Source organism: Cheilinus undulatus, linkage group 21 (genome assembly GCF_018320785.1).
Source record: "Cheilinus undulatus linkage group 21, ASM1832078v1, whole genome shotgun sequence".
Taxonomy (NCBI): domain Eukaryota; kingdom Metazoa; phylum Chordata; class Actinopteri; order Labriformes; family Labridae; genus Cheilinus; species Cheilinus undulatus.
Genome location: NC_054885.1, coordinates 29,644,658 through 29,698,743, shown reverse-complemented (window position 1 = coordinate 29,698,743; position 54,086 = coordinate 29,644,658). Strand labels below are relative to the sequence as shown.

Sequence of the window (54,086 nt, the reverse complement as noted above, 5' to 3'; positions counted from 1 at the left end):
ATGGCTGGGCCCCTGAAAGGCACAGTGAATGGGCCCTCCTCAGACACCTTATGACAGTATGAATGCATACACATTTGATCTGTCGCCATATATACTGACATTACTATCTTGGTCCAGTGGGCCAGTCACCATGTAAGTACTGCAAAAATAAAAGCTCATACCATTTTAAGAAGAGGGAGTTTACATTTTTAAACAGGCAGAAACAAAAAAATAAACGTGTATTTTGTTGTATTCATGAGTGTTAATGGGTACTGTAAAATTAAAGTTAATCATTGCTTAAATTTAGAACAAAGTATATCTTTTTTTTTAACCTCCATGACCCAAGGACCCAGAAACCTTAACCCCCCCCCCCCCCCATGGGTGGCCTCGGGTCTATGTGTAAACCTAGTACAGTAACAAAGTGAAACCCAGATTCTCCCCTTGGGAACCACAACAGTACGTCCTCTTCTTCTTTTGATGAGATAAGATCATAAACCTTTGGGTCAAGAAATTGAAAAGACCTTTTGTGTTTCTAAAAAAAGGAAAAAAATGATAGCTAGGAGGAAATGCAGGATAGTTGGAATGGTGGATAAAAATCCTCAGTCAACTTCCTCACAAATTCAGGCTGTCCTGCAGACTCAGGGTGCAAAAGTGTCAGCTCGGAGCATACGTCGTAATCTGAATGAGATGAAGCGCTATGGCAGGAGACCTAGGAGAACCCCGCTGCTGACAAAGAGACATAAAAAAGCCAGACTGGAGTTTGCAAAAATGTACCTGAGTAAGCCACAATCCTTCTGGGAGAACTTTTTGTGGACAGATGAGACTAAGGTAGAGCTTTTGGGAAAAGCACATCATTCTACTGTTTACAGAAAACAGAATGAGGCCTACAAAAGAAAAGAACACAGTACCTACAGTCAAACATGGTGGAGGTTCAAGGATGTTTTGGGTTATTTTGCTTCCTCTGGCACTGGGTGCCTTGACTGTGTGCAAAGAATCATGAACTCTGAGACTATCAAAAATTTTTGGGCCTAGTGTCAGAAAGCTGGGTCTGCATCAGAGGTCATGGGTGTTCCAGCAGGACGACCCGAAACATACCTCAAAAAGCACCAAGAAATGGTTGGAGACAAAGCTCTGGAGAGTTCTAAAGTGGCCAGCAATGAGCAATGATCTAAATCCCATTAAACACCTATAAAGAAATCTCAAAACTGCTGTTGTAAGAAGGCACCAAATATTAAGGTGAGGGTGTCAATAATTTTGTCCAGCCCATTTTTTGAGTTTTGTGTAAAATTATTTCAATTTTTTCTTTTTTCTTCAGATTTTTTTGTGTTGTTCCAATGCACATAAAGGCAATAAACACATGAATACCAAAAACATTTGTTGATTGCAACAATTTCTGGGAGAAATGGTGTATTTTCTGGAAAAATTCCAGGGGTGCCAATATTTTTGTCCATGACTGTATACTATGGACTGTTTTGGAAAATCATTGTTACTCTTTTTTACATCATAACCTTGTGGTAATTATTCATCATGGTACCTTTCTTACAATGATGTATTTAGACCTTATTTTAAATAGAATTATGCATGAAATTGGTTTCATGTCAGCACTCAGTGTATTTCACAATTTAACCTCACAAAAGGCAATACAGAAACTTTTTATTGTTGTCAAAACACTGAAAACTCTTAAATTGACTTCCCTCTTGAATTATTATAACCCCACTCTGTCAAAACATTTTCTGAATCTTCCCTGGCAGATTATTCTTTGCTTTGTGTAATTAAGTTGTAAGTAAGTAGTTTTGAATTCCTGAGGTCAGTATTTTTCTTTAATTTTAGATTTTAAAGTAACCAATTAGTGTGAGCCCAAAACCCAAAGCTATGTTCTATTCTCATCACTCTTTTCTGCAATATGAAGTGGCTGAAGTGAGGTTTTATAAATGTTTTCCCATACCTCTGCACAATTTATCCACTGCAAAATATCCTAAATATGTTTTCTTACTATGCTGCATTAAAAATTATTTTTATATTTGATTATTTTTTAAATGTCACATTATTATTTTTGCAACTAACAGGCCCTTAGGACTATGACAGAGACTTTTCTACTTTGGAATAAGCATACATTTTATCATGGTGAACACTCCTGAGCATTTTTGGGAATCCAACTAAACTGAATAAACTCATTTGAGACCAAACCATTGAAATTTCAAATTACTTTGACGAAACTGAATTAAAAAGGCGATTTTTCAGAGTACAATTTCATTGAAGTCTACAAATTAAACCCCGTCTCGGTAAACTGACGTCACCATATATGACGACAACCTCCTGCGCCGCGGAGCAGAAGGCATCATGGCGGTGGCTCAACCGAAGCTAGAGAAAGAAGGCGAAGACTGCTCTTTGCTGCCTTTAGTCCACGACATTATAAAATGGTAAAGTAACAGAGAGTTTTATGTGCATCTTATATTTATTCATGGCTCAGTGGAAACTTATTTTCATACCTTAAACTTTCGTTTTAGTGGCGTTGCTAAACTTGTTGATAGCTAACGCTAACGTTAGCCAAATCCCCACGAATTTCAGGAAAGAAACAAACAATATTTGCCTGATTCACGAAACTCTCTCTACGACTGTTTGTGGATTGGAGAGAATTTCTAAACTCGCCGTATGCAGAAGATAATGTTAGTTATCACTGACAGGATTGAATATATCCTTCATCATGCACTTCTATCTGATTGTGTAATGTTTAATGCCATCCATTGTCTAATTTCATACCCGTTGTGTTACCATTTTACACTTAAAACTATTTATGTTTATTTTTTCTGTCTCAAATGCGTTACAGTTTGGATGAAATTTTTCATTGTAGAAGCTGAAAAATAGCTAGCTTATTATTTTAATTAAACAGCAACTTCTCTACTATTTAAAGAAGCTGGAGGCACATGGGACACTGACTTATAAAAGAGAGTAACAATATTATGTTAAAAATGTTTGGCCACCCAATCCTGTGTACAATGCCCTGATATATGTGGCCAGGACTTCACATGGTAATTTTAGGTCTTGATTGTATTAAAATATCAGCTTTTAAGAAATAAAATGAGTGAAGAGTAGCCTGTCTGAGTAGAATTTAAAAATCGTATGATGTTTATTTTTTCTGGCCCTTTTGGGTCTTGTTGCCAACAAATATCCCATATTACTGGAAAAACAACACAAAAACTTACAACACCCAAATGAGACATTTTCATGGTACAAAACCAAACCAAACAAATACTGCATGATTGCAATGATACTGGACAATATTGCAATTTGTCTTTCACTGACAGTATAATTAGGTCTGTCCAGGTTAATCAAGTTATTTGAGAGTAATTAAGATCCACAATTAGTGCAGAAATTATTTTAAAATCACGAGTAATCTCGTGATGTATTGTCCCTTTCAACACACTTAAGTCACATCAGACATCACACAGCTTGCACCGACAACTAAATGTGGCGAACCTATTAGTAAGACTATAGGGATTATGGCAATGGGCGAATTTGCCAAAGTGTTGAAGTATCCCTTTAAGACAGTAGAAACATACAAAACAACACAAAAACAGTTCTGAATGCAAAACAGTGGAATTTAAAAATGTGCTAATAAGGGTGCAATTAATCACAATTAACTACAGAAAGTATGAGATTAATTGCAATTAAAAATTGTTTTCTTTTGACCTAAATATCATTCATCAATCCAAGTATTTATATAGCAACTTTTGAACAAATCAGTTGCAGTTCAAAATGCTTTACAGGAAGTGACAAAAGTGACTAAAAATAGATAAAATTACAAAAGAATTTAGAAATGAATGCACACCATAACAAATTTTTAAAAATGATTTAAAAAGAGACAATTGGAATAAAAAAAGAGACGGCGGTAAAAGGCATCCAAAAAAGAAAGAATTAATAAAATGGGAAACATTAATATCAGTAAAGTATGATAAAACAATCATAAAAGAATTAAAATCTCAGATAATTATAAATCTTCAATACTGGACACAGAGAGAGTAGATGATCCTAATTAGAGATGAATACAATCCTTAATTAAGAATTTAAATGTGAATAAAATAAGAAATAGAAAACAGTAGAACAATAGGCCTAATTGTGATAATACTTACAGTAATAAAATTATAAAGTACTACGTAAAAGCCAGACTGAATAAATCATAATGGTAATATGAGTCTACTTTCTTGGTAGGCTGAATTTCACACCAGAGTGGCTTCATATTTTTCAAAAGATAAAAAAAATGTCTTTTCTGAAAACAATGGTACATGTACAAAGTGCAGTAGTGGCACTTTAGTAAAGTTAAAGGCCTTTCTACAGGCATTTGTGTGAACCTTTCATACACTACAGAATACAAAAGTAATTGCAGCCTTTATGTGATTTCACAGCCTGACATGGCTAAATTAGATTAATGGAGCTGCACTAATTAAAAACTAATTAAATGAAACTGAAATTGAAAACAAAAAGTCAAAATAAAACGAAAGTAAAAACAGATAAAAATCTAAAAGTAATTAACCTTTTTTCAGACATGTTTGTTATGATGAATAGTACAAGCTGAATGTTGAATGGCATGAATCCAATTTGCCGTAGTATGCCAGAAGCTGTTATTAGGGTCCAGTTTCACCTTGGGGATTAATTAAGTCCTTCATTCTATTCTGTAGTTCTAACTAAAAAAAAGTAGAGATCACAAAACTAACGTTTCTTTTTTCCCTGTCTCTGTAAGCATGGACAAGGACAGCCAGGATGTCCACCAAGAACTGGCCAAGCTGAAGTCGAGGATCCAGGAGGCTCGGGAGCAGATCTCCAACATGCCCGGGATAGACAGCAGTCCACAGGAGCAGCAGCAGCAGCTGGCCACTCTGAGGGAGCAGGTCCGCACTAAGAACCAGCTTCTGCAGAAATACAAAAGTCTGTGCATGTTTGAGGTCCCCAAAGCATCATGAAACTGGTGGATTTATTACTGCTGTGATGGAGGACGCTCAATCCTTCCTTAATCAGGAGGGATGATTTGTTTTAAAGCTGACTTATGGAGACGATTCAAGAGTATGGGGGACATGTAAATATGCACAAGGACTTATTTTCCCTCTGTTGCACTGCATTGCAAGACAGTGTTACCTTTGAGATGTGATATTTTGTTTGCAAGAATGGACATTTGTTCTTGTAGCATTTGTTTAACAGATGTTTTCAAAAATGTGTTCTTTTGATGCATTTTAAGATCTGATTTATAATAAAATGATGTCATTTAGAATTGATGAGCCTTTTTAATTGCAGTGATACTTCTGTTGGTCCGAGACTTGAAGGAGCAGCTTTTGGTCAGTCATAATTTTAATTTAACTGGCTTGAAATAATTTGATAGTCATGACTGTGTTAATCTGCAGGCTCCCAGTTTAGTCTGTCTGGATAATCATACAGTGACATCTGATAAAAGTGTAGTGGTGTATTTTTGACAGGTTGGCAGGAAGGAACAATATCAAGTGTACTTTTTTACTGTGCAGTGTCTACTGTGACTTTGTTTTGCTGAAAATGAATTGAAAAAGGAAGACAGTTTATGAAAGTAACAACTGGTTTTATTTTCTCTTATGCAAAAGATGACGCAGACAAAATAAATATACATTCAGAATAGAATTTGTTCATGACGCAACAAACATTCAAGTAACACGTGATAAAAAAATAGCTAAATGTAAACTTTTTTCCCAAGTGCCCTTTTAGGCAAGCAGATGTAGAGGCAGATTTTACAGCATTATCAGTACTGCATCACTACACAGGAGCTGAGCTACGTGCTCCACGTGCGTCAACAGAGTTTGGATCACATTGTCAGTGTCGCCTCGGAGGCTCAGGTCTACAGTATTTGCGCACTGTGCGCAGAAAGGCAGGCTCATGAAAGTCTCAAAGTCTTTTTGACGCACAAGCAGGGGGTCAGCAGATGATGCAGCCTCTCTCTTTGGCCTGCCCGCCTCCTATAGCTTTCTCCTTTATGTACATCAAGTCACTGTGCACGCTGGGTCTCCGCGCAAACGGTGCCACGACCCCGTATGCGTTCCCGTCTTTGCACTTCTTGTTTCTGAAGGACTTTCTGTGCAGAACCTCGCAGTACTGCAGGGTAACTTTGCAGTGCCGATCGGGGCTCATCTCGTTGGGCAGCTTAGCCATAGTAAACAGAGTCTGAAACATTTGGTCTACGTTAGTGTTCTTCTTTGCTGAGATTTCAAAGTAAGCGCAGTGCTCCTCTCCGCCCACCAGCTGCTCGATCTCATCCTCCCGCACCTCGCGGTAAAAGTCTCTGTCACACTTGTTGCCGCAGATGACGAGCGGGACGTCCACGTTCTCCTTGGTTTTGTTTCTCAGGCAGGACTTGGTCTCGTAAATCTGGCGCTTCAGGCGCTGCACCTCCTGGAAGGAGTCTCTGTTATCCAGGCTGAACACCAAGATGAACACATCACCTGAAAAACACAGGAGAAAAAAGGGTTAATACCAAATAATAACAACAATAAAATGAAAACCAACGAGCTCTTTGCGCATCTTTGTGCTTTAAGGTGTCTCAAAGCTCAACTCACCAGTAAGAATTGAAAGTCTCCTCATTGCAGGAAAGGGGTGATTTCCAGATGTGTCCAAAATGTCCAGCTGATAAACGTCTCCCTTGATGCTGTACAATTTCCTGTGAAAGTCCTCAATAGTTGGCGTGTACTGGTCGTCAAACCTCTCGTTCAGAAACCGAGAGATAATCGCAGTCTTCCCAACTTTGGTGGAGCCCAGAATCACCATCCTGTGGCAATTCTTAGCCGGGATGTCGAACTCGTTCTCGGATGGGGACATCTTCTTAATCATACTTGCAGCAGTTGCACCCGGAGGGTGGACGATGCTGAGGCAGGAGATGGTTTTAAATCCTTTGTGGGATCTGAGGGCTTTAACCTCGCTGTCTCGCTCTGTGAAGCCAGAAGAGCGCAGGCTGAGCAATTTATGGGAGAAGTTCGCCGCGCCTCCCCAGTGCGTCATGCGTCACGCTCCAGCTTAGGGAGCTGGAGCGAGACCCGAAATTATAATGTTACTATGGCTTTATTTGTGCGTCAGCTCTGTCCACTCCTCATTACCAGAGAACAGGAGAGATGTGAGCTTGTTTTTACAGAGAATTCGCTTATCGCCAAACATTTGCTCATGTTTTCATGTGTATTTACCACGAGCATAAAAAAGTAAGAGGCGCAATGTGGACATGATTACTTGTGAAGCATTAAACTAACAAGTTTTGTGCTTCTGAAGAACCGGACCTCATCATACTAACCTCCTGAGTGCATGTACAGAAATACTTTTTTTGTTGACGTTGTACAAGTAGAGCTATAAGAAGAAACAGCCAAACTGGTTTTCACCAGTTTCTTTCTTATTTAAAATGAGTGTGACACCTCTTCAGCAGGAGAAAGCAGCTGGATTCTGAGAGGTTAGAGAACAGAGGGGGCGCAGCAGTCTGCACAGGCACACAAGGCATGAGGAGGTTTGACTGCTCTAATGTTTTCACAGATGCCTGACCTCATGTATCATCCCTTTCACTCAGGTTTGCATTTTATACACAGAATACTCCACTTTTGTCGTTTTTATACTTTCATTTTATTATTTAGTCAAAAAAAAACAGGACATTTTAAGGAACAGCAGCAATGGTAAGCTTTGCCCAACTCTCTATTTTGATGATTGGATAGTGTAGCATGGGAAATTTCCCTTTGTAATTTCTTATTAGGTTTATCTTTTTCTTCTTTAGTTGTGTTTGACATGTAGTGGTGTCTCTTAATTTTTATTTTCCTGGAACTTTTGAAGACAGTAATTATAAAAGACAAGTAAACAGCAGTTGCACCAGTTTTTGAGATAAAAATCATGAATATTTAACATGTTTTATCATGTTTTTATTCTGCTAATGATAGTTTAAGTACAATTATACATAAGCAATTATATCTCATATTTAAAAGTGGAGCTATCATTTTTGTGCCCTGATGCTCGGCTTCCTTGGCATAAAAATGTCTAATTGTTTTCAAAATGGCTTTAAAATGGAGCCTCTGGATCTTGGATGTCTGTTATTTCTAGCTGTTGCAAATGTATTGAAATAATGAACTGGTGTTTTACTGTGTGGTAAAATATTCAAATAACAGATATTGCTCCTAGGGGCGTAGCGAGGGATTTTACACAGGGCCCCCCTTAACCGGCTAGCCAAGCAACAAATGTCGCATCATTTTCACATATTTCTATGCCAGGGGTGTTAAACTCAGTCACAGCAGGAGCCAAATTCTGAATTTAGGTCTAACCTGAGAGCCTAGGGTCAACATTTAACCATAAACTGTCAACCTCGTTTTCAACAGTAATTAATTATGGTGGAAAAACACTGAGCACAGATGACAAGTGATTTTGAGATTAGAAAAAGTCAAAATAGGTTTAAAGGCTTAAAATCTGAGATTAAAACATCAAACTTATTTGTTCAAATGGTACAAACACAAAATTAAATGACAAATTAATGTTTAAACAGGCAAATATATGAAATAGAAAAACACGATCATGTTTTAAAGGTTAAAATATGAGTTAAAATTTTAAATTGAAGTCTAAAAGGTCAAAAAATGGGATATAAATTTAAAGTTAGTAGTTGAAAAGGGCAAAACCTAAGATAAATTTTGAAATAATGAGTTAAAAAGGTTAAAATATGACCTAAAACATTAAAGTTGTGAACCTTAAAGATCAAAATATGAGATAAAAAGTCAAACACAAGTTTAAGCCATAATTGTGGAATGCAATATTGAAAATAGTAAATGAAAACACATTTATGATTTCCCCACATTCCTGACTTTTTTTCCTCTTTATTTTTTCAGTTTTTTTTTTTATGACTTAATGAGAATATTTTAAATCATCAAGGTTAAGTTTACATTTTTCTACTGGAGGAAATCTGCAGACCTCATAGTGTTGGTCCAGTTATAACAAAAATATGATGTGATCTTGCAGGCCGGGTAACTGTTCCAGGGCCCAGATTTGGCCCCCAGCCTTGAGTTTAACATCCCTGATCTATGCATATAAATTTATTTTTGAACCATAATTTTTGGATTTAAGAGCAAGACTATTACAATGGTGAAATTAAATTTACTAGCATCATTTTGCAGCGCTGTACTACACCATTTGGACATTTTTTAATGAGGAGCAGGGGCCCCCCATCACTCTGTTTGATACAAATTTCTGTCTGTTGACTAACACATTTAATTGCTTTTGATTCAATAATGACATTATCAATATAAGAAAAAATAAATAAAAACACCCATTTCATTGCAGGCTTCCCAAGGGCCCCTCCCTACTGTGGGTGCGGGTAATCAGCACCCTTTTCTTCCCCGTGCTATGCCCATGATTGCAAATGAGGGTCAAAATTTTTTCTCCATATTTCACCTGTCTCATGTTAAAGTATTTAGAGTGAGTTTGAGCTAAGACTGTTGGGTATTTATATCTTAGATTTGGCTATGTCTGGTAGTTTTCTTGCCTTTTTACCTGAAAGAGTGTCTTCAGAATATTTTTCTCTTGCACTTTGATTTCACGCAGCTAAATGAGGAAGGGTTTTTTTTTCCTGGGGCCTCCAACTTAACAGAACCACCTGTGCTTGGTCAGACCAACAAGTTTGATTTAATTCAAAATAAAATACTCAATTTTATCAGGGGTCGAGCTGAAAATCTGGTAGCAGGAAATGTAATTCATGTAAAAAGGTTTAATTGTGATTATTATACAAGAGGCACTGAGGCAGCATAATCACATTCTTACAGCATTAGATGCAATAAAAGCACTCAAATTAGATCTGACGGTCGCCACTTGAGAAATACAGTCCTCTTCAAATGGAAGGAAATTTCCTAAAATATCTCGAAGAGTTCAGGAAGAAATTTAGTTTCTTAAAATAAAAGGCCTATCTCTGCCTCAGACAAAATGTGAGATTATATTGTATGCAAGCAACAACGTAAAAACGTCACAATGATAGAAAAGAGAAAAAAACAAAACAGAACTAGTGAACAGCTGGATGCGACTGGTGCCTGGAGCCATCAAACCCAGTGTTATTGATTTCCTGGTATGTGTTAATTGAAGAGCCCCACAGATAGACTAAAGATAGAGCCCGGCGTTTGTGACTCAAACTCTGCTCATACACTTAAGCACCTTAAACACTTATCACCTTTTACTCATCTTCTCACCTGTGCTGAGAGTAAACGGCTTCGAAGGAGAAACTGCTGTTACTCATGCTTTTATCTTCAGCTTTAATACATCTGAATTATTATGTATGCAGGTTTCTTTTCCATGTAACAGCTCTTTGTTGCTCATACCATTCACAAAGCTTCAAATAAACCTATATGTATGCTGTTATGTTATGCATTTGTTCTGTTCTTTGTATGTTCTGTACAAAAAAAGAATAAAAAAATTACATGAAAGTAAATTTATAAGGAAAATAGGACAGGGATGTGGTATTGTTGGGTTACTGCGGTCATTAAACTGAACATCCACTGCCTCAAAATAGTCCTGAGAAGATTTGAACCCACCTAATTGAACATGTTTTCGTACTTTTAAAGTGACATTTTGACACTGGTCCTCACTGAGTCAACGCTCCCAGCCTTCCAAAGCTGCATCATGCCCGCATTTAGTTGAAATGAAGGTTGACATTTAAATGATTCATCACTCTCCCCACTTCTCCTCGTCTCTCTGTTGTATTATAATGCCTGAAATGAAATAAAAGATATTATTTTACACAATTTCCACAGCAGGTCAAGTGTATTCATAAGTCTTTACCTCCATGTGAAACCCAAAACTCAGCAACACTGATGACCTTTTTATAGCCCACTGTGGGGCATTGGGGATGAAACCAGATAGGTGTACTTAAGCCCGGTTGTTCAAGGCCTGAGCCGTAGGTTTGTGTAACCCGGCTGGAGCAGACCAGCTCGACACCCTTGACCATTGGTCGGTAATTAAGCCAGTGTGTTCCCAGGGATAGGTATAACAGGACACGTGCAGAATGGCTTGTTCATAGCAAGGGGCTGTCATAACACTACACCTGAAGAAGAAAAAAACAAGTTGCGGGGGGTGTATGTGTTTATGCATTTCCATGAAGATTTTTTTAACAGTGAAATATGAACTGGTAATGTTTTTATGAGTAAAAAGTCACTAAAAATATCTAAAATCACCCATGAATTAAATTAGATACTGTATTGTATCTAATAGCTATATGACATGTTGTGCACCCACATTGCAATGAAGGTAAACAAAATCTATCAAATCATATTTAATCTTAAAGTTTTATATTTTGTTTTATTTTTTGTACCTTTTTGTCTTCATGCCACTCATTGTGTCCTATTGTAATCTTCACTATCATGCAGTATCATATCTCTTTATTGGCACTCACTGGATCATATTATATTTGAGCATATATCTTAATGTGCTGTGTCATAAATCTTATTCTTTTTAGTCTGCTTTAATAAATAAAAGTTGTATATTATAAACATCCCAATGATAAAAATGTTAATTGTATAGCTATACAATTTTAATAGTTGTATGTTTATTGTTGTGCTATTTATTAAATGAACTGTACAGGCAGCCAAATGCAAACAGAATTCAGATCAAGTGCATCGTAACGTATCGTATTGAATTTTGTCGTATAATAATGAACCATTATGTAAGGCACCATATATCATATGGTATGTTATGGTAAGTTATGGTATGGTATCACATTATATCACAAGGTATCATATCATACTGTATTTCATTTTATGGTATTAAATTGCATCATGTCATTTCATATGCAAATTATATTGTATAATAGATCATATCCTATAGTACCATATCACATTGTATCTGAACATATCACGTTGTATAATATCATATTGATGGGATTGTGTCCTATCCTCTCTCATTAAAATATATCATATTATAATGTGCTTTAATCTATTCCATCATATCGTATTGTATTGTATCGTATCGTATCGTATCCCATCAAATGATATGGTATTGTATTGTAATGTACCCCAATGTGTCTTACATCGTGTCCAGTATCCCAGTATCGTATTGGATTGTATCATATTGTAACCTATCCTATTGCTTTTCAACATATCACAGTATATTTTATCCTATCAAATCATATTGTGTCAAGTTGTGCTGTGTTGTATTGTATTGTATCTTTTATTGTTTCTCATTGTATTATATCAGACTGTATAGTATTGTATAATTCACTTTATTATATTATAATGTATTTTATCTTATCATATTTGGTCTTTTTGTGTTGTGTTGTATCGTATTATATCATATTGTATGCATTGTGTAACATTGGATTGTATCCTTTTGTATCACATTGTATCCTATATCGTTCTGCAGTATATCATATTGGATTGTATGGTATTGTATCCTATCCTATAGCATTATATCATATCACAATGGATTTTATCCCATCATATTCTGTTGTGTTGTGTTGTGTCTCATTGTATCACATGGGGTTGTTTGGTGTAGTACAGTATCGTATCGCATTACAAAATACTATAATGTATTTTATTCTATCCCATCATAGTGTCATATTGTGCTGTATTGTGTCGTGTCGTACTGTACCATATTTTTTTGTGTTGTATCAGACAGGATTGCACGGTATTGTATCCTATCCCATCACATTACATCATATTCTAATGCATTTGATCCTACTCTGCTGTGTCATATTTTGTTGTGTTGTTTCATATATTGTATCACATAGTATCATATTGCTTAAACATATCATAATTTATTGTATGGTACGGTATTGTGTCATATTACTGTATTGTATCGTTTTATATTTGTATATCATGCCATATGATATCATATATTGTTTTATATGGTATCCTATAGTATCACATTAAATGATAATGTATCATATAGTATGGTAAGGTATTGTTTAATCATATCGTATCACATGGTATCATGTCATATTGTACCATATCACTACATACAGTCCACAGTACTGTACTGTTTTCTTTATATCATATCACATCACAGTGATCAAATCATTTCTTATCAAAGATATCATAAATGATACCAAACCATATGGTATGGCATGTTATCATCATATCATATCATATCATATCATATCATATCATATCATATCATTGTTTTGTATCATGTGTATTGAATTGAGTAGCATCTTGCAGTTACATTTTAATTCTGGTAGTTTTTAAGTGATCAAATACTATTTTTATAGTACGCTATTTTCTATGAAAGTAGTTTTCTAGAATGAACCCATTTCTTGGTAAAGGACAGACCTAAAAGAGATCATGGCTTGAGCTTCGAAGAGCTCTGCTTTTGTTTGTTGGTCATAGAAAGAGAAACATCAACATCCTCAGGGATTTTTCTCTTGAGCCTCAATGCCACACACACACTGAAGTTATTCACCAGAGAACCAGCTCATGGTCAGTCCTTGAAAAAAAAAAAGCATAAACTTCCAGTCTAGTGTAATTTTTCTTCTAGGCACATGCTATTCATCTGTGTGGGTCTATTCCCGTCTTTGATGTTGAGCCATGTTTGTGTCCCAGCCTGTCTGCAGCCTGTTCTGTTACATGGCCAGACTTCGACATGCACCGTCCTGGCAACATGGCCCTCAAGCAGAGTCAACACACCAGCTGCAGCCCACTCAGGCTTAGGCCAATCATACGTATTAGTCTAATTTCCTTCTCAGCCATGTTTGCCTTTATTGATTAGTAAAGAGGACAGAAATGACTGGATAGAAAGATTCTGTACCCGATGTCAGGACACGACGCTTCGAAGCTGATCAGCGTTGTGGCTTTTTTGATCTGATGAAGTGACAGAACCACTAATAATAAACTGACATCTTAGTTGTTTTCTGATTTTAGACTAGGAACTTTTATTGTGAAGGACCCTGTATTTTCAAAAATAAAAGACAATGAAGCCTGCTTGTGTTTTTCAGTGAAATAATGACAGAACTGAAGATGTAGCGGTGACATTCTTTGGAAAGCTATTTTGTGTTTTGCCTTTATTCAACTTGAATGTCTGAAGAATTTGTGGCTGCACAACAAAAGGGAAGAAAAACACAGTTTGCAATTAAAAATATCTCAACAGAGAGTGTAATTACAATTTCCACTTCTTTCCATCATCCCACCTGTGATGGCATGCCACACATGAAGTGCCACGTGTGCGTAACAGGTCTGACACATTTTCATTTAGTGAGAAGGAGGTAAATTCACACTCACAGGGAGCGTGAGTGTGTGTATGGGTGTGTTGGAGTATTAATGTCTCTGTCAGCTTCTGAGGGTTCTTTGTGCACACGTCATCGTCTCATTATAGATCACAATGTGAAAAAGGAAAATGTATGGTACGGCTAAACAAGACTGGGGCATGTAAAGTTAAGCTGTCATAACTATGTTTTTTTTTGTTTGTTTGTTTGTTTTTACATCAAATAACAACCACTCATCAGAGAAATAATTTATTTGTGCCATAGCATAAAGCCTTCCCTAAAATATAAACCCTTTTCCTAAAAATGTGTTAAAAGTGGCAAAAAGTAAAAAGTGGCAAAATTGGGTTAGAAGAGGCAAAAATGAGCAAAAAACAGTTGAAAAGGGGTTAATAAGGGCAAAAATTGGTTGAAAGAGTCATCAGAAGGTGGGAAGTGGCAAAGAAAGGGTTATCAGAGGCAAAAAAAGGCTGAAAAGGTTTTGAAAGGGTTCATAAAGTGGAAAAATGGCTTGAAAATGGGCAGGAAGGGTGAAGAAGTAAGGTTAAAATGGGAAAACATGGGTTTAAATTGATAAGCATTAGTTAAAAGTGAATGAAAAGGGTTCATCAAGGCAAAAAAAATGGTGGAAATTTACAAAAAAGCTAAACACACAAAAAAAGGTAAAAACAGACAGAAAAAGTGGTGAAAAGGGGTCAATAGCAAAACTGGCTGAAAAAGTTTGGGAAAGTTGGCAAATTGGGCAGAAAAGGTGATGAAGTAAGATTAAATGGGCAAAAATTAGTGAAAGGGAGCAAAAATTGGTTTAAATTGGCAAAGTTTGGTTAAAAATAGTGAATAGAAAAATGTCACAAAAATGGTTAATGGGTGGCAACAATGGCAGAAAAGGTGGTGTTAAGGGGTAAAAAGAGACAAATTGGGTAAAAAGTGCCCAAAATTATTAAAACTTGCAAATAAAAGTGACAAAAACTGGCCTGATTTTTTTTATAAGGATTCAAAAAGTGGTGAAATTACTTAAATAAAGAAAAATGGGCATGAAAGATGGTAAAATAAGATTAAAATGGCAAAAAAGGATACAAGAGGCAAAAATGGTTTTAAATTGGCAAGCATTGGTTAAAAGTGGCAAAAAAATGTTGGAAATGCACATTTCTTAAAAATGTAGAAACAGACAGAAAAAGTGGTGAAAAGGGGCTATAAGGGGCAACAATAAGTTAGCCAACAGAGGGAGGAAAGTGGCACACAAGAGTTAACAGAGGCACAGATGGGCTGGAAAGGTTTTGGAAAGGGTTCAGAAAATGGCAAAATGGGCATAAAGATGGTAAAATAAGATTAATATGGGCAAAAAAAAATGGGATTCAAGAGGCAAAAATGGGTTTCAAATGGGAAAAATTGGTTATAATCAGAAAAGGGGTTCGTAGAGGAAAAAATAAATAGAATGTGGCAAAAATGGGTTAACACAGAGGCAAAAATTGGTCAAAAGTGGCAAAAACAGCAGGATAAAGTGGTAAAGGGGCAAAAAGAGACAAAGTGGGTAATAAGTGCCCAAAATGCATTCCAATTTGCACATAAAAGCAACAAAAAATGGCCTAATTTTTTTGGTAAAGGATTCAGAAAGTGGGAAAATGGGCAGAAAAGGTGGTAAAATAAAATTTGAATGGGCAAAAAATTAGTTTAAATTGGCAAGCATTGGCTAAAAGTGGGAAAAATGGTTCATAGAGGCCAAAAAATAGGTAGAAAGTAGCAGAAATTTGTTAAGATAGGCAAAAATGGGTCAGAAGTGGCAGAAATGGGTGATAACAAGAGTTAAAACATGGGAAAAAAATATGTAAAAAGAAGCAATTGGGTAAAAAAAAAGTGGCCAAAATTGCTGAAAAGTGGCAAAACTGGGCTGAAAAAGTGATTAATAGAGGTTAAAAAGTGGCAAAAATAAGTAACTTCAACATCAGACCCAATAATAATTTAGCACTCTTCTGCTCCAGAATGAAGTAACTGTTGGCCAGAATATCACCGATAATACTGATCCATCATTATTACCTTCAGTAGATTACATCTGGGGAGGGCCCATTCTCTGTGTTTGTCAGGGGTACAGCTAAATCTCTGGCTTTATAAAGTCAGGCAGCTAAACAGGTGTCTTAAACCCTATTGAAGCCCATTCTCCGACATCTACCTCATGAAATATAATAAATTTGTGATCATGTCTCCCCCCTCAAAAGGAGCATTTAAACATGGTCAGACATCACACCGTGCTTTTGACAGTTCTGTCTGATCAGCATCATGACATCTGAGCCTCAGAGTGCACTGGTTTGTATGTTTTTTTAAAAAGGTTAACACTCCAGTTAGCTTGGTGCTGATTTTGACCATGCTTTAGCTCTGCTGTCTTGTCACCAAAGAAAAAAAAGGATATTAGAGAGTGGTTCTGCAAAAATTAGAAGAAGAACAAGAGACTAAGGAAAGTGCCAAAGCTCCAGCTGGAGTGGTGATACTGACAAATGTCAACATTATGCAAACAGAATTCACCAAAATGATTGGCTGCAACTTTTCTGAATGGTCAGACAGCATTCAGCTGATGTGTTTTCTAGAGGGTTAAATGTTATGACTGGTTATTTTGCTTTTTATTCTCATTCATAACTTTGTGCACACCTAAGGGAGTATCAGCCACACAATGGGTAGTGAGTACGTTTTGCAGGAGAATCAAACTGGTGTTTAAAGTTTATTTCCAGAGCAGTCATCGCAGCGCTGTTCAAGGTGCTGAAAGGACAGATACAATGGATCAGTTCAGTTCAGTCTTTCTTGTATGGGTGTCTTGCTTGCTTTTTGTGGCTGAAAATAGCAGTTTTTCCCCCCTGATCTTTTTTCCTCTATGAGTACAATACTTATGAGAAAGTTACATTTTAGTAAGAGGGAGCAGGAGGGTGTGTGTGTGTGTGTGGCAGTTATCTCTGTGTTACAACTATCTTCAAGTCAGGTGATAACCTGTAAAGCAATAGGCTATGAAGGGTTAACCCTCTCATTGTTTTTCCTTGTCCCCTCACTCTGTCATCGAGGGGATTCATCTTGCAAACTTGTGTAAATGCATGTCAGAGAATGACTGGGCCAATCAGCATCATTGGATGATAAATAAGTGGTTGCTATGGGCGTGGTTTCATTGAACTGCAAGCCTGTAAACAATGGCGACCAACATAAAGATAGGCATGATGTACCTCTAGCTCTTCTCTAGACCTGATTCGGCAAAAGTCTGATTTACCAGCTGGCTCCATTTATGGTGCACAACGTTAATGGTTGCCTCTCAAACCCACGTCATGTATTTTACTCTCTGGTGGCCTATGCCTAATATGCCATCTGTTTAGCTGACAGTCATAAATGTGACAGAATTTTGTTCAGTTGCCATACGCGTCACTAGAACTAAAGAAAACAACACCTCTGTTCCCAGACATGTAAGGTGTCTGTTAGGCAATGATAGATGAGGAATGATGCTGAGCGCCAAAACTGAACCTTTACAGACTGCAGCTCTGCAACAGGGCCTTAAAGGAGTCGTTTGGTGTCTTTGAAGTAGGGTTGTATGAGGCTTTTGTCAAGGGTGAGAATATTACTCACAGGAGATGTTGGTCAGTCCCTTTCATGAGGTCCTGGCTGAGGATCCAGCTTGGAAACAAGGCTACAGGCCAAGCTGTGACCTTTGGTGTTGAAAAACGAAGCCAATGCAGAAATGCCAAAACTGCAGTTTTCCAAACAAGAAATCACATTCATACCTCATGTTAAAAATGCCCTTATTTACTGTGATATAAACATGTTTATGGCCTGGTTGCTTGGAAGAGTGTTTCTCATGGGCTCACTGTGCAGGGTTGAATGACTATATCTCATTTTAAGAAGGATACAAGTTATGCATAATTCGGGAAATGACTTATATATCAGAGCTTCATATCAGGAGGCTGAAGACCTCAGCGTCACCTCTTGGCTTCAAAAGACAGATTCAGTAACCAAATGGGGGACGCCATTTAGCTAAGAGTGAGCAAACAAATCGTGCATTTCTCTTTATTCCATGCCAACTTTTATAATCCGTCAGTTCTCCTTTCAGTAAGTCTATAGCGATCCACCTGGCAATAATTTGCCTCACATAAAGACACGCTGGGGCTTTTTTGAGGGGCTTGGACCTTGCTGTTAGGGTCAGGGTCCACCCCCAGAGAAATTTATGTATAATAAAACCAAATTTGGTGCTATTGTATTCACTTTTGCCCCCTTATTTACATATAAAATACACATTTTAATCACTGAAAGTAATTTCAGCTATACAGTTGTGTTCAAAATGATAGCTGTCCAGCATCACTAACCAGATAAATCACTGTTTTTGGAAGAAATTAAGTTTCCACATGGCAAATAATTTACTAGTTGGTGCAGTAGAGTGGCAGAAAATCAACAGTCATGACGGTAGTAAATGTTGGCTACACTGTTTTTTTCTTTGAAATGGGCTGTTGAAGACATTGCTTAAAAGAAGAACATACTTTAATTAAAATGTTGATTGGAAAGGGGAAAACATATAAAGAAGTACAGAAAATGTTATGCTGCTCAGCTCAAATGATCTCAAATGCTTTAAAATGGCAACCAAAACCAGACAAATGTGGAAAAAAATAGAAAAATACCATTAGAATGAATAAAGAAAAGACAAAAGGTCAAAGACTCAACCAATGATCAGCTCCAGGATGATCAAAGAAGGTCTAAAGTTATCTGTAAGAACTGGAACAATTAGAAGACGCATGTGTGAAACCAAGCCATCAACAAGAAGCAGCCCTGCCCACAGAGTTGGCTGAAAAACCCAGAGAGTGGTCCCTCCCCAGTTCTGATTTACTGATATCAGTGCACGTGTGTTGGATCAATAACACTATTGCTAGCATCCTAGCCAATAGCTACCTCAATTTGGAGCTGAAAAGTGTGTCAATCTTGGGTCAGGATGTTCAAATTATTAATGACTGCCACTTTTTAACCCCTTTTCACCACCTTTTACTCCCATTTTGCCACATTTGCTCCCAAAATTTTTAATTTGTGGTATACTTTTTATCCTGTCACTGTTTTAGCCACGCATTTTGCCCCTTATTGCGACTTTCAACCAATTTTTCCACTTCTTGACCACTTTCAGGAATATTACCGCCCATTTTTGACACTTTTATTATATTTTTCCCATTTTTCTTAATCCATATTTGCTGATTTATCGATTTCTTTTAACCCATTTTTTGCCACTTTTAAAATATTTTTGCCACTTTAAACCAATTTTGGCTATTTTTTAACCCTTCACTGTTTAAGCCACCCATTTTTGCTCCCTATTGCCACTTTGAACCGATTTTTGCCACTTCTTGACCACTTTCAGGATCATTACCACCCATTTTTGCCATTTTTGATATATCTTTTACACTTTAATCCAATTTTTGCCACTTTTCTCAACCCATATTTGCTGCTTTATCAATTTCTTTCCACTTTTAACCTATTTTTGCCACTCTAAATCATGTTGAACCACCCATTTTTGCCATTTTTTCCCACTTTGAACCTTTCTTGTGTCTTTTGGATTCCTTGGTCACTTTAACCACCCATTTTACCACTTTTAGCCAGATTTCTGCCACTTTAAGCCATTTTTGCCACTTTTAACCAATTTTACCAATTTTTTGGTTTCTTTTGCAATTATAAAAAAATCCTTTAAAGCTGTCTCAATTTCTTTATTTTATTCCCTGGTATCCTGTTCACATTATGGCTTAGCTAGGAAGTCTGATATTACTTCCAAATGGTTTAGTTCAGTATGCCCATCCACATTAATATTAAAATAAGGAAGATAAATCTGTTTTAAGAAAATGGGTTTACATTTTGAAAAATATTGTACTGCAGCATAAAGAATGAAATATTTTTGTTGCTTTGATCAGAGTGGTTATTATTCAGGTTAAATATAAAACATGGTTTTCACAGACTTTTCTCACAATTGACCATAATTTTGCTAACCTCCATGGGCCCCCCATTTGGCTGGGCCCTTGAAAGCTCTCCCCTTTATCCCCCTGTATCCCAGCCTTGGCAAGAAGCCCCCGCAATGTCCTATTGTTGAAAAAAACACATGTGCTGAAGAGGTGACAGTTTTCCAAGAACACACTGACTGGCCTGAAGAGAAATGGGACAACATTTCGTGGACTGATGAAGTCAGGATTGTTCTTCTTGGGACGCAGATGACCCCCAAACACTGAATTCAAGACACAGTACACTAAAGATAGTGAAGCATGATACAGGGATGTTTCTTATTCCGTGGTTTCAGGCCTATTTATCACATGCCAGGAATCATGGATCAGTTTGAATACATCAGAATTCTTGCAGAGGTCATGCTGCCTTATGCTGAAGAAGAAATGCCCTTGAAATGGGTGTTTCCACAAGACTAAGACCCCAGACACACCAGTAAGAGAGCAGCGTCTTGGTTCTAGACCAGTGATACTCAACATGTGGCTCCTGAGCCACATGTGACTCTTTTGTGATGATTTATGGCTCTTTTACGTTTTGATTTGAAATATTATTCCCCCAGAAAACCTTAATAAAGGGAAACTCTGGCCTCAGAAATTATTCCTTACAAGTCACTTTAATCACTTTTACACTAGGCTTTAATTGTCAAACTTAATTGGCAACCTTTGTATTTTTCTCTGCTATATTTCCATTGCCCTTTTTTCCTTTTGCCACATTTAACCCATTTTTACTGCTTTAAGCCTATTTTTGCCACTTCTTCTTGTCACTTTTCGCCAATTTGTGATACTTTTATCCTATTTTTGCCACTTTTTATTCTGCTTTTTGCCAGTTTTGCCACTTTTTGCCCATTAAGACTGCCTTTTGCCATTGGATGCAACTTTTTCCCCCCATTTTAGTCACTTTTCACTCTTTTTTGCCAAGGTTTTGCTGCTTTTTGACCATTTTTGCCACCTGCAACTCTTTTGTCAGTCACTTCTCACCCATTTTTGTCACATTTTGCTACTTTTTCTCCCCATTTTTGCTAATCTTCATCCAGTTTTTCCATTTCATGCCTACACTGCCCCTTTTCACCCATTTTGCCACTTTTCGATGCTTTTTGGCCTTTTTTTTTGCCACCTTTAACTTATTTCAATTGCCACTTTAACCCATTGTTGCCACTTTTCACCACTTAGATTGTGGCTCTTTCAAATATATTTTTCAACAATTTCACTCTTTGGTTGAACAGGGTTGAGTAACACTGTTCTAGACCAACAAGTTGAATGTTGGTCAGCCCAATCCCTGGATCTTAATCCAGCAGTAAACCTGTGAGATGGCACTGAAAATGCTGTTTCTGAGGCAAAACCAAGAAAGGTAGAGGAATTTGAGAATGTAGTCAAGTGGTCCGGGGCAGGAATTCCTGTTCACAGGTGCCAGAAGCTGGTCGACTCCTTGCAACTCAGCATTTTTCAGTTTGTAGCATAAATGTTTGAGTTTGTAAAGAAAAACGCAGACACTGCTAATTTTTAAACAGCCCATTATTCCTTTTTCATCAGCATGCTACCTTTGCCTCACAGTAAGACTGCCTGTGCAGACTGGTACCTCATATAGCATACACATCTGTATAACACAGGCACTTTTTTCAGCTCCAGCTTTCTCAAGCTTGTTTTAGCCTAGATGTGGCTCCAGGTGCATGACTTACATCTCTGACATGACTGATGACAGAACATGACCTTGCTTTTTTTTGTTGTTGTTGTTTTTTTGAGTTTCAAAGGACTGTGCTCCCTGGGGATTTTCTGGTTACATGTGGTGTACAGTACATCCTCTGTTGAATGAGTGCCAGATGAGGAAAACTGTGGCAAAGAGTAGGTCATGTGTATGGATTTGTTTTGTTCCTTACCCTCTTTTCTGAATCTCTGACCTTGCTGAATGACGGGTTACAAAACTACAACAAATCAGCAGTTTTTGTGTCCATGTAATTTGTTTACATGCCCCAGTTTGCCTGCATACAACTAAATACAAAAAGCAGATAATGCCAACTTCACCACCCCAGTTCAGAGGGTGATAAATGCTTCAAGTGTAATAAATGTGACGTTTCTGACCTGGAATAAAGAAGAAGAGAAAATTTTAAGAAGCAAGAATTTTTTTTTTTTTTTTTTTTTTCCACTGACAGAAATTTGTTTAAATGACCCATTTTCTCCCTACAGAACTTTTCTGTTTAATTCCGTGAGAGAAAAATCTGCTGTTTGAGATTAAAAGCTCAATGATTCCAGACTTCCTGGTGCAGCAGAGGACACCTGAGCTCAGGAGGGGAGGAGGGGTCACTGTGTTCTCATGGCGTGAGACTGGGGGCCATAGCGTGTCAGGCAGGGCCATCTTGCAGAGAAACTGTTGAATGAAGCATGCGTCTGGGATTTCCAATACAAAGCTTTCAGCCCCCACAGCCAATCAGAGTCCTGGTCTCGGTTTACGTTTAGTCTGCCGACCACCTGCATGTTTGGATAAACCGGCAATCTGTCAGCTGTGTCATTATCGCTGACAGGCAACCTGATGTCAGAGCTCCTGCATGATGCACAAGACAAAAATGTAAATACAGGAAGCAAAATATGTTTTCAACATATTTTGACTCTGAAATGTTTAAAGACAGAGATTGGGGTCACAGATTTCCTTCTCTTTTACCAGAAAACTCCACGTTTGATGTGTGTGTAACTTTAGAAATGATGGTGCTGAAACTCTAATAGAGCTCTCACTGAATTATTTTCAGATTTCCTGCCTTCTCTGTTCAGTTATCAGAAATGATTTCAGTGTTGTCTGATGACCCGGCGTACTCCAAACAGACGCTGGTTCAGAGGGTTTCCTTGTCTGACCTGTCTGAACCATAATTCCTCTGAACTGGAGGTTATTTTCCTAATGGACTGAGGAACAGTGACCATACAGACAAACACTTCTGATTATGTAGACCTGAAGACCCGGGCTCACCCCACAGGCCTCTGCTGAAGTGATCAATATACATCCCCGCTTCTAGAAACAAACAGAAGGACGAGCTAATTAGTGATGAACCTGCTTTCAAACCTCGCCTTACCTTTAGAAGTTTGATTACATGATTTATTTCATATTTTAGACAGATTTTCACTCTATAAATGAGATATGCTAACAAACATAAGTCTGCACACACAAGCAGGATTTATGAGCATGCACTGATGAAAGGCCACCCATAAGGCAGGATAAAGGGGAGAGCTTTTAGGGGTCCAGTCAAATGGGGGGCCCTTGGAGGTTGGGAAAATCATGGTCCAATGGAAAGTTAATCTGTGATAAACTTATTATATTTTAACCTGGATATTAGCCACTCTTATAAAAGAACTCAAAGATGAATTTTATTTATTATGCTGTTGTACATTAAAGCCTTTTCTCCACTTTTTTTTTGTAATGTTTAAAGTGTGAATGGGAACAATGACTAATACACTTGGAAAGTAATGTCAGACTTCATAGCTAAGACATGATGTGACACAAACATCAGGAAAACAGAGAATAAAGTAGAAGAAACTGAGATAACATTGAGGGAAGAATGATAAAATAGTTGTAAAAAGAGTCAAAAAAGGTGAAAATTGGCAAAAATTGGTTAAAGTTGGCAAAAATTTGCAATAAAAAGTAGTGAAAGGGGTTCACAGAGTGGTAAAAAAAATAGGTAAAGAGAGGGAAAAATGGGTTCAAAGAAGCAAAAAAATTGTCAAAAGTAGCAAAAATTGGTTAAAAAAGTCAAAAAGTGTATTATATGGCAAAAAATGGCTTACAAGATATAGATGCCAAAAATGGTGAAATGTGGCAAAAATGGTTGAAAAATGGCAACTGTATATGACATGTAACATAGGTCAAAAAGTAGCAAAAAGGGGCAGCTACAGTTGTGAAAAAGGATTGAAAAGTAGCAAAAATATTTGAAAAGTGGGGGGAAATGGGAGACAAGTATCAATAATCGGTTTATAGCAGCAAAAATGGGATAACATTTTCAAAAATGGGTTCAGAAGCCAACAACGGTCAAAATGGGTGGCAAACTGCGAAAAAGCTGAAAAAGGGGGTTTAAGGAGTGGTAAAAATGGGTAAAGAGAGGACAGTGGGTTGAAAAAGACAAAAAATGGGATAAAGGTAGCAAATTGGGTTAAAAATGATATATGGTGAAAAGCAGTTAAAAAGTGGCTTATAAGTTATATGTGTCAGAAATGGCTGGAAAGTGGCAACAGTAGATGACAGGTAAAACAGATCCAAAAGTGGCAAAAAAAAAGGCCAGCTACGGTAGCAAATAGGATTGTAAAAGTAGCAAAAAAATTTCAAAAGAAAGGCAAAAATTAAAAATTGTATACAGTGAAACGCGATTAAAGTTAAAGGTGTCCATGATGGACAAAAGTGGCAAAATTGATGAAAGTGGCAACAGTGGGTGACAGAGGTAAAAGAGGGCAAAAAGTGGCAAAAGCGGGTGGCCAAAGAAGTTAAAAGGCATAGAAAAGTAGCAAAAATAAGTTAAAAGGCAGGGAAAAATGGGTTAAAAGTGGCAAAAATTAGCAGAAAAAAGTACTGAAAAGGGGTTTACGGATAGTTAAAAATGGGTAAAGAGAGGAAAAATGGGTTAATATATAAAAAAAGAGAAAAAAGTGGCAAAGAGGGTTAAGAAAGGGAAGAGGGGTTAAAATGGGTAGAATATGGTGAAAAGAGGTTAAAAAGTGGCTTTAAGTTAAAGGTGTCAAAAATGGCCAAATGTGTCAAAAATGGTTGAAAAGAGGCAGCTACATTAGTTAACAGGATTGGAAGAGTAGCAAAAATATTTCAAAAGTGGGGAAAAATGGGCAACAAATAGCATTAGTTGGTTTAATGACGCAAAAATGGGACAAAAGAGGCAAAAATGGGTTAAGAAAGCCAAAAAATGGTCAGAAATGGGTGGCAAAATGGTGAAATAATGGATAGTTGCAAAAAGGGTTAAAGGTGTCAATAATGGACAAGTGTCGAAAATGGGTCAAAGTGGCAACAGTGGATGACAGAGGTGAAATAAAAGGCAAAAAGTGATGGGTGGCCAGAGTAACTAATTGATTCATTTATCGGTTTAAACCACTCAGTCCAATGCTTGGCATTAGACTTGGTGATGCTAGGCTTGCATGCAGCTGCTCAGCCATGGAAACGTATTCACGAAGCTCCTACTGCACAGTTTATGTGCTTTCAATAATGCCAGTGGAAGTCCTGAACTCTACAGAATTAGCAGAGCATCTTTGACTTCTGTGGCATCCATCACGGTACTACACTTGAAGTCACTGAGCTTTTCTGTATCACAGACGTTTGCAAATGGAGACTACATGGCTTGGTGCTTGATTTTACACACCTGTGGCAACAGGTGTGTTTAAAACACCAGAATTCAGCAGATACTTTTGTTCATATAGTGTATCTCTGGCCTTAAATGATTACGATGGACTGGGGCCTGATATGTGAAGGCTATAAAATACCATACTAGTTTAGAGATCAAAGGTCATCATCATCCTCATCTCAGATGGACAAAGCTTTCTAATCCCATCATAGTGACTAACTTGATCCAAGTTTTAATTACAATATCCTGAGTCAATAACTAGCCTGAATGTGATAAATTAAATATATCTTTATGACATAATATGTAAACTGACCTTCTTTTATGTTCCTTCTTCTGTGTTTATAAGGTAACATGCAAAACCTGGGAAATCATGTTGTCATAAATGTTATGATCATTATTCCTGGAACAGTAAACAGAACATGTTCTTCAAAATAAGCAGATAAATTATGTGTATCTGTGAAAATAAGCTGAAACTAAAGGTAAACATAAGGGTCAAACAAGACTTGAGTACAAAACAGTGCATGCTGGTTTAATGTGGCTATCCAGACTGTTATTCTGAGTTTTATGTAATACCAGGTATTTGTCTCTTTGTAAGTCTGGAGACAAAGGAGCACAGTGAACAGCACTTTTGGAAAATTGGCTTTTGTTGCTTTTCTCTTTCAATGAGGCACTGAGTGGACCTGTCTCAGGAGTAATGGTCAATTCCACACCTGTGTTACTTCACCAAGCAGTGGAGTGGGTAAATGTGACTACCATTGAGTGATCTTACAAATGCTTAACCTTGGACGTCAGTGTGCTGCCCTTTTCAGCTCTGTTTACGTAACTCTAATAGCTTCACGCAGAGAAAATAAAAGGGAGGGGTGGGGGAGCAAGGAGCGAAAGATATCAAGTCTCCTGGCAAGGATTGATATTTTCATTTTCAGCTTACACTCTCACACACGATACACACCTTTTATACAGGGGACTCATTAGCAGTTAAGCAATCCTACAGGTGATTTACACCTATGTCTCACCTTTCACTCTTCTACTACCCAAAGATTATTACATAAACACCATCTTTAGGTGTTTCTGTGTATGCGTTTTGAAAATATCTCGCCTTGCATTTGGAATTTTGTCAAACCACAACTCTAAGATTGACAATTCAACAAAAATTCATAATGCATTTTATAAGAAAGTAGTTTTGAGCTCTGCAGCAGACTGCGATGACACCCAATTTGCAACCAAACTTCTCACTTTCTTATGCCGAATCAGCTGATTGCATGTCTCAAAATGTTGTGCGTCATAGCTGCATTGCACAGTACTTAGATACACACTTTTTTATGATTAATTCTAACATTAATTGAAAAGATAGAGGCATTTTAGAGTGTTTTTAAATCATTTTTACAGTGGTCAAATCCCTCTATTGAAAGACTGTCCCTGCAGGTGCTGCAGATAAAAGACATTATGGTTTCATAACACAAGATGGGCCTTGGTAAAGCAGATGCACATGGCCTATCCAGCCCAGTTTCTCTGTTTTTGTTTACATCCTGGCTGTGTAACCAGCGCCTGTTCTGACTCAGTGTGAAGCCAATCCCAGCGGCTGATGGAAGTGTTAGCGCTCAGTGGTCAGCACGGACATTCCTACTGTTCAGCTAATGAGGCATATATGCACGTTCTTTCCCTGTAATCACATAGGCAGCATGCACAGGCATGCTCCCTACGCTGGTACAGTGGCCTTAAAGATAAACACATGACAGCTCTTAATGGACTCTGATCCCAGTGAGTGTGCGTCTATGTGTGTGTAAATTTGTGCTGATCTGCTTTGATAGTTTTTGTTCTCATTTGGGGTCTGATCAGAAATGTAAACAGGAAGTGAGCACATGGATCTCAATGAGAATAATAAACACAAAAAAATTAATATTAAAATAGAAGTCTGAACATTTGTTGGACTGAAATCGGCACTTATTAGAGAATTTATTTACTGTCTGATATGATACCGTACAATTCAACACAGCATGGCCAATGCTATATAAACCACTATGAGACAATACCATACAATATGACAGTTCAACAGGATATGATTTGTTTAAAATAGTTCTGGAAAGCCTGCTCTCATATGTCTCCGCTCATCTCTCTTCAAATCTCAGCCCTCAGTCCTCGATATTTGGTCCTCAAACCAGCTTAGGACCTTTGGGACGATCTTTAAAGACCCTGTAATGTGAAAATGAATCTGTGTTTAGGTTTGTTGTATGACAGATCAGTGTGTTATGGACCCCCAGGTCAAATTTCAGTCAAATAAATTATTTCTGAGTTTAGAAAATTAAGCTTTAAAATCATGTAAAATGAGGCAGTAAAAGCTGCTCTCGGAGGGTGTGGGCGTGTCTGTTGGATGAGCTGAAGCCACGCCCACTCAAGAAAATAAGATCCTCTCAAATTAAAAGAATGTTACAATCTGAATAGAGGACAGAACTCACACCATTATCCTGACTCTTGACCTCTTCTTGACCTCAGAAGAAGAAGAAAGAAAAGAAAAAGTCTGTTTCCTGGCTCAAATCTCTGTTATGATACTCTGAATGATTCATAGACCAATGTGACTGATAGATTTGGCAAATTTACCCCACAATAAACAGAAAAACTGCATTTAACTGACTGTTAACTTTAATTAAAGGCAGTGACGTCAGCTAACAACAGACTGCACTGAGATCAACTGCTCAGTGATTTTATATTGTAGCGTTAGAGGGGCGGGGTTGGGAAAACACTGAACCATTAAATGAATGGAACCCTGCAATAAGCAGGATGTTAGAGAAAAAGCACACACTCAACAGTGCCCCAAAAACCAAAGTACATTTTGTCAGAGTTGGGTCATGACAAACAAAACCATTACTCTGACGTTTTAAAGACCTAGAAAGAAAAAGCTCTGTAGTCTTGCTCCATTATGACTTATTTTGGTCACATGACCAATCAATGAAAAGTCATACGTCATGAAAACTGCTTGAGAACCCGCTCTGTAGGAAGTAAACATCTGAGCTGATTGAAAAAGCTACTATAAGTGTATCAGCTTGATTATGAGCCCTCTTTGATCCAAATGGGCATTCTAAAAATAAATCAAAATTCAAGTACAGCATGGCTCAAATCATATTTGATTAGTCTACAAATTGTTTCTGTATGTTACTGACTACATGTCTATTTTTTGATGGAAGAGCCTAGACGTTGTCGACAGTATTAAATGAATTTGGGAGTTGTGTCCACCACCACTGCTTCTTAATGACTCATTTAACTTTATAAAATAATCCATGACAGGTTCCTCTTTCTGAGGCTAAATACATGTCATAATCTTTGATCTACCCAAAGTTCTTTATTTTCTCTACAAGTAATAGCAGGACTGTATCCAAACAGGAAGTCAATTACAACATGCCATACAGAAAAGGGGGATGAATCACAATTTACTACAGGAAATTTTAGATTAATCATCATTAATATAATTGTTTGATTGCCCTAGTGAATACCTGTGGTGTGTTCAGGGTGTAAGGTCAATCAAACCAATCAGAGTGTCAGCTCATCCCTTTAAAGGCCAGGTGCACCTGCAGACTGGTGGATTTGTATTTACACAGTGGATTACGACTTTATACTTAAATGGACTAAATTCCTGCTGGCTCCTTTTCTTTCCCACCTTTTATTGCAGGGCCATTTCTGTCTTTGCGGGGGCCCCATGCAAAATGCTGTTTGGGGGCCCCTAGTTTGAAACTACAATGGAGAGATTACTAATGTAAAAAATGGCCCGTATTTTTTGTTTGTTCTGTTTTTTTTGTTTGTTTCAAACAGGAAATGTATCTGCCAGAAAATACACTGACCCAGTCATTCCCATCCTACCTGTCGAGAACCTCACTCATTGCATGACAGTGGAGTTCGTCAATTTTTTATTTTTTTTTTAAGGTTTATTTTGGGAATTTTTGTGCCTTTATTTAATAGAGGAGTATAGTGGATAGAGTCGGAAACAGGGACAGGAGCAGGGGTGAGACATTCGGTAAAGGGCCTCAGGCCAGACTTGAACCTGGGCCGTCCTCATACATGGAGCGTGCCTTAAACCACTCGGCCACCTGCACTCCAGGAGTTCAACAATTTTGACTTAAATTTTGTCTCAAAAACACTGGCAACAGCTTACCATTGTGGCTTATTTTATTCTGATATCCTACTTTTATTTTTAAGCACGTACAGTAACTGATAAACACAGGTAATCTTAATTCTCCTCAGATGAGGCTGAAGATTCAGCTTTGGGGCACCCTATTGGCTTATGAGGCCCTATGCATTTGCATAGTCCGCATATAGCAAGAAACGGCCCTGTTTAATTGTTTCACCAAAAACACTGAATGCATAAAGGTCTCCCCTGTTGGTTGACAGGAGAGTGTGTTCATTTGCTATTTAAACACAGGCATAAAAATAAAGACAATCCAGATCAAACGAATGGACCTAGAAACTTTAGCAGGGGCAAAAATCTCGAAGTAAGGTCAGGAGTAAAAAAGCAAAATAATAGCATTAAACAGTTTTTTGTTTGTTTGTTTGTTTTTTTGGAGAGTAAATACAACTCACACTTTGCTCATTTAGCAGTGCCAAGTAGATTCCAGAACAAACATTCTAACGAATGATCAAGTCTCATTTGCTAAGGCCAATTAGTCCACATCTAGAAAAGCTTGTCCCCTGTGGTTCACAGTCAGACTCTTCACCCTTTACCTCTCTTTGCAGCACCTGTAGTGAGGCCTCCTGGTGAGGCAGTGTCACCACTCTACCCCATACGGCTTCTGGGTTCCTGCCAGACGCCACTCAGTAAATCACATTCTTGATTTTTTACAACTGTAATTTTCTGATTTCTTAAAATGGTCCTCTGTGTGAAACTAAAGTCTTACATGTTCCTAGATGTCCCATGTGCAGTCACACATAGGGATGAGGTGATTATACATTAACCTCAGTGTAAAAAAAAATCCAAGTTAATTAATCGTGAAGGCTCCTCTACTCCATGTGTTTCTGTTCTCACACTTGAAACACCAGAGCAGAACCTTGTTTTTGGAACAGCCGACACAGGGGAGAAACAAAATAAAGCATGGTACACCGTGTTTAGCTGGCTATGCTACCATGGGACAGGCTATAACAGAGAGACACACCAGTCTAGCTCTGTGTCCTTAATATTAAAGAAACAATAGTGATGAACAAATGACAAGGACACAGAAGCAGAGCACGAGATGAGGCAGTGAGGTAAAACAAGTTTATTTGATAACTGTAGTGCAAACAATGGTGAGTGTTCTGGCTGGTGGTTGACAGAAGGACTGGCAGAGAGACGGAGACACTGCAAAAAAAGGACAAAATATCGTTAAACAAGGTACAAACTCACTGAAAAGCCCACTTCAAAGGTTGAAGAGGAGCCAGGCTAACCGATTAGATGCTGTAGTTCACCAGTGTCTGAAAGTTCATCATCAGGTGTGTAGAGCATGTCTGCCAGTGATTAGCCGCAGCTGGGACAGCTAACGAGCTGCACCTGTAATTGTCCATAAGTCACGGCAGCTGAGTTAAAACTTGAGTGGGTGTGGCTGGAGTTTTACTCCAGCAGAATTTCATCTGTGTTTTTACTCCAACTCTGGTACTGGCTGGTAATAAATACACTCAAAATAGAGATTTTTTAAAATCATTGTATTTGATTAAAATATTTTTTACCCTGGAAAAAATCACTCCCCAAATATCTGTGTGTAGTCTTTTTGCCTAAATGTTTATCTCTCTCTGATGGTCTTGTTTACTTGCATGGATCATGGAGAGACATGAGCGTCACTTTCAATCTGTTTCTTTGGCAAAAAAAATGTTTCAGAGCCTGAATTTTCATGCAAATAACCTCTACAAGATAAGTTTACAGCTCACACTTTAACCTGTAAAGGGAAATTTAGTTACATTTTGACATCTTTTGAGTTCTTTTCTTTTTTATTTCAAAATGAAAAAGAAATGTAAATCAAGTTTGGAAAGAAAATCTAAGATTCAAATTTTTAACCATATCACCCAGCCCTTCTAGCTTGCTGTCTTCCTACATAAACTGTTTCCATAGGGGGACAACACAGAGGATTTGTATCAACCTCATTTTTCTAGATTGACCTTGCATAAAATATACATTTACCCTGCAAATGAAGAAATACATCTGAGCTTAGTTTGGGTCAGAAAAAGGAGGCTTTTGAGAAGCATTTTAATCTCAGGAATTACAACTTTAACCTGTGGCAGACTTCATATTTAAGGTGTAATATGTTAACATGTAAGTGGGCCTGTTAAGATGATGCTGCAAATTCAACAAATAACCATTTAAAATTTTGAAACTCTGTTGTGCATAATAATTTGGGACGGTGCATTTTGAGTTTTCTATTTTTGAAAAAAAAAAAAAAAGTTATAACAGTGAGGTTTCTTCAGTGAAATTAGAATTATGCTCTAATGGTTCATGAAGTGAAAATTACATTGTAATTTGCATTGACTATTTAGGAAAATCAGAGAAAAATATCACCCGCATAAACATTTGGAATGTGGTGTAGAATTGCCTAAAATTAAGATAATCACATAAATATGGTTATTTCGCCTACATCCAAAATCTATTATCATCTCATCCCTCGTCCCACATGGAAAGTTTTTGTCATCTTAGAGGATGTAAGGTGACTTGTTGTACTGTACTGTACAACAAAAGAGCAGACCTGTACTGCAATATTAGCAATGGAACAAAGGAGAAACAGTCTTCTATTTATAGCGCTGAGCCAATGACGAAAAGGAGAGCATCTGTTCCAAAAGTCGGCCTGCAGTCATGTGAGTAATGAATATCACCTGAGAGGGAGGAGATGACAAAAGTGTAACCTTTACAAATACTCTAGAAGTGGAAATAATGCTTACTGTTAAACTCCATCATTTATCATTCCAGATTAAACTTTAATCACAGAGGTACTGAAACACACCCTGAATCTTTCTACACGTTTTACTTGTCTTTTGTCTGATATTGTGCATAATATTGATATATTGTGACCCTTTATTGTTAGATTAGATTAGATCTGATATACTTATTCTTCCCTAAAGGAAAACTGCCTTGAGCAAAGTGCAGAGAAAACACACAGCTTTGTGTAACTCACAATCAATACAAGACAGGCAATCATACACACACAACTGCAGAATCACTGGAGCTCAGGTCATCAGTAGGCCAGCACCACTGGAAGTCACTGTAATGTCTGCACACATGTGGATTTGTTACATAAAGTACAGCTTCAGTGTTGCTGGTAACTTCATATTCCCTGTTTACACGAGAGGGTGGCTATGGCACTGAGGTGGAGAATGTCTTAGAATCAGAAGACTGACAGCTCAGTCCCCTCTCTGGTCCATACTGGGGCCAGGATTCTGGATGGACTGGAGAATTTGTGACTGGGGTAAAGATCATGCTCACAATAGTGTATTACAAAGCGCCTCAGCATGCCACAATATTTAAGGTGCTTAAAAAGTACAGACCATTTACAAGAGCCTGTGTCCACTAGCTTTGCTCTGGCAGCGTTCAAGATCTCAATTTAGAGCTCTTATCACCAGTGCTACTGTTCCCAGGTTACAAATTTTGGCTCATAGATTACCCCTTCTCTTAGTCTGTTTTAATTGCTCTGTATGTTTATATTTGCTTTTATACAAGAATATTTCACCAAGATGCGATCTTCATTCTGATTGGTTCAGACTCAGCATTAATGGACAAGGGCCTAAAATCAGGGGATACCAAGCTGTGCTGCATGATTTAGCAATGATGAGCGATTGTGATGATACTGGACAATGTTGTGATTTGCAATTGCAGTGATGATATTTTAAATAAATGGTATAATGATTCTGCTTGCTTGGTTATTAATAAGAGAATAGTGGTAGTTTTGAAGTGTGTATATCTCAACTAAAACATACAAATATAAAGTAGCATAAGAAAATTTAAAAACCTACATTTCTTCCAGTACTGCTTTCAAATCAACTTAATATTTTCAAAAACATCCAACCCTTGGGATTGGATGAACGTTCTGTCTGTCACATCTCTACGGGCCAATCAGAGCAACAAAACATGTGACGTATCAGCTATCGAGCTACGCGTGCGCAGCTACCGAGGAATAATGCGAAACATGGCAACGATGGATATGTTAGTACTTGACTTTTGTCATTTTTGAAAAGAAAACAACTCACTGCTGTTCTTGTTCTTCTTTTAATGAAGAAATGTCATCAGGTTCTTATAAAACTGGTGCTTTAACAGCTTCCATGCTAAGCTCTTCCCCCATAATTGCAGGGGCCTCTTGTTGCTGCTTGTTTATGTCACGACTCCACCACGCCAGAAAGTACTGCCCCACGTCGCTTATTGGTCCTGTCACTTTCTAACCGGGCCCAAACGGTTCAGATAGGAGCTTTGCAAGATGGATTCACCAGTGAAAAACAAGAAAACGGGCGTATCCATCTGCTTTGCAAGGTTAACAGAACAGGCCGTGTTCTTAAATGCCCTCTGTGTAATTTAGAAAATAGAATTGGGTGGGTGAACATGATGTGAATAGACATTTTTCCAGTAGTTGATGCAGGAGTTGCATCTGTGAGCACACTCTACGTACTCTGTTACCTAGAAAGGGTTCACCAAGTATAAGGGTATTTATCAGACTCACAGTGCACTGAAAATGATTCAAACACAGTCTGTGGTTTCCATGTAATGGTCAGGGTGAGTTCAGGGGAAAATCTTAATGGATATGAAGCACATATATACTCGGCAATTATGAATGAGAACTAATCCACTGGATACAAGTTTCTTTTTAAGTCAAGGTAACATCCCCAAGTGGCCCAGTGATCAATAGTTTATTTTTCAGTAACAGCAATCAAATATATCAGACTTATATTTTGTCCTTATATAAAGAGGTGGGACTTACAATGAGTACGTAAATGCTTAAGGCAGAGAAAGTGAAAGTCAGTGCGATAAGAAGCGAGGTCATCTCTGGCACTCTGCCCTCCTGCTGGTGTATGCATCACTCAGCAGCACAATAAAAGCAAGGACAACTCAATGTAAACACTACATAGTGGACGCACGATCACATCAAAGCATGTTTAGGAGGAAGGAGGGGGAAATGGGTGAGAATGGGGTGGTAAGACAGAGAGTGGTAATAATCTTATTTAATAGGTTGGAAAGGACCGAAATAGATTTTTCCTCCCATGTTCCTTTTGCTGCTGTGTCCTCCTGTAATGTGTGTAGGATCCTTGCACCGTGTGATGAGATGAGGGAACACAGGGTCATGTCATACAATCTGCCCAACTGGATCTGTAGGGCGCCACACAGTCATTACCAGCAGCAGGAGCACACATTGTGTGCACTAAATGACAGGCTGGGTCAATACAGGCTGCCCGTCAGCCTAGCCACTGCACCGAGCTAATTATGCATAATTGGTCCTCTCTGCTCTGAGTGCATTAGTGGCTCAGGGTTCACCATGACTCCAGGCATGAACCTTATGTCCGCTGATGTTCAGTAATACGAGACGGGACGGACAGACGAACAGATGCAAACATACACACATAGGCCCACATACATATCCATGCAGAACTCATTCACAATGTAAATACTGAACCTCCGTGCACTCTCTTACCCGAGCGCTCAGCTGAACCCATGAGCTGTCTCAGTTTCACTCTGCGTCATGGCAGCTTTACACTCTCCTTCACATCTTTTTTTGAACAACTTGTTTATGGAGCATGATAGTGATCATCCTCATTTAACAGCCAACTCAGTGTACCAGGTGGGTCTCTGACCCCGGAGAACCCAGCTATCTGAGGCTGGTGTCAGAGAAAAAGACTTTTAAAATCCTAATGATTAAGATTCTTAACTAGTATCACGCATAATGCAGGTAAAAATTATCAAGCTAATGGAGGCAGCTTCTCTCATTTGGGATGAGTGAGCAAAGTCCTGATTTTTTTTAATGGTCTGAAAAAAATTCCCAAATTTCCCTGTGATGTGAGATATGTTTGGAGGCTTTTCACTTTCCCTGCTCTGTCTGGAAAAAAGACTTGCTTCCCCACCAGTTTTAAATATAAAAAAATTAGCCATGTTAAGTACTGAGTATTGATTCAACTGACCACAGAACAGTTTTCTATTTTGCCTCGGTCCATTTCAAAGGGGACAAGTTATGTAAAAATCCTTTTTCAGGCTTTTCTAACAAAAATATGTGCACCTGGCCTGTCCACAATCTCCTCAGGTACCAGAACCCCCCCGCCCAAGCAATTCTCAGATTTTCCCCTCATGATGTCATGTTGGGAGTTAGCTCCACCCCCTGGTTTGGTTGGCCCTCCCCTCTTGGAAGAAAGTTCCTCCCTCCTCTCCTGATCAGGCGAGCCACATCCATTTCCTTAGAGGGGCGGAGTCAGACAGCTCAGTAACATTTAAAGCCATAGACAGAAACAGCTTGTTCTGAGCAGGGCTGAAACAGAGTTTTTAAAATGTCAAAAAATCCTCTACTGGAGTGTTTTTTCACCAACAGACTTCACAGGCATGTTTGGGAACGTCTGAGACCAATATAAACTTGTGTTAAAAGGGTAAAATATATCCCCTTTAAATGAGCTTTGGCTTAAAGACAACAGTAATGTCTCTGGATCATATTCACATGTGGGTTCTTCTTTCCATGATCCAGCTTTAACATGCATTTGTGGATGGGACAGCTGACAATGATTTCTGGAAGAGTTCATGAGCCTATCAGTGATTTCCAGTACAGAATCATGACTGTTTTCAATGCACTGTAGCCTGAGGGCCTGAAGATTACAAGCATCCAATACTGACCTTGGGCCTTGTCCCTAGGTTATTCAAAGTGTTTACAATTTGACATTGAGGAATATTTTTCTAAAATTGTTGCACAAGTTTTGGACGCAGTTTGTAACAGATTGGTAAACCTCTTCAAATCTTTACTTCTTGGAACGTCTGCCCATCTAAAATTTATATCCAGTCATGTTACTGACCTGGTGCCAGTTAACCCTAATTAGTTGCAAAATCCTCTTCATTAGAACCATTTATATTTTCAGCCTTTTGTTGCCCTGTCCCTACTTTTTTTGAGATGTGTTACTGCCATCAAATTCAAAATGAGCTAATATTTTTTCCTGAAATGTAAAAATGTCTCAGTTTCAACATTTAATATGTTGTTAATTTTCTGTTGTGATGTCAAATATGGGTTTATGAGATTTGCAAATGATTGCATTTTTATTAACATCTTACACAGCGTACCAGCTTTTTAGAAATAGGGTTTTATGTCCTGCCACACAGGATTTACACTCTGTAAATTCTCCAGTGGAAGGAACAAGAGATGGGGCAATCCAATCTGGGAATACAAACTAGACTAAAATAGCTAGATTGGCGTCAGTGATGATGAGTCGTTCTAGAAGGTTGAAACTTGAGGCTGATCTGTGCAGCTCACTTCTATGCTACCCTGTGTTTACAGCCAGCTTAAGCATAAATGATGTAACGGCACTCCTGTTAGCCTGTTGTGTAAGGGCACACTCACTGCAGGCAATCCGTTCCTTGGCCAAGCAATTCTGCCTTAGACTGGAGACATTAGGAGATAGCTTTATTTGTTTTAGAACACCAAATTTTTATGGTGAGCAAAAGTATTGGAACGGATAGACCTAAAACAGACTAAAGTGAATAAGACAAATCCTTTGCTTGGAATAACTGCATCAAGCTTAGCTTTTTTAGTAAGGAACACTCATCAATTTTGTGTCAATTTCCTCAACGTGGATTTATATGTGCTGGCTGTAGGCTGAAGAGGAATCTAGCTGCAGACCTCTATGGTGGGACGTTCCACAGCAGACCTCTACACTGGGGCGATGATGGTTGCTGCTCTCAAACATGACGGACAAACTAGAGGAGCACAGGAAGACATATAAAAACTTTTTTTTGTTTGTTTTGTTTGTTGGTTTTAACCAAAGTATTTAATCTGTAAGAAAATGATAAGGATTCAAAACAGAGTAACTTTTCCCCCATGAGGATTACAAGACATGAGACCATCATCTTTATGCAAAAATAATTGATAATAAACACAAAAATGTATACTATTTTACCACTAAAGACAAAAAAATTATTAGTATTTTTATTTTCTTGTGAAAATACGTTACGTTTGGTATCAGTTTTCAGTGAATTTCTACTGTTAATTTCGATCCTCAGCCATTGTCATGGAAATCTATGAGCCATTTTTTTTTTTTTAACTTTATTGCGGTTATTGAAAAATACAAAATCTCAAGGAGGAAATACAAACACCAGAAACAATTCGACTGGATAACAAAAAATAGACAAGGCAACAAAAAATAACTAGGGGGTTTGAATAAATATCAAATCTACGAGCCGTTGTTGCTAAACGTTATATTTGTGAGACGGCGATGACGTCATTTCCTGTGGCCGAAGTAGTGTTCGAAATCATTTTTGTGGTTTGCAGTTTAGTCCACTATATAGTCCACTGTATGCTGCTAACTATATAGCAGATAGGGAGTAGGGAATGAGTGTGTGGTTTCGGACACAGCCTTGGCTATTTTACACAACAGCACAGTTTTATGAATGAAAAAAAGATCGAAAATCTACCAAGTCTTGCAATTTTGGCTCGAGTAATATATGTCATCGCCCCAGTGTAGAGGTCTGCTGCTGAATGCCCCACCACAGAGGTCTGCTGCTGAATGCCCCAGTGTAGAGGTCTGCTGCTGAAGGCCCCACCACAGAGGTCTGCTGCTGAACACCCCACCACAGAGGTCTACTGCTGAATGCCCCACCACAGAGGTCTGCTGCTGAAGGCCCCACCACAGAGGTCTACTGCTGAAGGCCCCACCACAGAGGTCTGCTCAAGGTCTGCAGCCAGATCCTCTTGGTAGGCTCTGCTGAATATATACTAACCGGTCACTTGCTAACATAAATAGCTAATCAACCAGTCACACTGCAGCAATTCAATACATTTAGGAATGTTGATGTGCTCAAGACGATGCTTTGAACATGGCATGGTTGTTGGTCTGAGTATTTCAGCAACTGCTGATCTACAGGGATTTTCACACACAACCATCTGTAGCGTTTACAGAGAACGTCTAAAAAGGGGAAACTTTCCAGTGAGAGGCAGTTGTGCAGACAAAAATGCCTTGTCGATGTCAGAGGAGAATGGGCAGATTGGTTCGAGGTGATAGAAAAGCAACAGTTTTTCACATAACCACTCGTTACAACCAAGGTTAGAATACCATCTCTGAAGGCACAGCACAGACGGGCTACAGCAGCAGAAGACCACACCACTTGCTACTCCTGTCAGCTAAGATCAGGAAACAGAGGCTACAGGCAATGGCTCACCAAAACTGGACAATACAAGTTTGGAAAAATGTTGCCTGGTCTGATGAGTCTTGATTTCAGCTGTGACATTCAGATGTTAGGGTCAGAATTTGGCGTAAACAACATGGAGGCATGCATCAATCTTGCCTTGTATCAATGGTTCTGGCTTGTGGTGTGGACGACCTTTTCTCTGCACACTTTGGGCGCCTTGGTACCAACTACGCATCATCTGAAGACCCTGTAAAGTAAAAATAAATCAGATTTAGGATTTTTGTATGACAGGTCACTGTGTTATGAACCCCCAGGTCAAATTTCAGTCAAATAAAACATCTCCAAGTTTATAAAATTAAGCTTCAAAATCATGAAAAATGAGGCTGTAAAATACAAAAAATACATCAATTAAAAAAAAAAAAATCATGATTACAATCATAATGGTTTAGAGCCAACCTAAAAGATTTTAAAATTGAAGAAAATCTATTTTTTTGTGCAAAAAAGTAAATGTTTTTAAGGTAAAAAATATACATTTTTGAGATTATAAAGTTGTTCATTTACAAGAAAACAAACTTCTGGCACTCTGGATACGGATTGTGGTGTGTGCTTTAGAATTTCAAAAAATGACTAGAAATAGAGCGGTTACCTCCAGAGTGTTCAGTGTGAAGTATGTGGAATTTGAGAGGTTGTGAACGCCATCATCCAAGCAAAAGATTGGTGACTCAGTCCCGATCACCTCCTGTCTGCATGCCTTGCATGTCTTAAGTCTTTTGTCCCTTTGAGTTTGCAATCAGATTGAACTACAAGGTGGAAATACACACATAACCCTTTCAACCCTTAATGTATTGTTACTTCCCTTCCTTTCATCTCGAATATGAGGAAGACATTACATAACTGTCATAAAGAGAACAACTTATGCATCTTTGCTACAAAAAAGGGCTTAAGTGTCCTTCCCAATAGCAAGTCTGCCACTTATGATACACGTACGTCACTTCATTGTACGTGTTCCAAGATATTACATTTCACACTTTGATGTGTCAAACTGTGAAATTTGATATGTTGGCAAGAAAAGTAATTTTTCCTTAAAGAATCCTGCAGCTTCAGATCAACACCCAGACTTTAAATCTGCACCTTTAGATTCAAACCATATGTGCTGCAAAATGATGCAATATCATCCCCATTGCAGACTGGATGCAGATGAATGTTGAATAATCCAGTATTCCACTTATAGTTGGCACCTATAAATGCACATATTTTAAAGTGAAAACTACTGAGCACATGCAGCACAAATGGATTGGAATTAGCCTCCCCCGTTCACTCTACACTCTGCTCACAAATTATATGGTTTAATGACATCTGCTACTCCCTTATAATGTGTCTGCTGTTGTGTAATCAAACCTGGGAAGAGATGGCAGGGGCTACACTCAGCATTTTTGTGTCACAGTGGCAACAGGTGGATTGTGTTGCTCGGTTACGGCGGGAAAAAAAGGCATATTTGAAGATTACACACAGAGAGAGTGACAGCCAGGGTGTTTGATGTTACACTTAGATGTGATTAGCAGGGCGTCAGTTTTCTTCTAAGCCTTTGAAGACAAATAAAATGGGGTCCATGATGCTTTTTTCGTCTATATATTAGTGGCAGTGTGAAAAGACGATTACATAACGACCACAACACCAGCCCCCACTGCTTTATTGTACTACTAAATCAAAAAGCTCTCCCAGCAAGGCAGAGGAAACAATTTCACTTTGAATAGCAGACACACAAGTCAGGACTGGTCTGTGTGTGTTACTAATATCTCTCTTGGGAGGGTTGCTTGTGTACATACTGTACCCATCTACCAAGAGTCTTGAAGTGAAATGTATCGACACATGCTGTACAGTATATTACTGTATGTGTCCTTGGTAGCTTAGCTCTCAGTTATTACTGCATGTCTCTGACCCTGAGCGGAAACTATTCCCAGGACTGTTTGTACGCTACTGAGCTGGGACATGCTTCTATTGAAGACAGCCCTTGACCAGGCTATAGCATGTAGCACAAGAAAGTACAACGTTTTAGTGCCATTGCAGTGATGCTTTTATCCAAAGCGATGTACACCTGAGAGTGAGTACAACACAGGCCAAGATCTAGACAGGAGGAAACAACATCAGTAATGGCCACAAAGTGCTTCAAATCTATCAGATGAAGGTGCTGCCATGCATTTTAAAATGCTAAAGATCAGCAGTGAGTACTAAAGTACCAAGAGCTGGTGTTGAGAACCAGCCATCTGATGGATTTCATGAGCAAAGGCTTGGTCGACAATGCAGTTTAGAGGCCTGAGTTTCAACAGTTTTGGAGGGAAAGCTCAAACAATAAACAAGGAAGCCTGTAAAACTCATCCTCCCAGTAGCCCTTGCAGCAGGACACATTCTCCTCTCTGACAGCAGGAGACCTGAGGAGTCTCTGCAGGGGGCCCACAGGTAATTAAAGCCATCAGCTGTGTCCTAAATCACTCCCTATTCACTATGTAGTGCACTTAAGAGTAAATACGCCATTTTGTAGTGGGGGTGAATTCTGAGCGAGCATTGTTATTCACTCTATAGTGCACTCATTCTATCCCAGAATACATTGTTAAAAGAAGTGTACAACCGATGGTCACTAGCCCAGCAATATTTACCATCATGCATTGCAGCTTCTGCTGTCAAACATGGCAAACGAACAAGAGGAGCACAGGCATACAGTTCAGTACACTGTTTACATTGTTTTTTCCTCTTATGATTACAAGACATGAGACCATCATCTTTATGCAAAAATAAGTGGCAATCCCCCCCAAAAAAATATGTGTATAATATATGCCACAAAAGTCACTCATTTTTATCTGTTGGTACTTTTAATTTTTTGAAAATACATTACATTTAGCATCAGTGAAATTCTACTATTAATTTCGATCCTCAGCCGTTGTTATGGATATCTATGAGCTGCTGTTGCTGAATGTTATAAGTCTGAGATGACGATTACGTCACTGTCTGTAGCCGGAGTAGTGTCCATAACTGTTTTGTGTTTTCTAAATGAGTCCACTTTATAGTCCACTGCATGCTGCGCACTATAAAGTGGATAGGGAGCAGGGAATGAGAGTGGTTTTTGACACAGTCAGCGTGACACCCTCCATCAGGGCCTTCCGGCCTCTATTTAAACAGCAGATCGGCTGCCTTCCACTGTGCTTCTTTGCTTTTCCACGTCAGCTTAAAGTTTGGCAACTGTAGCCGGCCCATTGAGTACAAGATTTTCTTTTCTTCCTTTGATGCGATGCAGACAGGAGTGCTGCAGAGAGCCCACAGATATCCAAAGAAGTACACACAATTCTTCTCCCAACTCAGAAGGATGATACGAGCTCTGCTCTTATCCTAAAGCTTAATCTTGACACCACAATACTTTTAACTTGCTGGAAGTGGAAGGAACATAATGGAATAATCTCTGCTCACTTCTGGATCTGTTGAATATCAGACTCTAATCACACACCATGATTACAAGTAAGAGGCTTTGATCTGGGCAGAGCCAGCTGTAGGGAGTGTTCCAGGAAGTGTTGTATTTGCAGTTGTATTACATTTGTTGTCTCTGCTTATGTTGCTGAATTACTTTGCTGTGTCCACGTTCATGTCCAGCAGTGTCTTCTCCTTAATCATAGTGCAGCAATTGGTTTCAGTGTAAAGTGTGAAGTTATCATTCCGAGTTTATAGCTGAGAGCTAAAGTTTCTCTCCCCATCTTCTGTTTAAAGTCTACCATTTTTAAAGCGACAATTGTAAAACCACATGTGACTCAACCATTTTAAGAACATCAGTAGTCTTGTTTGTCTCTCTCTAACACATTTTCCACAATTTGCCTTGCTTGTAAATTCTGTTGTAGTTTAGTAGTCATAATAGTTATTTGCTGAAATTAGTGTTTTAGTGCTTTGTTTTTTCTAATTCTATTACAGATTTAAAGAAAGTTTTCTGTTATTGTGGTGCACAAATACTGCAATAGTTTGTTGGTTGAGAGGGTCAGTCACAATTTCACACCTTCTATTTATTGAAATACCAATATTTATAAAATAATAATAATTCATTATTTCTAAGTCTCATTTTTGCTCCTTTTTCCCGGTTTCATTAATCTTGATTAATAAGCTCTCTACGATATCTCTAATTATAATAGTAAATATTAATATTTTATTTATTAACATAATAATTTTTAAAGAAGTAGAGTGGGACAGTGTGTGTCAACTGTTAGGAGACTCTTTCTACCACCAGGGAGGACAGAGGAGAATTGTGTAAGTGCATAGTGTTCTCAAGAGAGCTGGGTCTTTAACTTTCTCTTTAAAGCAGAAAGGGACTCTGCAGACTGAATGAAGTCAGGGACAACAGTGGAGAAGGGTCATGAAAGTGACTACGGGCCATAATGTGATGGAAGTACCAGACGCTTTTCACTGACTGAGCATAGGTGACAAGAGAGTGTAGACCTGGACGAGTGAGTCCAGGTAAACAGGAGCTGTTTTAGGTACTGCTTTGTAAGCAATTATTAATGTTTTGAATTTGATGCCAGCTGAAGCCAGAGTAAAGACATGCACAGATGAGTGATGTGCTGTCGTGGGTTGAAGACCAGATGTGCTGCTGCCTTCAGGATCATCTGCAGAGGTTTAAATGTACATGCGGGGAGGTCTGCCAGTAATGAGTTGTAGTAGTCAATGCGCGATATAACCAGAGCCTGTCCCAGGCGCTGTGTTCCATGCTTCTCTATAATGTGGAGTTCTTCTGTTATTGAGTGCATTTACATGGACTTAAGTATCCTGCAGCATTTTCATGCAGAATTGGGCTACTTTTGAAGTATTGCACCGGATTGAGTGGACCTATTTGATGTCAAGAAAATGAATAATCAAGTTCAAAATCATAAATACATCACTTTACTATGCTCAAATCTAGCTAAATTGATAAGCTGATGAGGAGGTGAACATTAAAATATGCCAGACACACAGCTGCTAACATGCTGCATGTGCAGACACATCCCTGCAATGCCAACCCACACACAGACACACTGTATCCCATTCATGTTTTCCCGCTCTGAATTCCTTACAACTTTTTCAGAGAAGGAAGGAGTTGAGGTGACCAAAAGCACAAGCTGGCTTGCAGCTAAAACAAAAACATACGGCCCAGTAAGTTCACAAAGCACAGAACGAAACACACGAGAGGACAGAAAAATAAATCGATATTTTAAGGTCTTACAGTGGAATCTGATGAATTAAATGCATATTAAGTAAAACAACAAAGGACAAAGATTTAAAGGTGCCAAGCAGCAGATTAGTTGTTAATCGCTCTGTAGCTACTTTGACAAAGCCACACAGCTCAAAATCAGGGAACACTAAAGTTAACATGTGATCTTGATGAATGCATTATTCCAGTGTAAAATTTTTACCAGTGTAGATCATATATATATATATATTTAGTACAAAACAAATTAAAACCAAAGTTAATAAAAATTTTCATCCCACTGAGGGCTGGGTTCAAGCGATGTTAAAGGCCTACTGTTATTCTGTTAGCTTTCCCATTATTGTTTTTAAATACTGTGCTAATTAGCCCATTTTCTATCTCAAGCAATTTTTTGAAAAATTGAATAAAACAATCATGCTGGGAAGACTTCAGTGCTGGTTTGTACTGGTCATTTATGGTGTTCTTTGGTAAATGTTGATGACAATGATAGCAATGCTGTTGTCATTTTAAGTCAATATAGGCTGTTTGGACCATCAGCACCATTAGAGGAGAACTAGGCAGTAGTTACGGGCGGGGTTTAGTTGTACTGTGACCTGACAACAACTTCCGTGTTACTTGCAGTTAGCTCAGTGGAATATAGCAGCAGTTCTATCACAACTGGACCACATTTCTTCATACAATAAAGACCAAGAAACAGCAATGAAAGCTTTCCATGGTGGTAGATGTTTCCACCCTTCTGTTGACCTGATTTGACATGAGTTTGCACTGGGAAGGGTGGTGGAAGATGTAATGTGGATCTGTATATACAATGAGAGCTGGTGGAGCAGTGAGGTCAGCTGTAGCATTGGTATAGTGGCAGTTTAATCAAAACTGGACCACATTTCTTTCTAAAAACAAGAGCAAAGTGCCACACTGTAAGCTCCTCTTGGTGTAGAAGACGTTTTCGCTCTTCTCCTGACTGGCCCTGGCATTTAATCCTAATCATAATCCACAGGTCCTAAAATGTGTAGGCGTTTAACAGTAGGTTAGTTGCAGAGCTGCACATGTGTGTCACTGCATCACGTTTTGTCACTCTGATTGGCTGTGATGAATATGACAGACAGAATGTCCAGATTTTTATTAAAAAGTCCTGCCAATCCCAAACGCCTTGATAGCAAGCTTTCCCAGATGAATGTGAAATATCCATGCAATAGATATATCATTAGCCTCATAGCACAATAGCCAATGCCATATTTCAAGGTTTTCAGAAAAATAAGGTACAATGAATCAGCAGTGTTAGGCGAGTAGAGTAGGGTAGAGAGGTAAGGCAATTATGCTACGAGGATAAAGTTATGAAACAGTCTACCTTGACTTTCAGATTAGTTTTGATCAGAAATTGGGCTGGTTTTGTCACACATACCTGGCAACCCTGGTATCCTGGCTTGGACTTTAATGCTGGTTTTGTTCATATTTGGGATTTGGCGTTTACATGCACACAGAGAAACATGACTCATCCAAACCCCCACTAAACATGACTTGTAACCTGCTGCTTACATCGTCTAAAGTGATTGGCACATATGCCTGTGAGCTTTATTTTTCTACGGGGCAAACCACATCCATTTTGATTTCTGGGAAGGGTGAGACCATTGTGACGTACTGTGGGTTTACCTTTGTTTCTGCTTGAATTTCACGGAAATGAGTCAGTCGGAAGTTCATTCATTCCTGTGGCAGTCACCGGGATATCTGACATTCCTGCAGAACTCCCTTCCTGATGTAAAAACTGAACTTCAGGTGAAATGTGTATCAGTGTGCTTGCTCAGCCAAAAAGCTGCTTTCAGGCAATGAGGTTTTGATGATTCCTATACACCACATGGACATAAGTATTCAGGCACCTGAGCATTACACCAACAGGCACAGTCATGTTGGAATAGAAAAGGGCCTTTCCCAAACTGTTGCCACAAAGTTGGAAGCATAGCATTGTCCAAAATGTCTTGGTATGCTGAAGCATTAAGATGGGCCTTCATCAGTATTAGGCGACTAGTCCAAACCCTCAAAAACAGCTCCATACCATTATCCCTGCTCCACAACTTCACAGTTGGCACAGTGCAGTCAGACAGGTAATGTTCTCCTGGCATTCGCCAAACCCAGACTTGCCCACTTGCCCTCCACAGAACACATTTCCACTGCTGTACAGTCCAGTGTCAGTGTGCTTTACGCTACTCAATCTGACCACTGGCATTTGACTTAGTGACATAAGGCTTGCATACAACTGCTCAGCCATGGAAACCCATTCCATGCCAAGGGAAGTTCAGAGCTCTTCAACTATGGAATCAACAAAGCGTGAGCGACTTTTATGCACCATGCCCCTTCACTGTCGTTGACCCCACTCTGTGATTTTACATGGTCTTCTGCCTCATGGCTGAGTTGCTTTTGTTGTTCCTAAATGCATCCACTTTCTAATAATATCACTTACAGTGGACTGTGGAATATCCAGCAGGGATGAAATTTCACAAACCATTTTATTCCAAAGGTGGCATCCACCACAATACCACCCTTGAAGTCACTGAGCTCATCAGAACGACCCATTTAGTATAACAGATGTCTGCAAATGGAGACTTCATGACTAGGAAAATGGATCTCTGGTGTAGAAAATGGATGGAATATTAGTTCTGTTTTGATTTTTTTTTTCACATGTCAGTGGCCTCAAAATACTACTACAAAAAACAGAGTTAAAAACACTTTTAAACATGAATCACGAGGCTTGCATCATTGAAACTGAAAATACTTGTTCTCCTGAATTTATTGTCACAAACATTTTCCATACAGAAGTAGGTCACAACAGCCTCCATCCACCTTTTTTGTTTGCTCATTTTGATATTGCTTTGTATGTCAGCATTTCTAGCGTGGGTAGCTGAAAATGGACACTTGCAGTGTGTGCAAAACACAGAATAGTCATTACGGGGCACTTGACAAAGGAATGTAACTCTCCTGGAGCTCTTTTGAAAACAGACTCCCTTTATGGCATAACAGTTAACCTACTTGTTATGCAGCATGTCCTGTCATGTTATGATAAGCTAAGCTAGCTTCCCAACAGCTGCACTAACACAATAGTGATGCTTTTTATGGGTTAAAACTGCAACAGCCTTGGCAACAACATTGATTAAGATACAAACAAATCACTGTTGCAAGCAATCATGGTGCAATGTTTTGATATTCTAATCAGAATCAAACTTTATTCCTGTGTACATTTTGACATCCAAGGAATTTGATTTGAGCAGAATATCTGTGCAGGTTCTCAATCATCCAGGTCATTGTTATTCAAACCTTCATCAAAGGAGCCACTGGACTTGACTGAGGTTCTTGAAGACATTTCACCTTTCTCCAGATTTCAACAAAGTAATGTTGATGAAATAAAAATATATAATGTTAAATAAGTGCATAAATATTCTCCCCCTTTAGGGTGACTGACCTAATTCAACAGTGGTTCAGCCAATTGATGCTAGCAGTCTCTCAGTTAGTGAAATAATGATCACCTGAGTGCAGTGAATGTGTCACAAGTAATTGCAGTATAAAGACACCTGTGTCTGGAAGGTCCAGTCACTTGTCAATTGGTATTTCTGGCTACTATTACACCATTAAGACAAAAGAACACTCCAAGCAACTCAGAGAAAAAGTTATTGAGAAGAATATGGCACGTGTGCAAATCTGCCTGATCAGGCCTTCCTAACAACTGAGTGACTGTACGAGACAGAGGCTAGTGAGAGAGCCCCCCCTATGACTACCGAAGAAGTTTCAAGCTTAGAGCTCACGCAGCTCAGGTCTGCAGCCATATCCCTTTATAGATCACTTGGTAACGTTTGAACTGTAGGTCGAAGACAATTGTTTTTCTATCTGAAAGCTCTCAGTTGTGCCACTTTTTAATTATGTTCTCCATGCATTCTTAGCTCTTACAGAACATTTTCTAGTGAGCCCAGATCTTGGCTGACTTTCCGAGGTCGTAAATAACAAAAAGTGACAAGTTTATAAAAATGTTAATAACTTTTGAACATAAGTCATAGACACTCTTTTTTCTTTTCTCCTCTTAAAGCTGGCTTTACTGTCGTTTGTTTGCTACCTTCGATGTCTCCGTAGCCCTAAAGTACGCTGTTCTAGCGAGCCTGGAACTTCGGTGACTTTTCAGGGTCTTTAAAGATTGAACCCACATTGCTAGAGCCGATAAAAAGTGTCTTTATATCCATTTTTAATCCATTTTCGATCACTTACTTCGGCTTTTTGCTTAGGGCATTGCCATGATGTTTACCACAATGCATTGTGGGATTTGTAGTCAACCAGTTGTGTCTGTGGGAATGGCACAGATGAATGTAACTGCAAAATAAGCGCATGGACTTTTGTTCGTATATGTAGATATTTTGAAAACTGTTTGTCACAAAATGTTTATTTTTTCACTGTTGTGTCCCCAAGAGATGGGAGAACAAGTCTGTGCAAAGAAAACGCTTAGTCACTAATGTTTTCTGTGTGTTATAAATAAAAATCCTTACGTTTCAAATTCCGATTTGTTTTTTCTTTTGTCTTTAGAGTCCTATCACTTATTCAAAATTCAAGTGACATTACCGTAGTAGATATATTCTTAAAGCCTAGGTTGTCCTGAAAAAAAAAAGATGTATATAGCTTGACTGTGCATCACTGGGTTGATGTTTTAGAAGATTTAAGACATAAAGTCCAGATGAGATATGATGGTGAAAAAAATAGCTGTGAGCTTTAAGGGTTAACTGGGGCTAGAGTTCACCAAAAGGCATGTGGGAGAAATAGAAAGTTCTTTGGTCTGATGCTTTTTGGTCAGTAAACAAGATGTTATGTTCGGCGAAAACCAAAAAGTGCACATCACCGTAAACACACTATCCCCAGCATGAAGCAGGGTGGTGGCAGCATCATGCAGGGATGCCTCTCAGCAGCTGGCCCTTGAAGGCAATATTGGAAAATTCTCTGGGGCAATCTTATTCAGTCTGTAAAATGGGGAGGGGAGATGGCTGGAGTACTGTTCACGAGACTGACAGCAGAGGGGAAGAGGCATTTGGTCTTGATGGGCCTCAGCCTCCTTCCAGAGGGGAGGGCCTCAAAAAGTCCAAAGCATTTTACCCAATTGGTAATTGGTTAAAACTGTTACAGTGGCTGTTTGAAACCAAGACTTTTTGGTGTTCTATAAAAAATAGCAAGGACTTAGGGCACAGAGCTTGAAAAGAGGGCGGCCCTGGTCAAATAGGGATTAATGGCCATCCTAGTATTATCACTGTCCAAAAGTTTTGAATAAAGTGGCTATTCAGTCTGTCAGCTGGGGACTACGAAGTGGGCAGGGTACAGGTCAGAGAGGTAAGAACTTATTAGCAGGTGGGCACTTTAATAGCATTCACTGCCATCAGTGAAGAACTTCCGGTACATTTTAGTTTGCCACCCATAGACAATAACGATTTTGAATCTCCCAGCCTCCTCTTCTATAGCACCCTTATTATGCACAGTTCAGCATTACACTATTTTAAACCCAGGGAGCTTTATAGAAGAGCCATCATAGCCAGTTTTAACTATTTTTCCATTTTGCAATAAATGGTTACGTCTATTGAGAGAGTGTTCCTGACTAAAATCCATTTAAGTGTAAATAATTCCACAGATGTCCTCAAGTGATTGAGCCTGGTGGGAGCATCTGTACATCCATTATCTTGTCCCATTAGCCAAGGGGGGGTGTAGTGGATACAAGCTGTCGTTGGGCGACAGGGTACACCCTGGATTGGTCACCAGTCAGTCAGAGGGCTGACACATAGAGACAAGAAAACATTTATGCTACAAACAGGAAATTTAGAGGTGCTAATTAGCCTGAAAGATGGCATAAGAGGCCCGCCCCTAAGTGTGATTGCTTGAACATGGATAAAGTCTAAACTATCTTCTATGTTCTCAGTAATGCAAAGAATACCAACCTCTGTAATTGTTCTGGTTTTATTTTTTACTTTTGTTTGTAGAATGTCAAGTATAACAGGAAGATTTTATGGATTTGGAGCAGCTTCACTCTAACATAACCTTGGGGTTAAGATGTAATCATGATCACGATTAGCAGGAAATGAACAGCAGGACTCTTAATGGCATGACTAATGCTTGTGTTCTTCTTGTTTTATGCATGTTTATGCGGGTTTTGTTGTGGTCTTACATTGCCCACACATGTACCAATTTTGTTCCAGTACTTAAGAAATATAATACACAACTGGGTCACATTAAAAAGGCTTGATAATGTGATTAAGTGCTCACTAGGAAAACCAATTGATTTCACTACCACTGAGCCAGTAATTATGACCTCGAGACTAATCTTTAAGCCAGTGGTTGCCAACCTTTTTTCTTCTGAGACCCACTGCTTGTATTCAGCAAAGGCTGAGTCCTAACCTTGCAAAGCAGACGGATACGCCTGTTTCCGTGATTCTCACTGGCGAATTCATCTTGCAAAGCTGCGTCTGAACCGTTTGGGCCGGGTTAGAAAGTGACAGGGCCAATCAGCATCGAGGGGCAGTGCTTTCGGGCGTGACGGAGTCATGACATAAGCAAGCAGCAACAAGAGGCCGGTGCAATTATGGTGGAAGACATTAGAGTGGATGCTGCTGAAGCCCCAGTTTTGTCAGAACTTGACGACATTTCATGCAATAGGAAAACAATAGGGTCCTTCACTCTAGTGGTGGGAGTATCGATACTACAGTACCAATATATTGATATTGACAAAGTACTATTTTGGTATTAATCTCTCTAGCAGAGTATAGATACTAAATGAGTGCTATAAAACACACTTAACCACGGCTTCTCCCCGAGTGCCTCCCTGCCTCTCTCCTCAACACTATTTTGGCTTTACTGCTCGTCAGCGTTACGTGAATTTGGAGACCAATCGGACGTGTCGATTCTGCCGTACCATGTGACTTTGGGGATCAATATTAAATGAGTAACAGATTTCAGCAACTCCAACGCTCGCATATGAATTCATTTTACAGTTCGTGATGTGAGCCTGGCTGTCTTTCTCACTCAGTGTGGTCCCAAAGTAAATTTAAAAATTGTAAGAAAATGTTAAAAAAAACAAAAATACAGACACCACATGCCAGTACTATAAAATGTATGAAGACCAAGTTGTAGAAAAATAACAAGATAAATATTTCTATGAAAATCTTTGATGACTTGTATTTCTTACATTTTGCTTGAAATTAGTGGCTACAGGTGGCTAATATAGCCTTTTTATCTGAATTTAAAACAAATAAATAAAAGAAATTGGGCATTTTTATGTTGTAGATATTTTAATTCTATATACAAGTTTGTGATATGATTGTATTTTTATTTATTATTTGCCTGCTTATGCAAACATTTTGATTCAATTGAAGTTTCTCCCTAAATTCTGAGTGACCTGCCTGAGCCTTTTTATTTGCCAGATATGTGTACCTTTTGAAAGTTTGTGAGTCCAGTATTTTATTCTTTCTCCAAAAGTATTCGTATGAGTATCGATAAAATTACATCAAAAAGTATCAGTATCGGTATCGTATCGAAATAAAAAACATAGGTAGCACCCGTCTCTGCTTCGCACCCTCAATGCTTTGGCCCTAAAAAAAAAAAGGAGGAAAATCATAATCCTAAAGTGGTGCAGGAAATGCATAAATCGAATCATAGAATAGATCAGGCTGCAGGAAGAAATGTTTGTGGCTTGGAATATTCTGTGAGGATATTCTTAAACAAATTTGAGATTTAGAGAAGCCAACATCCAGACTTCATGACTTTGTATTTACTACTTATATCATTGCCCCACATATCTCCAGGTTCAGTGCTGTTGTTGATCATGTGGACAAATAAACGCTTGTAAGTAGCAAAGCTAATTCTCTTTGAGTCTTTTTCTATTTGAATTATCCTTTTAAAATCTTCATTATAAAGTGGTTATAGCATGAAGAAACACATTAATTCATATTCAGAAGGAATATCTCTCCTAGGAGTCATTTATCGACCTGTGGAGAAGATAGAGGTGCTGTTTTGTGTATGAACAATATGTACCATGACACTAATGAAGTGGCTTTGCTTCATAATGAACTGTAATTATGCTCTACTATACATTTAATGAGATTTAGTGTTTATCATAGTAATGACATGCATAGTCACAGCCTAAGCACAATCTGTGTTTATAGTACATCTGCAGATCATGTGAGCACTTAAACATCATTGGTGATGTATTTTCTTTCTAATTTGAGAATAAATTAATGTTCCAGGGATATTTATGGACATAGATAGGGAAAATATTATTAAAGCACTGTGAGAAAGAAAATGAACATTTAAGAGGATATTTTTGAGCCTTTTTGGGGGGTGACTGTGTGTTTCTTGCATGGACTCTAAACAGACATTCTTTAGTATTGTTCAACAATCAAACAGGCCATCCTTAGAAAAATATCAGAAATTCTGGCGTCTACCTCTTGTTTCTGTCATCCCACTCACATCACATAACAGCGCTCACCATCCAAAGCGTTTTGTATGAGGAAGGACACAGCATTTTAGCATTGTTAATAACTTTAACAAGGACTAAGTGGGACAATGCGGTTGCTGGAAAACAGTCAGGAAACGGATAGCCCTGAACATGGAGTTTCAGCCACAGCGGCAGCAGCAGCTGGGAGGGAGGGTGGTTATCCAAGATTTGTTCTAGCTCAGTACAGCTGGAGACGAGAACACACCTGCCTGCATACAGACCTGCTGTTTATGTATTTTTGGACCCAGTGACCCAACAACTGTACTTAAAAAAAACATTTAAAGTTGGTTACAAAACAGAGGACTCTGTTAACCCCCAAGTCCAATTTTAGTACAGAATATTTGTAAAATTAGGTTTCAAAATCAGAGAAATTAAGCCGCAACCTCTGGCCTTGGATGCTCTGTGAATATATAAAAACCATGCCAACTTGTGGAAAAGATAAAGCTTCAAATACTGTTTGACTTCTTTAAATTTTGGCATCTTGTCAGATAAACAAATAACTAGACCGCAAAACTGCAGACTGTAATATAGAAGTAATTTTCAATCAAGCAGGAGAAACAATAATATCTTTATACTGCTGTAGTCAATGTGTCTCACATTTGAAAGTAATACAAATTTCATTTGAAATCTGCTTGCTGCAGATTTAAAGTCACATTGTGAATGGTATTGCTATGTAAGACAGAGTCATCTAACCTGACACGCCAGATGTATTTAGTTTAGTTTTGTTTAGTTTATTTATTTAGCACACATTAACAAAAAAAAATGGTGCAAGGAGGGAACGAAGCCCAATGGGCTTGTACAAGAGTTCCAAATTCATCTGGTAAACCTCTGGTCTGCTTGAAAACATGGGGTCTTGGTTCGCTTCCAAACGAACCCTAGTGCATTTCATTTGAGGTGTGAGAGCCAAGCCAACCAACTTGTGAACCAAAGGCATAAGGTGGCACAAAACGCACTGATTTATGGATTTATAAATGTGATTTAATACACTCAAATACATGTCAGTACCTCGCTTGGCTTCTGTGTAGACATAACAACACACCATAGTCTCTAGCTCACATGTTGACTCACCTTTTTCTTCGGTAGCGATTCATTCGTCTCATTTTAAGAACGACATGCTGGACAGCTTGCTGCTTTACCGACTGCTCATAATGTCCCAAAACAAAACCAGGAATCTCAAGACAGCATAAATTTGGGTTTTTTTCATTGTTAATGTGACAAACAGACCAGCGTCCCCTTTTCTTCTTTGCCGCTCTTTGTTTGAAATGACAGCACCACAAAAGTATGGTTTGGTTCGTTTGACAAAGGGTAATGTGAATGCAAACCAAACCATAGAAAATTGCAACAATGTTGCAATTTGAGTTCCAAAACATGAACCAAGCCCCCCAGGACTATCAGTGAAAAACGACCTTAGTGGATTAGCAAACCAGCGATGCACAATCCATATCTACAGTACCAGACAGAATACATGCAAGAGTGCTTGGGCACATATCGATGATCTGAATGTGGAAGCAGACCACTGGGGGAGTAGTGAGAGAGGAGGTACAAAATGCTTTAGATCTGTAATTCATGTAAACATGGTCCTCAGTTTTGTGTCTTTTTTTT

The 54,086-nt window shown here is 38.6% G+C and overlaps 2 protein-coding genes and 1 long non-coding RNA gene across 3 annotated transcripts; 1 reads left to right on the top strand and 2 right to left on the bottom strand.

Moving 5' to 3' along the window:
* The first annotated feature begins 2,291 nt into the window (after positions 1–2,291).
* On the top strand, positions 2,292–5,242 carry med9 (mediator complex subunit 9). Its single transcript, XM_041778122.1, has 2 exons — positions 2,292–2,399; positions 4,718–5,242. Exons 1-2 carry the CDS (start codon positions 2,320–2,322, stop codon positions 4,935–4,937), a joined length of 300 nt encoding a protein of 99 aa, XP_041634056.1. The 5' UTR covers positions 2,292–2,319; the 3' UTR covers positions 4,938–5,242.
* A 449-nt stretch (positions 5,243–5,691) lies between these two features.
* Positions 5,692–6,888, bottom strand: rasd1 (RAS, dexamethasone-induced 1). Its single transcript, XM_041778272.1, has 2 exons — positions 6,549–6,888; positions 5,692–6,434 (listed from the first exon to the last, which is right to left on the bottom strand). Exons 1-2 carry the CDS (start codon positions 6,817–6,819, stop codon positions 5,911–5,913), a joined length of 795 nt encoding a protein of 264 aa, XP_041634206.1. The 5' UTR covers positions 6,820–6,888; the 3' UTR covers positions 5,692–5,910.
* A 23,812-nt stretch (positions 6,889–30,700) lies between these two features.
* On the bottom strand, positions 30,701–30,962 carry LOC121529277. Its single transcript, XR_005993566.1, has 2 exons — positions 30,882–30,962; positions 30,701–30,795 (listed from the first exon to the last, which is right to left on the bottom strand). It is a non-coding gene; the product is annotated as an uncharacterized LOC121529277 (long non-coding RNA).
* Positions 30,963–54,086: the final 23,124 nt, after the last annotated feature.

What these genes read in the sequence shown, in the direction of transcription:
- med9 (XM_041778122.1), top strand. Translation starts at nt 2,320, where the DNA reads ATGGCGGTGGCTCAACCGAAGCTAGAGAAAGAAGGCGAAGACTGCTCT. An exon ending in GTCCACGACATTATAAAATG is followed by an intron (nt 2,400 to 4,717) that starts GTAAAGTAACAG and finishes TGTCTCTGTAAG; the next exon opens with CATGGACAAGGACAGCCAGG.
- rasd1 (XM_041778272.1), bottom strand. Translation starts at nt 6,819, where the DNA reads ATGATTAAGAAGATGTCCCCATCCGAGAACGAGTTCGACATCCCGGCT. An exon ending in GAGACTTTCAATTCTTACTG is followed by an intron (nt 6,435 to 6,548) that starts GTGAGTTGAGCT and finishes TGTGTTTTTCAG; the next exon opens with GTGATGTGTTCATCTTGGTG.